Source organism: Pinus tabuliformis, chromosome X (assembly GCF_031772625.1).
Source record: "Pinus tabuliformis cultivar Carrire ecotype Pingquan chromosome X, CPIR1, whole genome shotgun sequence".
NCBI lineage: Eukaryota > Viridiplantae > Streptophyta > Pinopsida > Pinales > Pinaceae > Pinus > Pinus tabuliformis.
Window position 1 is genome coordinate 818,275,355 of NC_142308.1, and position 72,089 is coordinate 818,347,443.

Below are 72,089 nucleotides of genomic sequence, written 5' to 3' on the forward strand. Positions count from 1 at the left end.
GTTCGACTTCTAACCTCTCTAGCAACCAGCCCAATGCCTTAATTTATAGTGCAATGGAGGGAAGTTACTAGGTTCACCTTCAAAGGGATAAATCCCTCCTTCAAAGGGATAAGCTCCTCTCATCAAGGGATTAGCTCCTTTAGTTTTGGATGCATGAACCACCTAGGAGCGAACCATCCACGTCAAGATTCCTTCTAGAATAATCTAGAATTAACCCAAAGTGATTTTTCAAGAATAAACTTACGCCTTTTTGACTTTCACAGGGGTCCGCACACACTCCTTTAGAGACAGAGCGGGCAGGTCCGATGGTAACATGTACACGGGGTGCGGGACCGCAGGCAATAGTGAGAGAAAGTGTGGAACCAGAGCTTTATTGATTTTTAAGGTCTTTCTCTCATTTTCAAAGCTTGACATGAAGAGCTGAGGTTTGAGACTTGATTAGGAGGATAGTATAAATGATGATAGACCCATACTGACTGCAAATAGTCATGGTGACAATATTTTGTGTAACAGAATATAAACAAGGTTTTGAGAATTCCATTATGGAAATCCATAGGCAGTATAACCTTAAGAGAAAAAAGAATTCAGAAACTCTCAACAGTAAAAACTCTGAGAATCCTGCTAAAAAATCCTCTGAAACTGATGCTAGGAAGACTACAAACAATTCTCCTAAGAAAATTGTTGATAATTCTAGAAAAAAGAAAGTAGAAACTCCTGTCAAAAAGATAGTTGATAGTGTTTCCAAAACTACTCAAACTGATATCCCAACCACAAGTCAGCAAAAAGAACCTATATCAAAAGAAATTACTGATCAATCTGATTTTCCCAACCTGATTAAGATTCAAACATCGTTCAACATTGAGAATTAATTATCAAAATTAAAAATTCCTATTCCCCTAATAGAGTCAATGAAAAAAAACATGTACAGACCTCAAGTGATGAAAGCTCTAAAGATAGGGGAAAACACAGACTCTATTAATTTAAATGATGACTAGCCTGAACTCTTATTTGGGCCAGAAGTTGAGGGAAAACCACAGGAAGGGGGTTTTCCTCCATGCTAGATTCAAGTGCTTCCCACAATATAATTCCTAAAGCTATTATAGAAAAGCTAGGACTTGACATTACCAGGCCTTATAAAGATTTATATTCCTTTGATTCCAGCAATGTGAGATGCCTAGGTCTCATCAAAGACTTGTGTGTTACTTTAGATCAAATCCTGGCCAAATTTTGGTAATGGACATAGAGGTTGCAGATATACCCCCTAAGTATGGCATGTTGTTGTCACACTCATGGGGAGAAAAGCTATAAGGGACTCTACAAATGGATATGACCTTTGTCACCATACCAGTGTTTGGTCAGCAAAGAAGATTATATAGGGAAAACTTGATGAAATTCATGGCGAGTAGTCAAGAGAATCCTTGCAACTATCATCTTTACTCTGTTCACTTAGATTTAGACTCTTTCATTCTTTATAATGATGGAGACATCAACACTCAGGTGATCAAAGCAAAAAATGAAATTTCTAAAACAGATCCAAAAAAAACACAAGCACTAGAACAAACGACTCTTCTTGAACCCCTTTGGAACATGATCTTTGATGGTTGTTGTAGTAAAGATGGTTCTGGAGTAGGAGTATGGGTTGCAAATACAGGAAATAATCATGCTGAAGGTCATTCATACAAGCTCAATTTTCAATGTACAATTAACATAGCCAAATATGAAGCTCTTATATTAGGATTGCAATTGTTGAAAAAATTGGGTGCCAAGAGGATATCCATTCAAGTGGATGCCGAGTTAATCATTAAACAAATCAAAGGAGAGTATTCAGCCAAACACCCTAGATTGAGAGCATACAGAAATGTTGTGCTTGATTTTCTAGAGAGTTTTGTGGAATATGACCTTTCTGCAATTCCTAGAAATCAAAATATCCTGGCTAATAGTCTGGATTTTTCAGCCAGCTCCTGTAAAATGCCTTACCCTAATTGATAATATACAGTGGAAGTGAAACATCAATTAGTTGTACAATATAATATGAAGTATTGGCAAGTGTTTGACAATGATAAAAAAATTGAAAGTTTTCTGCAGTCTAAGGATGAATACTAAGATGATAGTATAGACTTAGAGTCTAAATTAGAAAATCAAATAGTTGTACATTCTAATGTAGAAAGGTAGTTAGAAAACTCAGATGTAAATATACATATAAATAAAGTTGTAAATAAATTAGAATTGCTTGAGATAGATCCAAAGAAAGAAGACTTTGAAACACTTTAGTTTAAGGATAATGCTTTACCTAGAGGTTTAGTTCTATTGGAAGAATTATTTGATTTCAATGATGTGGCTAAAAATCGTAAGATTGAGCCCAAAAGGGAAGCAGTGGAAGGATGTAACATAGGCAGTGAAAAAGATCCTAAAATCATAAAACTATCCAAATCACTCCCAACGACTGAGAAACAAAAATATATTGCATTATTCAAAGAATTCATTGATGCTTTTCCCTAGAGCTATGAAGATATAAAAACTTATGTTACATAGATCATACAACATAAATTCCAATTAAAGAGGATAAAAAACCATTTAAACAAAACTTCGAAGAATAAATCCAGTCCTGATGCCTCTAATTGAGAAAGAAATTAAGAGAATGTATGAATCTAAAATCATGATCCCTCTTAGGTATTCTAAATGGGTTTCCAATATAGTGCCAACTAGGAAGAAAATAGGTGAAATCAGATTATGCATAGATTTTAGAAACCTTAATAAATTTTCATTAAAGGACAACTACCCTTTACCAAAAATGGATCATATTCTATAGAAGGTAGTTGGATCTTCTAGGATTTCTTTATTAGATAGTTTCTTAGGCTATAATCAAGTTTTAGTTCACCCTGATGATCAAGATAAAACAACCTTTACTACTCCATGGGGTACCTTCATGTATGTGAAGATGCCTTTTGGGTTAATGAATGTTGGAGCCACATTTCAAAGAGAAATGGATATTGCCTTTACTGATGAAATTGGTAGGTTTATTGTGATCTATCTAGATGACATTATTGTTTATTCTAAAACTGATCAAGAACATTTGTTACATCTGAGAAGAGTATTTGAGAAATGCAAAAGGTTTGGAATTTCACTAAATCCTAAGAAAACACTTTTTGGCCTTGAAGAGGGAAAACTTCTTGGTCATATTATCTCTAAGGAAGGTATTAAAATCTATCCCAAAAGAATTGAAGCTATTTGAAAATCAATCATCCTAGAAACATTAAGGAACTTCAATCATTTATTGGCACAATAAACTTCCTAAGGAGATTCATCCCCAACCTTTCAGAACTTCTTAGAAACATAAATAATATGCTGAAAAGAGGCTCAGAAATAAGATGGAACATTGAGGTTAGGAAATCATTTGACGAAGTTAAACAAGCATTGACAAAAGCACCAGTCATAATCAATCTAGATTTCACTAAATATTTTATAATCTTTTCATTTGCATCTGAACACATTGTTTCAGCTGTTCTTTCACAGAAAAACGATGATGGATTTGAACAACCCACTGCTTTCTTTAGTAAATCTTTAAGGGATGATGCATTAAAATATAACATAATGGAAAAACAAGCCTTTGCATTAATTAAGGCAATCAAATATTTCAGAGTGTATATCCTCCATTCTCACATTATTACTTATGTACCAAATGTTGTGGTCAAGGATATTTTAACCCAAAATGGACCAAATGGTAAAAGAGGCAAATGGATTGCCATCATTCTTGAGTATGTATCAAGCCCACCAAGCTTATCAAAGGACAAGGGTTAGCCAAATTGATGGCCAAGTCTAACTTTAATGCATTGGATATCAACTTTGTAGCTACATTAGATGATCAAGAGGAACATGCGACCCCACAATTAGATGAGGCTCTTATGACCTGACCCTGGTATGCAGACCTCATTTTTGTTTTATTCAATTTAAATGATCCTCCTGGTTTAACTAAGACAAAGGAGAGATTTCTAGAGTTAAAGAAGTAAAATTTTGCATCATAGATAATATTTTACATTGGAAATATGCTGGTGGTATTTTACTATAGTGTCTATTGAATGATGATGCAGAAAGGACAATATAGGAATTCCATGAAGGTGACTATGGTCGAAATCCATACTGGAAAACCACTACTAACAAGATCCTTAGAGCTGGTTTTTACTGGCCCACCCTTTTCCCTCATGTTCATAAGAAGGTAACCTCTTGCCAAAAATGCCAAATATTTAAGGGGAAAAGAAAATGATTACCTCTGCCTTTAAAACCAAAATCTATTGAAAGTCCTTTCCAACAATGGTGGTTGGATTTCATTGGAGAAATCCATCCACCATCCTCTTCCCAACACAAATGGATCCTCACAGCTACCAATTAATTCACTAAATGGATTGAGGCCACCCCTTCTAGATTGACTACTAGTGTTGTTATTATCAATTATTTGGGAAGAATTATATTGTCTAGATTTGGTTGTCCCAACAAGCTCATTAAAGATAATGTTGTAGCTTTTAGATCCAAGGAAATGATAAAATTTTGCAACAAGTACCATATTACTTTTGGACATTCAACTGTTTATTACCCATAGGGTAATGGGTTTGTTGAATCCTCAAATAATATTCCGGTAAACATTATTAAAAAGTTGTTAGAAGAGAACAAAAAGCCATCACATAATAAGTTAATAAATGCACTTTGGGCTGATAGAATCACAACAAAGAAATCAATTGGCATGTCGCCATACCAATTCATTTATGGAATGGGTGTTGTTTTTCCATCTTCTTTGGGAGTTCCAATTATGAAGATAATTCAAGAATTGTCGGTTGAGCCTAATGACATCCAAAGGAGGATTGATCAGACTATCCAATTGCAACAATCCAAAGAATAAGTCTACAATAAAGCTCAGGTCATCCAAGAGAATATCAAAAAAAAAATTGATAGAAGAACTAAAGCAGATGATTTCACTTTGGGTGACAGAGTTTTAAAATGAGTTTCCAGAAGAGAGGACAAAGGAAAGCATGGAAAATTTGAAAATCTATGGATTGGACCCTATATCATTGATGCTTTTAGAGGACACAATGCATTTTTCTTCAAACATCTATATGGAACATAAATGCTTGGTGGACCTATGACTGGTAGAATTCTGAAGAATTATTTCTCTTAACAATAAAGGTTTTCTTACATCAAATTATTGTAAATATCATTGTTTTTATTATTTTGATTGGGTGACTTATTGACAGAAATTGAAGCTCGCAGAGAAGGCCATAAGCTTCAATTAATATGTTTCCATAATTACTCCAATAAAAAAATAAATCAGGTGTAGATATCGTTGAAATGGAACACTCAAGGCTACTGATCAAATGTTCTTGGCACCTCACAGGGAGAGTGCCATCCCGAGCTAGATCCACTGTTAGGGTCCTACAATTTATAGGATCTCAAGGTGATTGAGTATTTTATGTCAAAAATCTCATATTGTACATAATTGTCAATCTGCAAATGATTTCCAAATAAAAGAGAAAAAGAATAAAAAATGAAAAGAGGGTATAAATAGAAAAAAAAAAGAGGAAAAACAAAAAAACATTGAAAAAAAGAATGAAAGATAGAACCCCATCAAAATAAATAAAAGCAAAAAAGAAAATAATACTGAAAGTGTTGCAAATCTAAATGCCACTACTCATAGATAGTTTTCTTCATGATTAATGAATAAAGGTTGTGTGCAGCTTGTTTAAAAATGCCACAATGACTAGTTATTTGTTTAATCATACAATATAATCATGGTTAAACATGTTGTGAATTTTTGTAAATTAGATTAGAGAATAAGGTTTTCCAAACAGTTTAATCTTGGTAAATCAGTAGTTAGGTAGAAAATGACATTGATTCAACTGTTTAATCTGAATCAATAGGAGAAATAAGGGATAGGATTTAGTAGTTTTTCATTTTTCATAAAAGAAAATAATATGGGTTTTCTAGTCTAAGTGCACCCCTTTAGAAGAATAAAAATGTTAGTTTAGTTAAAGGGTATGCATAAATAGTTGGTTTATAAATGAACTTATGTGCCCTTTACCCTAAGTTTTAGTGATTATGTAAAAGAAAGGCACGATGGGGATAAAGTACTTTTTACATGTTTTATATTTCAAACTTTATCCTAAGTTCAAAAGAAAGAAATCAAGGTGCATATGGACAAAGTTGGTTTTTTCGTATATGGTTAAAAGAGGTTTCACTCAAAACATCGGGATCCTCCACCCTTCATGATCCACAACCGTCATTTGCTTTTGGCCCCCCCTCTCCATCCTACCTTTATTGTTGGGGTGGGTGGGGTGGGGGGGGGGGTGTGGGAGGGGGTCTGAAAAGGAAGTTTTTCCCGTCAGGCTCCATCCATACATGGCACCTTCTCCTTATTCTGCCCCCCCTGCCATACCACTTACCACCTTCTACCCCCTCCGAAAACCACCTTCCCCTCATTCGCTCAACCATGTACCTACCCTAAAACATCCGCCACTCATGTCGTGCCACATTTCATATCCGTTGCCCAATTTAATGATTTCCTGATAGAATTACCATTGGGCATTCAATTTTCCTTCCTGGTAACCGTTCAACCTTTAACGGTCCCACGCCAACCTCCAACGGAAATTTCCATTCTTGCTTAAAAAGCCTCAAACAGTGTTCATTTTTCCTTTCACTACTTATTCTCCATAATTTCCAGGTTTTATTTGTGAAGCGACCAGTTGTAAAACATTTGCTAAACCAGATCGAAATTGTCAACGCTTTGCCTCCTTTCCCCTGACAGCGCATAACCTCAAACTGTTCCTGGTAAGCTTTCCCTTCATCATTGTTATCATTCCTTAATCTAAATATTCCTCCAAAGAGCAAGAATTAGGAGAGTCCAGTTAATCCACTAATCCCTCCACCCATAGACTTAGACCATATTCCTTTAGCTGATAGGGATTATATGATCAGTGGGACACAATGTGACTGTGAACTTTTGGAGCTCTACCGTTGATTGGAGGACACGAATGCTGACAAAATGGATGAAATTGGACTCTGGGAGTCTAATCTTCCTCATTATATTTTTCCTATGACCTTCCATGTCCCTAAATTCACCAGAAAATGCCAAGTCCGTTATGTTCCCAGCCAAAGAGCTATTATGACCCCATCTTGTAAAATCCTATTTTCAATTACTGCCCAATCTATTAACCAAATGATGTTAGCCCCCAGTGGAAAACAGTGCCCCATTCTCCTTAGAAGCGCTCACCCAACTCTATCAGAAGCTTGATTTTGATACAAGAGCCAATATTTTTGAGATCTTTTTACCAGAAGATGCTCAATTTCCAAATAAGAACCCTCCATACCCTTCCTCAATCTTCCTTGATCGAGATAAATAGATTATAACCATAATTTCATATATTTTGGGTTATTATTATGATCAGTGGGTAGATGAACCCATTCTAGGCCTCCTCTCCATCTTTTCCACATATAGCATACCATCTATTTTGTTCAATTTCAGTCAATTCCTGGCTGATAACATTCATGAGCAGTTTATTAAATTTCCAACAAAACAAGTGTTTAATTACACTTCAATTTTAATCTATATGTTTCTATATTATCAAGAAGACATGTTCAATTTTGCTATGAAGAAGCTGGATGAAGAGGGAAATCAACAACCTATGATATTTTTGACTTCTTTAGTAATGAAAGAGCATCAAGAATTCTCATAAAAACATTTCATTGAAGAGTTTTTTCATCCAACTATGAACATCCTAAACAACTCAGCACAACCTAGAATTGGTGAAGACATCAAAAGGGTTTTTCATTTGACAAATCAGGCCAAGACTTGATATTGGTATTTATACCAAAATTATATAGAAATAATAGTTTATGGATGCAAATTAGCACCATATAAGCTCCCAAAATACCTCCCCATTAGGATTTTTGCCCTGGAATATATCAAACAAATGTTAAATTTAGATGATATTCATTTTTTGGTAGCAAAGAAGAAGTCCCAGTCTTTCATGAAGACATAGGTGGGCCCTTTCATATGCAATACTAGGTCAGCAGGAGAAGAGGCAGACAAAATTCTTAAAGAGATGAAATTTATTTTGAGTTTTACATGGTCTTATGACCCTTGGGGTATTATTTCCAAGTTGAGAGTAGAAAACAAAACTACTCCATATATCCATACCTCAAGGCCCGAGATAGAAAAGTATGCAAATCAATTAGAGTGGGAAGAGAATACATTACAAGAAGCTGAAGAAAAACTGTTTTCTACTTCAAATTTACACACTCCTACTCCTCAGGAGAAAACAAGTAAAAGACAAAGAGAGGAGGGATCATCATTAACAACAGGTAGTGAGGCCAAATATTTCAAAATCAGTTATAGGAAGAGAGCAAAGGTCACTCCTAGGAAAATGCAAAAAAGGAAATAGAAGACCAAGCTGCCATCATAATTGGAGATTCACCACCTTCAAGCAGCAAGTTTGTTGCATCTCCTACTGGACATTCTGTTGGGCGCGAGATCCCCCAAGGAAAGTTTTGCGGCTTAAAGCCCAGATTTTGACCATATTCGATGTAAAGACTCTGTGTTTTGTGGGTGCAGAGCATGAAGATTGTAAATGAGTCAAAGGGTTGTCCGCCCTCATTTTTCTAATATAATGTTGACCTTAGAGATCTACCCATGGTTCGCAGACCAGGGAATTATATAAATAAAGCGAGGCTCTAAGTTGTAAACAAGTTAAGTAGAAGTTAACCGATGATCTAATGATGAAGAATTGGGTCGTAGTTGAAACGTCGATTGTTTCTTTGGGTTGTAGAGTAGGAGAAGGCTCTACAAATGAGTGCATAGAAGCCTAATAGTCTGCAACTAAGTGTGTAGGGCAAATTGAGTCTGTAACCGATTAAAGCATTAACAAAGAGAAGTTTTACATCATTTATGTGTATCTTTTTCTAGTTTTTTGCATTGAATGTGTCAGATATAAATTACATTTCTATTTTTTATATGATGTATGAACTTATATGAATGTGTTGACAAAGTGAATATAAGATAAAGTATCTGTTTACGTGAAGATAACTAACTATTATAAGAAGATAAGTAAGATCCATGGTGTAACTTGGGGAAATAGTGCAGATAGTTGCTTTAGTAGTCTGAAAGCACCTAAAACCCTGGTTAGGGTTATGCAAAGGTGATTATAATAGATCGTGAAGGCCTCGAACCTCAGGAAAGTGTACGAAGTGACCTGCATGAAGGTATTCACAGTTGGACTAAACCAAACCCTCAGACATCTCAAGGGTGCAAAAAATTGGTTCCAGCATCCCCCCATACTGCTTTGGGTGAGACCTCAGTCCATGCTCCGTGGGCTATTGCCGAAAGGGCGAGTAGTATAGGGATTTGTTTGGCTAAATAACTCTAAACCTGGGTGAGGCCCCCTCAAGCCAGCAAATGTTTCCGTTGCCGGGACTGAAATCTACATAGAGATGTCTAATGTCGTATCATTGGAATCCAACTAAGAAGGAAATTGAAGGTTGGTTGTACAAGAGAATTCACAAGTTTGCAGTGCAAGAGAACATGAATCCACGACTAACAAAAGAAGAGTGGTTAGACTACTACCTATACATAGATATCCACAAAATTTTCTTTGCATCTTTCCATACTGTGCTATACGAGTGGATCGTGAAGCTAGTAGATAGCCAAGGAAGGTGGAAACTCGACAATCCTATTGTGTGGACCCCAGAGTTGGTGAGCAGATTGGAAGCATCAGAGGATAAGATTGCGCACGCTGTTGATCACTGGCTTAATCAGATTATAGGAGGATTCATTATTGAGTTCGCGGTATATAATTCAGTCAGCTATAGTGAGGCAGAGCAACGCTTTCTCAAAGGACCGCGAGGTAAGTACATAAAGTCCCTGAATACTTGGACTAAAATGTTATTGTGTGAAAATAGCGTTATATAATTACCTTGATGTCCGAAGCTACACAAAGTGGAAAAGCCTACAAAAATGAAGGAAGTAAGGGACCAGAGAATAGCCCTTTGATTTCACCTTCGCGAAGGGACGAGGAAGAGCTCACGAAGGTCTCATCGTGAAGTGCGATCAATTTGATAAGGAAGAGGATTCCATACATACCACCCCCACCCACACCACCACCATCTTCACTACCTTCACCTCCATCTTCACCCGTACGACCTCCACCACCACCACAAGTCAATATGGTAAGCGCGATAAAGTTTCCTCTGTTCAAGGGAGTAGGAAATGAAGATTCAAACTAGTTTTGGTTCATGATAAGAGCCATATGGGAAGCATAATGAGTTACAAATGATAATATAAAGAAAGTGACGCTAGTCAGCACTCTGTAGGATCGCTCACTGACTTGGTATATTAAGCATTCTAATGACAATCCGAATGCGGGGATCACGGACATCCATATTGCTCTAAACAAAGAGTTTAGCAAGCCGAAGTCAGAGGTGCAGTCGATCATTGGATTCAAAGAGATTACAATGCTACCAGGCAAGACTCCTTGGGAGCTGGATCAGAGGCTGAAGTGCATGATTCGCGAAGCTAATATGACTTTTGTAGATGGACAATGCTGCGAATGGTTTGTAGAATTACTAACGCCACATTTGAGGAATGTGGTGTAACAACAGAGGTTAACGACTCAGGTAGAGGCCTTGGATATCACAATGAGGCTATATGAGACCCTGATATAGGATTCTAACTTGGGAGTTCAGCAGATCCACGTGTAGTTGAAAAACTTATGCCTTGAGATGCAGAGTCTGGAACAGGACAAGACAGTCCGACGAGAAGTGCGCGAAGAGGTATGGTACGTTAAATGTAACGGTCAGGGTCATGACAAGGACCACTACCCGATGTTCGTGAACTACCTCGCGGGAGGAGGACTGGTGCCATTAAGACTGGAGGCATAAGCAGGACCTAGCGTGGCACCTACTTTGTGTTGCACGATTTGTCAAATAGGAGGAAAGCATGCTATAGATAACTCCCATTTTTTACAGAAGTACACACAGAATTCGCAACAATTGTTGTGTAAATTTTGTAGATTAGTTGGACACAATGAGTGCACTTGTAGAAGCTATGAGCTGATGATGGATAAAACTCCCACCTATAGATTTTAGGTTGAATCGTGGCCCCTTGACCAAAACACAGGAGTCGCACGAACTAGATTTCAGGGCTACGGGTGAGGCCGAGGTGGAGGAGGACCTGGAAGAGGTCGTGGATAGCTAATATGCTACAATTGTAGATGGCCAAGGCATTATTCCCATGATTGTGTGAATCAACTGCATCCATCATGTCTTTATTGTACCTTGTTTGATCATGAGACAGAGGATTTTCCTATGTTGATAGCTAGGATACATAACAAGGGAGCTCTACCACCTCCCCTAACTTAGAACCTACAGATGATGAGGTCTGAGCCGTGGGAGGAAGATCCAAATGTGAACATTTTGCTCCAAAGTGGAATCACGACGGGAGATGATAAAGAAAAACAACCTGAAGATAGTAATTGGGTTCGCAAGGCTCCAATGAAAGAAGCAGAGTTTGATTTGGAGTGTGCTAAGGAAACCTTCACAGAAGCTAAGAAGAGCTTCACTGATGCCTCCACTTCAGGAAGCAAGGATAGATTGGAGCTGGAAATGGACCCATCTATGCTTACAACATTCCTAGAAACATGCATGAAGCTACTGCACAATAGTAAGGCTGTAAAAGGATTGTAGGAACTCATTAACATATGTGCTGGGACCGTGCTAGGAGAATCGTGTGTAGTCCGAAAGATTGGAAAGCATGTGACGAGGACGGGGAGAGAAATGTGGTTGATCGTGCAGATTGGAGAATATGAGATGGACCATGTAATTATGGACTTAGGATTGGATGCGAACGTTCTGCCGAAGCAGACATAGGAGCACATGGGAAGGCCTATGCTACAATGGTCTCCTATCTAGCTATGAATGGAGAACCAACAAAAGATAATACCTATGGGGAGATTGCTGGGAATCACCATGGATATTGAAGGGGCGAGCGTGCTAGCAGACTTTGAAGTAATAGAGATATTTGATGACAACAATCCCTACCCCATGCTCTTAGGAATCGATTGGGCCATTGACATGAACGGGGTGATTAATTTGAAGAAGCGCAATATGAGTTTTGAGAAGAAGTCTCTACGCGTAGTTATACCTTTGGACCTTGCTAAGGGATTGCACTATATAGATCCAATGCACAACTATGAAAGTGAGATGATTTGGATTGCATCTACAAAATAACCATGCGAGAGCAAGATTGGGTAAACCCCACCTTGGATGGACGGATCTCATGGGAGCACGAAATCTCTTGTACGTCGGATTCAGATGAGGAGATAGAGCGATGGCAGAACTGGTTACACAAGGTAACCAATTTGAACTGCAATATGATGATAATATTGCTACATTGTGTATCAACAAAAGTGAGGGATCTTCCTACTTATGATGGATTAGGTGAGGTAGATGATTTCACGGACAAATTTGAAAGGGAGGTGCCAAAGAAGCAATGTTTCCAGGCTTTGAAGTGGGTACTATGCGCTATGCTCGTGAGGTGGTGGGGAACACACTAAGGAAGCTTTAAGGACTGGCACAGATGCAGGAGAATGATGCGCACACATTTTGGGAAGCCTAAAATGTGACTAATAGACAAGTAGGATGGACGGGAGGATCCTCGCGCACACTTGGCCAAGTGGACAAAGGTCTATGGAGAAGAGCCACAATCTGAGTGGGTGCACCTATTCTGTCATACCCTAGATGTTATACCCATGAACTAGTATATAGAGACGGAGCTTTGCCATGGGACGGGTGAATGGGATATCCTACATGAAGGGTTCCTGTTAACCTTCACTTTTGAGGATTGCTGGTGGGACACCGTTGATGATGCAGTACAAGAGGTAAAAGAAACTATCTTTAGGATACCATAGGAGGCAATAGAATTGATTCAACTTGAATGGGATACTCAGATGAGTTGCACACTGGAATGTTATAATGTAAATGCGGAAGAAGATGATGAGAATTGTGGAACATTAACATTACAGAAGCAAAAGGCCATCGCAAGGTTCAAGGACCACATATTGAGAACCCTAACATAACCACGCTGGTAAAGACAAAGCAGGTGAACATTGGTACAAAAGCCAAACCTAAGTATGCAATGCTCGGCGACTACTGGGATGAAGTGATGGTGGATAAGGTCGCTGAGTTACTCCGCGAGTACCGGGACTTATTTCTGAGCAAGTTCACGGATTTAAAAGGAATCATTAGAGATTTAGGAATGATGAGGATCACATTAAAGCCTGCCGCGAAGCCAGTCAAGCAGAGGCCCTACTGCTTAAATCCGAAATACAAGGAGAATGTCTGCGTAGAACTAGGCAAAATGCTCACAGTAGGAATTATTAAGTTGGTGGAAGAATCCGATTGGGTAAGACCTATGGTGGTGCAGGAAAATAAGCGGAAGGGCGAGATAAGAATATGTATGGATCTAAGGAAACTGAATGACGGTGTGTGCATGATCCATTCCCAACTTTGTTTACAGATTAAGTATTGGAAAGTGTCAGTGGGTAGGAAGCATATTCTTTCATTGTTGGGTTCTCAGGGTACCACCAGATAAAAATCGCACCAGAAGATAGGAGCAAGACAGCCTTCACGATTGAGTGGGGTTGCTTTCAATACATTGTTATGCCATTTGGGTTGAAGAATGCACAGGCCATCTTTTCACGCGTGATTGTTGCAGCATTCAAGGAATATATCCACAAGTTCTTGGAAGTTTATTTTGATGATTGGATTGTATTTGGGCTAGTTAAGCACCATGTAGCGAGCTTATGCTTGATGTTGGATACCTGCCGAAGATACCAAATCGCGCTGAACCTCAAGAAGTGTATGTTCCTCATTCCTTTTTGGAACCTGTTCGAACATGTGGTTTGTAGACAGGGACTGATGGTAGATCCCGCGAAGATTGTGGTGATTCTAAATTTTGAAGTGTCGCAAAGTGTGAAATAGTTGCGTGCTACCCTAGGACATACGGGGTACCATAGGAAGTTCATCCAAAGCTATGCCTAGATCATCGTGCCGATGTAGAATTTGTTGAAAAACGTTGTCACATTCTGCTGGAATGATGATTGTAAGAAAATCCTAGATGTACTAAAAGAAAATATGGTCACTGCATTGATCCTGTTCTTCCCGAAATGGGGCGAGGAGTTTCATGTCCATGTTGACACATCATGTATAACATTGGGAGCGGTACTAACACAATATGGTGGAGAGGGCTTGGATCACCCTCTCACGTTCACGAGTTGTAGATTATATAAAGTAGAAAATAACTATTCCACCACTGAATGTGAGGGATTGGCTATGGTGTACGCGCTCCAAAAATATCGGCACTATTTGCTAGGGGGACACTTCAATATGTATACAGATAATTCCACGTTGAAATACTTGGTCAATAAGCCTGTGTTGGGGGGGCACATATGCAGGTGGATTTTATTGTTCCAAGAAGATGATTTTGAAGTTGTTGTGAAGCCTAGATGACTAAATGCGAGATCAGATCACTTGTCGCACATTGAGATAGGAGAGGAACTTACTAGCTAGAGGAAGGATTACCTGATGCACAACTCTTTGATGTGCACATAGCGGATGGACACTTCGAAGATATAATCCACTTTCTCACAACTAGAACTGCGTTGAAAGAGTACTCTGTCCAGTGGAAGAAGGAACTAGTGGTGTGCGTGGTATATTTTTCTGTCACTGTGGGGCACCTATATAATATGGGAAATGATGAGATACTGTGAAGGTATGTACCTGAATTTGAATGAAGTGATATCCTAACAGATGCGTATGGGGGTGCTGCAGGAAGAGACTATGCAGGAAGAGCGATTGCGCAGAAGATTCTCTGCGTAGTGTTGTGGTGGCCAAACCTTCATGAGGATTCAAAAACACATTGCAAGGCCTGTGATTAATGTCAAAGAGCAGGTAAACCATCGCGAAGGGACGAGATGCCTTTGAATCCGAAAATGATGCTGTAGCCTTTTGAAAAGTGGGTGATCGACTTCTTAGGACCTATCAAACCTGAAGGAAAAATGGGCATGAGATATATTATCACTGTGACAGAGTACCTGAATCGTTGGGCAAAAGTGCAGCTGGTAAAGATTTCACAGCTGCCATGGCCTTGAAATTTCTATTTGAACATGTATTGACATGATTTGGATTTCCAAAGATCTTGATGAGTGACCGTGGTACACATTTCCTGAACGAAACAATCAGTGCACTGATAGAAGAGTTTCAGGTGTATCATCAGAAAAGTACACCGTATCACCCACAAGCCAATGGGATAGTAGAAGCATTTAACAAAATATTGGAGACTACATTGACCAAAGTATGCAACATGTAGCAAAGTGATTGGGACCTGCACGTACTTGCAGTATTATGGTCTTATAGGATGACGTGCAAGAAACTGACGAGACAGACACCTTTCCGGTTGGTCTATGGAGTGGAAGCCATAATTCCAATGGAGTATATCATGCCTAGTCTACGCATAGCAGCACTCATACGTATGACAGATAGCAAAGCCCTATAGGAGAGGCTCACGCAGTTGGAGGAACTCGAAGAAGAACGATTTTTGGCTGGATTGCATCAGCACCTACAAAAGCAGTGCGAAAACGCCTGACAAGATCGACATATTAAATTGCACACCTTCAAGGTCAACGATTTGGTGTTACTGTATGATAGTAAGTTTGACAAATTCTCAAGAAAATTCAGAATGCATTGGCTGGGACCGTGTGTTATTAAGGAGGTCACAGAGGGAGGTGCGGTATAGTTGGTAAAGTTAAATGGAGAACCTTTCCCAAGAAAAGTGAATGGCAGTCAGTTGAAGCCATACACGGGTGGCCCGACTATCTGACTAACTAACCAAAGCACAATCTTACCACACCAAATAGCTGAAAGGAGGTGCGGGACTATAAAAAGGTTCAGCGTAGCAGTTATGATACAACAATCTCTGAACAGCGTGTATAGGAGATACAACAGGTAGCTGCTTAGTGCGATGCCCAGCTTGCAGTAGTTCAAACAAAGTTGGGAGGTCTCCGCGCGAAGATCTCCGCACTGAAAGAGTGACTCAAGGGTGAGTCGTGATGTTTGTTTTGGGGGCCTGTTGGGCGCAGGATCCCCCAAGGCAAGTTTTGGGGCTTAAAGCCCAGATTTTGACCATATCTGATGTAAAGACTGTGTATTTCTTGGGCGTGGAGTGCAAAGATTGTAAATGATTCAAAGGTTTGTCTGCCCTCATTTTTGTAATACAATGTCAGCCTTAGAGATCTACCCATGGTTCGCGAACCGTGGGATTGTATAAATAGAGCGAGGCTCTAAGTTGTAAACAAGTTAAGTAGAAGTTAACCGAAGATATAATGATGAAGAATTGAGTCCTAGTTGAAGTGTCGAGTTGTGTCTTTGGGTCGTAGAGTAGGAGAAGGTTCTGCAGCTAAGTGCACAGAGGCATAGTAGTCCGCAGCCAAGTGCACAGACCCCTACAGCTGAGTGCACAGGGCAGGTTGAGTTTGTAACTAATTGAAGCATTAACAAAGAGAAGTTTTACATCATTTCTGTGTATCTTTTTCATGTTTTGTGCATTGAATGTGTTGGATATAAATTACATTTCTATTGTTTATATGATGCGTGAACTTATATGAATGTGTTGATAAAGCGAATATAAGATAAAGTATCTATTTACACGAAGATAACTAACTATTATAAGAAGATAAGTAAGATCTGTGGTGTAACTTGGGGAAATAGCGTAGATCGTTGCTTTAGTAGCACGAACGCACCTTAGCCCTTGGTTAGGGCTCAGTGAAGGCAATTATAATAGATCACAAAGGCCTCGAAGGTCAAGAAATTGCGTGAAGTGACCTGCGCTAAGGTATTCATAGTTGGACTAAACCGACCCCTTAGACATCTCAATGGTGTGGAAACTTGGTTCCAGCATCCCCCCATACTTCTTCAGGTGAGACCTTAGTTCGCACTCCGCGGGCTGTTGCCGAAAGGGCGAGTAGTGCAGGGATTTGTTTGGATAAATAACTTTGAACCTAGGTTAGGCCCCCTCAAGCCAACACCTTCAGTTTCAAATGGTCGAAATGAAACAAAGATATCTTCTCAAGATGTCCAAGGAGAAAAGGAAAAGGGTGTTTTTTACAAGTACTAAGAGATCAAACTTGTTACACAATAATTTGTCACTGTCTTCCTCCCAGTCTTCCTACTATGCCATGAGTCCAAAATCATTCATGCTCATGCTCTCCGATGTTGCCAAATGACCCACTTTGCCAAAGTTTTTGCCTCATCATGTCTGTTGGCCAAATAAATGCGCTGAAGGGCACTCCAAAATAGTCCACAAGCGCTGCCATCGCAGAAGTACACGTGATTCCCGCGATGGTCAAATTTCATGTGCCAGCGCAACTGTTGCTTGTATTTTCCCGCGATGACATGACTAGCTCCGTTATGCAATAGCAATGTCAGCGCGGTATACCAGCTATGTGCCCGCGATGATCCAGTTTGGGTGACTTTGTTCCAACAGTCGGCCTTCCAGATGACTCCAAACCTGGTTGTTGGCCTTGTTTATGTCGCCCTCCTTTCTCTGGCGTGGCTGTTCTGTCATTTGTGCTACCCTCCTTGGAGATAAGCTCATCCTCCCACCATTCATGGAGACTCCTTCTCCTATTTAAGCCCTCACCATTGCTATGAGCTGCTATTTTTGGAATTCTTAGTCTTTGGAGTGTTGCTGATAGTATTGTGAGCTTGTTAGATAGCTAGTGTGACAAGTGTGGTATTGTTTGAGAGCTTGAGGAAGGTTGTGAAGTTCTTTTATCTTATGTGAAACTTGTGAGTGAGAGAGACTTGTATTGGGAGATCCATGTTCAAGGGTGAATGCTTGAGGAACATGCTGGCTAGACCCTCCTGAGAAGGCTTGTGACGTCAAGACCTGGGTTGTAAGATTACTCTATTTTATATTTATTCAATCAATGATGTTTTCCTATGTCTTGTATGCAATGTACTAGATAGCTCATGATTTCTTGACTTTATGAGTAAATAGTTCTTTGTTGTATCCGGTTACGTGCTTTGTTGTATTTCCTTTGCTTTGTTTCAGGTTGATTACTCATTAGGAGAAGGAAGCGGAAGATGGAGCAGCACAACGGAACTCCATCGACCATCGGTTGAGGTAGGCCTCCAACTTGAACTATTTAAGGAGAATTGTTGTTGATTTGTCCTTGTTTGTGACTAGACCCACTCTAGGGCTAGAGGGATTTCCTCTGTCCGTAGAGGGAACACTTTCCTGTATCACAAATTGGTGACTCCGCTGGGGAGCTGGCCTTTGTTCTTTCTTTTTTTCACTCTTGCCTTGAGTTTTTGTTTTGGTCTCTTTTCAAGTTTTTGGGGATTAGTTGTATGTTTTTTGAGTTTCATGTCCTGGTCTGGGAGATTCTTTATTTGTTTAAAGATTGAATGTTTTGGTTTGGGAGTTTTTGGCTCGGCTCTGGCTGTTTTTTGAACATCATCGTGCTTTTTAATTTAACAGTCCTGCTGTCATCGTGTCACCCTTTTTGTAATTTCCTGTTCATCACTTTATTACACCTAACAGTAACAACAGTTCTGTAAATCGGACCATCGCGGAAAAGGCGTGTACTTCTGCGCTGACATCGCTTTGTTGTTGTGTGTCATTCTTTATTAGCACTTTGTTGTTGTGTATTGCCTACGCTCATTGCTGTAGAATTGAATTTTTTCAATTCTGCCTCCTGAATCCATTAGTCTTGCTAGACCCTGTTGTTCTCACTTGGTTGATAACTTGTCTTTCTCTGTCTAGAGGTTGAGGTACTCTCTTGTGAGCTTTGTTGAGCAAATCTTGTCTTTTGCTTTATGACCTAGTTTTATTATTTCAAGTCCTTTGGATCAGTTTTGCTTGGTTTCTTGTTTGCAAAGATTTGTTTGCTGCTTGCTATTGGTTTGATTGAGCCTTCCCCTTTGCTTACTTTTCGTTGATTATTTAGTGATCATTGTTGAACCAATCTTGGCATTGTTTCGATTTCTCTTCACTACCCAGACATAGATTACAATTGTTTGGATCAACTGTTTTTCCACATTTGTTTGCTGCTTATTGGTTTCTTTAGATTAAAGGCATCAAAAAAAAATTTAAAAAAAAAATGTATTTCATTTAGCATGTGAAAGTGAAAGTGAATTTGCATATTAAAAAGAAAATGATTAGATCTGTCATTAGTAGTATCCGTGCATTTTAAGAATTGATGTCTGCTTGCATTGAGTGACTGTTTGTTGCCTTGGTTTTCCTGGTTTGGGAATGATCTCTCTACCCTCCCATAGGTAGGTGTTCATCGAAGAAAAAGGATAATTCATTCATTTTAGCTGCATCCTAGGCTTTGATATATACATATGGTAAGGCCTGAAAAATGAAACATAATCCAAGATCAACTTTAAAATGAACTGAATAAATCTAACAATGCATTGCAACATAACACACACATTTAGAGGTCTAGGCTAGAGACGTGATCCGACGTCGTTAAACCTAGTCACTTTTGTTTCCATTCAAGGTTGGGTGATTCCTCCTTCTGTGACTCAATAGTGGTCTAGTACAGATTTGTGCTCACACATGCCATCGAGTATATGGGGAGACCCCACTAGGTTATCATCCTTTATCCATAGGAAGCCATGTCTACTGCCTTACAAGCCATAACGCACAGAACACAGCATTCGGGAAGATTGACTGACGTACGGAAAGTCCTTGGTTTTCATATGACTGCCAAGGTGTATATGCCGTTTTACGGATTTGTTTGCTAAACCCTTTTGCCTAGTTCTCCAGAGTAGTCATTTTCGTTCCTTTTCGGACTCCCTAAAAGAAAAGGTCCATCTGAGCACTTGTCACTTTAGGCTCATTAACATTCGAAGGCAACTAGAGTCATCTTTTGTCCTTTTCTCGACTCTTTAAAAATGAAAACGTCATTTTTTGTTCCCGTGTCTTAAAATTTATTTGGTCACGATTCAGATTTACCCGGTTAGATCTTGTTTGCGTTAGCTTGAGTAGGGTCCTTTCTCGTTAGTTTGCCTAGGATCTTTTGAAGTTGTCATCCTGGCGGAATCACTGATCCTGTCTCTCGTTCCAAGTGACCAAGGGTCTCCTTCCTCTATTGCTCCTGAGGTACCGGTTGTGAGTGATACTCTCCTTGTTATTCCGAGTATCCAACTGATTAACTCTCGTGCTCCAGTTGACGAGGCTTACGAAATTCACTGGAACCCCGTTTGGGAGCCTTCGGAAGAAGATATCCCTCCTACTCGTCTTGGTGTTTCAGTCCCAATATCTTCTTCAGATATGGAGGACACATCCCCTGTCACAAGTGAAGAATCCATTGCGATGAGCGGTGAAATTCCCACCTGAGCAGAAACTCCACCTTTTCATAGCACCCCTCTTGGTGTTACATTGCCTTTCCACTATAAGGTGTTAAGGGATGTTATGTCTTCTAGGATTCCCTCTATGAGTTCTATATGGTCACACACCATTACTCCGACCTCGGAGTCCTTTATTCCTCATATTCACAATGTGTCTGTCACTTCTGTCCTGACTATTCCAACTGTTTGTGTGGCTTCTTCAACCCCCGTTGTCAGTGTCGTTACTGTATCCTCAGTTGTGACCGCTGCTGCTGGGCCTTCTTCAAGGTTAGCTTACAGTGGCCCATCGACATCCGTACCCGGAGTTGTTAATCCTGTGTTAAATGCCCAACCTTCTTCTGGTTCCATTCCAGTAGGGGGGGCATACGATCAGTATTTACAAGTTGTCCATCATCCAAGCTCGCAAGGTCTATTCCATTACTACGATCCCGTAGGACATCACCTCTATCTTACCGGATCCTTGCCATCTCAGCCTATTGTTGAAGTCTCGGTTCCATTATCAGTTGCTTGGGGCACCACCACTTATCATGGTGGCCAAGTATCGCTTGCACATCTTCAAGGACCACCTAATCAAGGCCAACCGTGTTACATGCAAACCTCTCAAGGGCAGCAGTATTATGGATAGTCTTATCCAGGGCAACCTGGGGGCCCACAAGGACAACCCTTTCAGGGATAACCTTCAGCCTCTGGTGGTCCATCTTTTACCTATTTTGCGCAACCTTCTGGTAATCCGAGACAACCTTACATGCAACAAGGTCAACCTGGTGTCCAGCAAGGTTATCATTCTGGGCAAGTCAGTCAACCTTACGTTCAGCAAGGCCAACCCATTGTCCATTATGGTCAAGCATCTGGGCAACTCGGTCAGCCTCATATCCAATCAGGTCAAACAACTGTCCAGTCCGCTAAGCCATCCGGTCTATCAGGACAACCCTTAGTTGTGCAAGGACAACCTAACACCCAGCAAGCTCGGCCTTCTAGGTAGATGGGCTAATCTCAATCTCAACTGGGTCAACCTTCTGGCCAGATGGCTCAGCCTCAGTTCTCTCAAGGACATCCTTCTGAGCCTGCTACACTGGGCACTCAAATGATTGTTGCTTCTCAAGTTCAACTCGGTTTTTAGCCCCAGGCTGGGCCCCAGACCCAATCCGGTCTTCAAATGCAGGTTGGATTTCAATCCCAACCGGCCTATCAAACACAGCCTCCCTCTCAGGCTCAGTTTGGAACTCAGCCGCCGTATGGTTTCTAGTAATCCCAAGGGCAAACTCAATTTGCCCCATATCAAAATTATCAACAGCTATAGGTGAGTCCTTATCGGAATTACCAACAACCTTATGTTGCTCCTGCAGGCCAAGTTGGTAACCAATGGAGTGCTGGGGGGAAAATCTAGGGTCAGCCATCCTATAACCCCTATGGACAAAATCCCTACGGACAAAAACATCCGAGGCCAAATCCGTCTGGAAAAAATCAATCGGGGCAACTGCCAGCTGGCTGGAACTCTGGTACTCCTTCTTATCCGTAGCCCAGATGTCCTTTAACCCTCAATTACCCTTTTTAGCGATGTTGGAATTACCGGATGTGTCCAAAATGACCAATGATCCTATTCTTCATAATCTGTATTGGCCACCGGTTCCAACTAAGATTCCCGATGATTGTCCCAAATTAGATGGTAAAGCTAGAGAAGATCCCCAAGCTCACGTCATGACTTATCATCTATGGCGTTCATCGAATTTGTGGCTTGATGATTCGATTCAACTTCGCCTTTTCCAAAGGACTCTCACCGAATCTGCTGCTAAATGGTATATTTAGTTGTCTCGCGGATCTTTTCAGGATTTTAACTCATTTTCAGTTGCCGATTCGATATGAAATAGGAACACACCTCCTGACATCCTTAAAACAGAAAACAACTACGCTTATCTCTGATCATATCCATGAATGGAGACGGCGTCGTCGTTTGATTAAGTTTTGGATTCCTAATCAGCTTCTCACCGACTGGTTCATGACTTCATTCGTCGGTCCGATAGCACGGGACATTGCTATGGGGGCATGTGTAACTGAAGAGCAAGCCATTGCACGTGCTCAATACCTTGACTTGGTTTACTCCCAGTCTGGTACGTTATATGATTATTTTCCTGATGCCCCGAGACCAGGAACTTCCAAAGCCCTGCCAACACCATTTGTTGATGGTATCATTGGTTCCGTTAATCTGCCCTCAAAGAAAACTTCCACGAACCCTGGGAAGCAAAAGTCGAATGCTCCAAACGAAAATACTTCTCAGGCTGTATCTAATTCTGGTAATACTTCCAAGGTTAACGTCGTCCAGTCCACCACGGCGGACAAAGCCTCGAAAGGAAAGAAGAAGGGAAAAGGAAAGAATAAAGCGGATCAACCTAAGCAGGATTCCCCTAAACCTCCACCCGAGGAAGGTGCCAAACGCAAGCCCAAGTACCCTTGTCTTATTTGTGATGAGGATCACTATACCAAAGACTGCCCGAGGTGGTCTAAAGTTAGTCGTTTGTTGAAAGGTGCTTCCGGGACTCCTGCTGTGCTCAAAGAACCTTTTCCCTCACAGCAAACACAAATGGTGGCTGATCCATCTCAACCCTCTTCTTCCTTTGGTTCTCAAGTATTTATGGCTGGGAAAATTCCTGTCCACATTAGTACTCGGGCAAAAGAATATTCTTCGCCTACTGGGAAAGAGTCTGAGGTCCCCTCTTGTGCTCCTTTGTCCAGTTCTGGTCCGCTCCATATCGAGAGACCTAGCACTGAGATGCCCATCGGACCCCCTTCGAAAGGTGTATTCCAGAAATCTTCTTACAACCCTAATGCTCGTGCTGCTCAGCACTACAACATTGTTGAGGGCTTAGCCTAGGCTCCGTCAGCTATGTCCACCTTAGAAGTACTCTAGAGCTGCCCCTCTCAGAGGAAGTCCTTGCTATCATCCATCGGTGGCATAGACCCGACCGACTCGGATTTGATTACTTTTGACCTCGAAAGCCATACACCGAGACTGCCTCACCAAATCACCTTCCTCATACATGTCATTATCAATTCCAAAATGATTCATCGTACAGTCATTGATGAAGGCGCTTCAAATTGCATCATGTCTGTCGCCTGTTGGAAGGCTATTGGTTCTCTGACGCTGAGCCAGTCTCCTACAACCTTGGAAGCCTTTGATGGGAGAGAGTCTCGCCCTTATGGTATACTCCAACGTTTGCCCATTTCTTTGGAAGGGAAGACGGTCGAAGTGGAAGTTGAAGTTGTTGATGCTAATCTTACCTACAACCTCCTTCTGGGACGTAGCTGGACATACGCCATGTGAGTCATGGCTTCATCTCTATTTCATGTCATTCGTTTCCCTCATCAGGGCAAGATTGTCACCGTAGACCAGCTGTCCTTCTTCGCCTCCTCTTTCGAAGGCAACGTGCCTTTTGTGGAGCATACCTCCAAACCATATGAGAGTGTGGGAGCTGGACTTTTTAAAGATCCTGCCCTGATGGGTGTTTTTTCACTCCCACCTCCTAACGTCACTCCTATCAATATGATTTCCGTTCGCTCTAATCCGTGGGTGCTTCCCCCCGCTGATCAAGTAGAATCTTGGGGCGATGAGATGCCATTGAGTCCTACCGAGCTCAACTACGTCGAAATCGTTGCTGCATCGGCTCCCCTTTCTGAACCTGCTCCTTCGAGCAGGGCTCCTAACTCGTATGCTCATTCCCCTTGGCTTGGAGATGACGCTTCTTCGGATCCTTTAAAGGAAATATTTCCTTCTGATGAAGCCATTATCGAGACTATGTCTCTCGAGGAACCTCCTTGGTCCGATCATCACCATTGTTCTTCGTTTCTCCCTGCCCACCAGGAAATGCTTACTTGTCTCGAGCAGTTTGCTCCTTGTTTTGAATCCTTTGCTTCTGGTTCCCCCTTGCACCCTGTTGACACGCTCGGTCCTTTTGTTGAACAGGGCATTGATTATATAGCCTGTAACCCTCGCTCGGCCTGGGGGCATGGGCATATCATCGGTGCCATTGATTATTTTACACAATGGGCCGAGACGACGCCTACATTATCTAGGACGATCATACAGCGGCGAAAAGGGAGAAGCCCCGAAACGGGCTGTACTTGAAAAAGTACTATGCGTGAATCCCATGCACTTCGGTTTGTACATACATGTGTTAGCAGGTGTGTTGTGTGTGTGTGTTTTCATGTTTTTGGCTTGGTGTGAAGGCATGATATTCGCTTATTGTGTCTTTTTCTTCTTGTGCAGATGTCTAGTGCACCTTATGTTGGTTTCGTTGATGGTGCCTGCCGCAGTACCCGCAACTTATCCTCTGCGGCGTGGGTGATCTACGATCCTCATGGTGAGTTGATAGATCTTCAAGGTGTGTGTTTAGATTGTACCACAAACAATGTTGCTGAATATAGTGCTGTGATTGACTTATTGGTCGAGGCGATTAATCTCGGTATTCGTACATTGGTTGTGAACCTAGACTCTCAACTTGTCGTCCACCAGCTCAATGAACGATATTCCATCAGAGACCATCACATTTTAAGGTTGTATTTACGTGTTAAATTGTTAGAGACGAATTTTGATTTCATTACATATCAGCATATTCCACGATGATTAAACATGTTAACTGATGCATTGGCTAATCATGTATTAGACAGACATTTGTGTAACATATAATAAAAATATCATACAAGAAAGCATGTAAAGCACAATAATAGACCATAGGAATATGTATATATATATATATATATTTATATATATATATATATATATATAGATATATATATATAGATAGATATATCGTGTGGTGCATCAAGGTGCTCAAAAAATAAGTGTACATGTGTAAATAGAGTTTGTGTTCTCCGTACATCTGAGACACATGTCTCTCAAAAATTACCAGTAGGAAACACAAACCTAGGTGTCTACTGCGGTGGGTTGTGCTCCCTATAGTGCACTGCCACTCGTGCCACCCGCCTCAACAGGCGGTGCACCCTAGGTTCCACTCCTACTATGTGGATCTAGGATGCTCTGAGGACCTCCTCGATCCCCATGTAATCTAGAATCCCTTCTAGCAGGCCCTCAAGGTTCTGGATCACTGTCTCCATCGTATCATCCTCTAGAGGAGCCAAGGCTAGTGCTCGAACGCCCTACGTGTCCCTCCGTGCCTCTGGAGCCAGTCCAAGGGGTCTCACTGGTCCTACATCTACATACCACAATGTTCGTCATTAGGACATGTACATGAAAAAATCAAAAGCATCATAAAAATAAAAATCAAAAAATGTGATCAAGTGTCTTACCACCGTCATCCCACTGCTCTCCAGCGGGCAGCTGCATGTCAAGATCTCCGCGGAAATCAATGTCGGCATACGGCCAATCCTCCATGAAGATCGTCTGTCACTCCAGCCACTCTCGGAAAAATGTCCCCCATGCCACTGGTTGTCTGCCACCTCCTCGTGGCATGACGTTAGCCCATCGCGTGGCCCTCACCTCACGTGGCCTGGGTATGTCCAAATCCATGTCTTGCAACTGCAGTGCCGGTACCCGCTCCAGCATGAACGAGACTAAGATGGATCCATAACCAAACTGCTTCGTCTCTCCTCGATGATGGTTGGTGAGTTGCCTCTTCATGCTTGCCGCTACTACCTCTACCCAGTTAAACATGGTGGGATTTAGACACTCGAGGGCCAGTCGGAGATGCGTCTTCGAAGCCTCATGTTGGGCTTGGGAGCCCACTGCCCGTGTCACCATGAAAAGCATAGCACGAAGGATTATGTCCTCCACTGTTGGGATTGCCACCTTCCCACTCCTTGACTTGCGTGCCTGTGGGCACACTCGACCCATCAGCATAGCTAAGGTATCACCCCCGGGTCGCTACCCCTCCAGAATGGGCCTCTCACTTCGACAAGACAGCCTGGTCAAAAAATAGATGTCTGTAGAATCGAACTCGATATCCTGGCCTCAGATGATAAATTTCCCATCTGTGGGATTCCAGACCCTGATCAGTAGCTGTAGCAAGTCAGGTTGTGCGGATAGGCGTGGAGTTAGGAAAAACTTGAGTAATCTACATGCCCGTAATGAGTTTTGGCACCCCGCATCGGTGAAAGCTTCTATATCATTGTTATCATGTGTGCGTTCTTGCCAGACGAATGCCATTATAACCTTGCATGACGAAAAATTCCATTAGCACCTTGGTTGCATAGATTTAAACGTAAATTTTATTAAAAATGGTCTTGCAACATCATCGCGTCTGTTTCTAAAACAGACGTGATGATCATGGGCACCACTGTTATTTTTCCCCGGTCATCGCGGAAGTACATCACTTTTCCACGATGATTGGGGCGCAGTCTGTGTAAATTTTTATCGGTCATCGCGGACCTGATAGCTAAACCCGCGCTGACCGAGAGAGGAATGAGAATTGAAAAATCCACCCAAATTCACACATCCCACCCTCAAATGCAGCTAAAAAGACATTAAATCAGAGCGCAGGGCAACGTGTGTCTACCTGGAACTGCTTTCGGGACGAATGATGCATGGACGGGGCCGAATTTTGCTCGCCAACCTCACTGCTCCAAAACGTTCCACAGTGACTGAATGGTAACAATGGTAAAAAATTATGGATTAACCTCCCTATTTATGGTAATTTTGTGAAATTAAATATTACATTTCATAAATGTGGGTTTTTTCTCATGGTTTTTGCTATATGCATGGTCAAAATATGGTTTTTACTATGTTTTTATATGCATTGTTCATATTATCTCGAACGGATTTACGTGTGATGTGTTCTTTGTGCAGGATCTCAGATAGTGGATTTACGATAGTTTTATATATGATTGATCTTGAAAAGTCATCTTTAAGCTCTTTTCCGACTTGAAACATGAAAAGATGTCCGAGTTTCCCTCTTTACTCGTTAAAAGAAACGAGAGGCGGTCACCTTTAAGCTCTTTTTTCGACCGTTTAAACATAAAAATATCACCGGGTTTTTGTCGTTTCAGGCTCGTTATTGGTTACGAAACGATGTGATTCTGACCACTTTTTTACTTTTTCGAGTTGAAGTTACTACTTACGAAAAGTACTCCTCGATCATAATAGTCGGGCGGTTCTTTTGAGTGTCGTTTTATACTTTTTCGAGCTTGAGAGACACAACTCTACAAAAAAGGACCCCCCTGGAGTTTTCTTTTCCGTGTCTTTTTCAAACTCTCTAAACATGAAAAAGACTTCGAGTTTCAACTATGTTGGACTTGTTAAGCCCTGACGACATTAGACTCGTCACCATGACGAGACTCGAGCTTCTCCTTCCTAGGGTTCGTTAAACTATTACTAGGTTGGACTCAACAACAAGTTTATCATTGATTGTCTATGGCAGCTAGTCACTCTTGAACATCGACACTTTTGCTTCTTGTCGGGTTGGGACATCCATACATCGTCATTTGGCCTTCCGCGGGTTTGGGTTATCATTCTAGCCTCATTCCAATCGATTCATGTCGTCTCCTCCAAGCCTCTGATCCATCGATACCTGAATGTTGCCACACACCCCCTCTAGAGTCATGTCACCGATATGTTCAAGAGTATAATCCTTCTGTAGTTTACACCCTCTCTATTCCTCTGGTACTCTGTTTTGCCATCTACCACTTGTTCCTTATCTCGTGTCGTTGATGGGGGAAACATTATGGCCCTCCTGCGACGGGTCGTCTCCTGTCGACATTAGCTCATTATCCAGGAGATTGATCTAGAGATCCCCTTTGGTACCTTAGAGCTTGCATGCCTCAATGGCAAGTTCTTCGCACCTGACGGCCGATTTTCATCATTGGTCGTCGATCGGGTGATTCCACGAGTGTTCGACTTCAGCTCCTTTTTCACACTTTGTGGATTGTGCTGGACAATACCTTGAGAGCCATTGGCATTATTGGTGGTTTCTCTCGCGCTTGTTAATGGTTTTCATCATTGACTGGTAATCAAGCGATTTTCTATCATGCTCAACCTCAGCACATCTATTCGCATGTTAGGATTTGTAATATGATCGGATGGGTTCAAGACCCCAAACTTATCTTACGCATGTTCGGGCTGCGTGGATTGGTTTTATGATTGCATGACTCATTGATGGATGGCTGCGACCATACCTGAGTCTTCATGGATGGCTGCGCCCATACCTTGATTATCATCATGGTCTCATTAGCTAGGTGGCTGCGTCCATACCACAGACCTATTTCATATGTCTTTTGGATGGCTGTGCCCATGCCTAGGCTACATGTAATTCATTATTAGAGATATCAGTTGTACTTGCGTGCACGTTATTCCAGATGGTGTTCCAGTTCAGTCAGTTTCGTAAAGCATTTCACCCCACCCACTCTCTCGGGCTTCATGCTTTATGGGGCATCTATTACACAATAATTTGTCACTGTCTTCCTCCGAGTCTTCCTACTGTGCCATGAGTCCAAAATCATTCATGCTCATGCTCTCTGATGTTGCCAAATGACCCACTTTGCCAAAGTTTCTGCCTCATCGCGTTTGTTGGCAAAATAAACGCACTGAAGGGTGCTCCAAAACAGTCCATAAGTGCTGCCATTGCGGAAGTACATGTGATTCCCGCGATGGTAGAATTTCATGTGCCAGCATAACTGTTGCTTGTATTTTCCCGCGATGACATGACTAGCTCCATTATACAATAGCGATGTCAGCGTGACATACCAATTATGTGCCCGTGATGATCCAGTTTGGGTGAGTTTGTTCCAACAATCGGCCTTCCAGATGACTCCAAACTTGGTTGTTGGCCTTTTTTATGTCACCCTCCTTTCTCTGGCATGGTTGTTTCGTCATTTGTGCTACCCTCCTTAGAGATAAGCTCATCCTCCCACCATTCATGGAGGCTACTTCTCCTATTTAAGCTCTCACCATTGCTATGAGCTGCTAGTTTTGGAATTCTTAGTCTTTGGAGTGTTGCTGATAGTATTGTGAGCTTGTTAGACAGCTGGTGTGACAAGTGTGGGATTGTTTGAGAGCTTGAGGAAGGTTGTGAAGTGCTTTTATCTTGTGTGAAACTTGTGAGTGAGAGAGACTTGTATTGGGAGATCCATCTTCAAGGGTGAATGCTTGAGGAACATGCTAGCTGGACCCTCCTGAGAAGGCTTGTGATGTCAAGACCTGGGTTGTAAGTTTCTCTATTTTATATTTAATGCAATCAATGATGTTTTCCTATGTCTTGTATGCAATGTACTAGATAGCTCATGATTTCTTGACTTTATGAGTAAATAGTTCTTTGTTGTATACGGTTACGTGCTTTGTTGTATTTCCTTTGCTTTGTTTCAGGTTGATTACTCATTAGGAGAAGGAAGCGGAAGCTGGAGTAGTGCAATGGAACTCCATCAACCACCGGTTGAGGCAGGCCTACAACTTGAACTATTTAAGGAGTATTGTTGTTGATTTGTCCTTGTTTGTGACTAGACCCACTCTAGGGCTAGAGGGGTTACCTCTGTCCGCGGAGGGAACACTTTCCTATATCACAAAACTTAAGAATGAAATTCTTAAGAATAGTACCTACAATCAATTTTGGAACTAGACTTCCAGTTCACAAAGAAAATTGCTATCATTTTTTATAGAAAGAAGGAAACGATGCAGATGGCCTTCCTTGAGGCTCAAATTCCACATCCTAAAACATCATCAGATTACAAGAGTATTACATTTGAATTCGGCACCAAAGATATCCATCCCATTGATCAAATGGAGATGCATAAATAGACTGGTGAGATGATTTCTTCTACATGTACTAATACTGCAATTTCATTGTCTAAGATGCAGGTTTCATATGCCAACATTCAGCTCGAGTTGAATATGGAAAAGGTATCCTCCCTAGCAAAGGACAATAGGATCAAATCCTTGGAATATTTGTTAGTCAAGATAGGATATGATCCTAAAGACATAAATGCTATAGAGGAGATCATCAAGAAGAAAAATATTGACATTGCAGCATTAAGAAAGAAGCTAAAACTGCAAGCCATAGAGGATCCCTTGACTAAAGACATTGAAGAAAATGAGACACAGAAAGCTGACATGATGAAGCTAATCATAGAGAAGAATATTCAGATCAGACAGATGGAGGCAGAATGGAGAAAATGATCAAAGGAAAAGAACAGAGTCAAAGGATGGCCTTAGTCCCCCTCGATGCCATACCCATCACTCAGCTCCCAACTATAGGAACAACAACTGCATCAAATTATTCCACTCAAACTACAAGTGCTAAACAAGTGACAAAAACACTGGAAAATATGGAAATCTAGTCAGAAGAAATTAACAAATTGAATGGGAAACTCAAAGCTTTGTAAGAGCAGAAAACTAGAATTGAAGCTTCTCCCATAGTTGAAGTGTAGAAGTCACAAAGGTATTATGGACTCTATGAATGAGATTTAGCGATGTATCCAAATCATTTTTTAATAGAAAGAACTGATACAAAGAGCCACTTAAACAATTGTTCAAGTAAGGGAAAAGGTGGGAGACATGCCTTCAGAAGCCCCCAACATCATCAAATTCCCAAATTCAAAGAGTAAATATGAACTTGAAGGGTTAGGAATTAGTGACAGGACTACTACCATCTTGGAAGTAAAAAAGTTTTTGACTAAAAGAAATCTCATTGATTAATTGGAGGAAAGGTGTGAGACACTACAAATGGGAGTGAACAGGTTTTGCAACAGGATTGAATCATTAATACAGAAAGGACTACCCATCATCTATGTCATTAATGATAAACTCATTATTCAAGAAGATTTTGTTCTGAAGATGAAGGAAGTGGCCAGAAGCAACATCAAATTCAGTGGGATAAAAGGCAGTGTTACACAGTAATTTGTCACTGTCTTCACTCCAGTCCTTCTACTATGTCATGTGTCCAAGTGAAACATGCTCAAACGCTCTCTTGTGCTTGCAAATGACCCACTTTTCCTAAGTTATCTTCCTCATCATGACTATGGACTAAATATATGCACTGAAGGGCACTCATAAACAGTCCAACTGCACTACTAGTGCGGAAGTACATCCGATTCCTGCGATGGTCCGATTTCATATCCCAACACGAGGTTACTTATAATCTTTAGCGATGATCTAACTAGATACGTTACTCACTAGTGATGTCAGTGCTATAGCTCAGTTATGCCCCTACAATGATCCAAATTGGGTGAATTTGTTCCAACAGTCAGCCTTCTAGATGACTCCAGACCTAGTTGTTGGCATAGTTTGTATTGCCCTCCTTTCTCTGGCATGGCAGTTCCATCAATTCTGTTACCTTCCTTTGGGATAAGCTCTCTCTTCCACCTTTCATGGAGACTCCTCCTATTTAAACTCTCACCATTGCTAGTTTCTGATAGTTGGCTAGTTGGGCAGTGCTGTTAGTGCTTGTGAGTTTGCTAGATAGCTGGTGTGAGTGTGACAAGTGTGGGATTGTTGATAGCTTGTGGAAGGTTGTGAAGTGCCCTTAATCTTGTGTAAAACTTATGAGTGAGAGAGATATTGTATGTTGGGAGATCCATCTTCAAATATTTAATGCCTGAAGAACATGCTGGCTGGATCCCTCTGAGAAGGCTTGTGACGACAAGACTTTGGTTGTAAGTTTACTCTTATTTCATTATTAATACAATCAATGATGTTTTCCTATGTCTTGTAAGTAATTTACTTGATAGCTCATGACTTCTTGACTTTGTGAGTAAAGAGATCATTGTTGTTTTCTGGTTACGTGCTTTGTTGTATTTCCTTTGCATTGTTTCAGGTTGATCACTCGTTAGGAGAAGGAAGTGAAAGCTGGAGCAGGGCAACAGAACTCCATCGACCACCGGTTGAGGTAGGCCTCCAACTATGACTATTTAAGGAAAGCTATTGTTAATCTGTCTTTGTTTGTGACTAGACCCACTCTAGGGCTAGAGGGGTTGCCTCTGTCCGCAGAGGGAACACTTTCCTGCATCACAAATTGGTGACCCACTGGGGAGTTTGGCCTATGTTTTTCTCTTGTTTGCTCTTGTTTTGATCTTGATTTGATCTCTCTTGAAGTTTGGGGATTAATTATCAGTATTTTGAGTTTCCTGGCTTGATCTAGGAAATACCTCTATTTGATTGAAGGTTTGATTGGTTTTGGTTTGGGAGTTTTTGTTTGCCTGTCATTGTTTTGAACATCATCGCAGATAAAAATTTAACAGTCGTGCTGTCATCGTACTCACCCTTTTCTAAGATCCTGTGCATCACTTAATAAAGTCTCACAGTCGCAATGACTCTGAAAATTGGTTCATCGTGGAAAAGACGTGTACAGTCGTGACGTCATCACCATTTTATAGTTTTGTACCCGCGACGATCTTGAGTTGCTAGTTTAATTCCCATGATGACTCTTGAAATCAGATCATTGCGGAAAATAGGTGTACTTCCGCAACCATCTCTAGTTGTCAGTGTAACACTTGCGATGACATCTCTAGTTGTCTGTGCATCACTAGCGATGGTCTCTATTTAGCGATGACATCTCTAGTTGTCTGTGCATCACTAGTGATGGTCTCTATTTAGTGACGACATCTCTAGTTGTCAGTGTAACACTTGCGATGACTCCTGTAAAGTTGTTTTTACAACTTTACCACCTGAATTCATCAATCTTGTTTATCTCGTGTTGTTTCTTGTGTCTCATTGGCTTGTTTTAATTGCTTTTGGTTAGGGTATTTTCTCTTTGATTTCATTGAGTGAGTCTTGTGTTTTTAGACCATGTGACCTAGCCCTTTAGAAGTTTTATCGAGGAACTGTTTGCTTGGGTTACTTGTCTGTTCAAGGTTCATCCACAACCCTCTTGTGATTTGCTTGAGGCTCTTTCACTGCTTGTTTTCTTGTTGGTTGATTTTTAGTGTCGATTATTGAACCAATTTTTTATGTTGATTCGATTTCTTCGCTACCAAGCATAGATCACAATTGTTTGGATCGATCAGTTCACACTTGCTTGTTTGTCTCTTTAAATTCAAAAAAAAGATAAAAAAAAAATCAAAATTTTGCATTCATCTAGCATACGAAAGTGAAAGTACATTTGCATTACAAATTTTCATGTTTGAGAAATTGGAAAGCAAATTTTAAATCTTTCATTAGTAGTATCGATGCATCGTGAGATTAGTGTATTGATGCATTGTGTTTCTTAGTGTTTGCATTCGTTTGTCTTGGTTTGGGAATGAACTCTCTACCTTTCTGTAAGTAGGTGTTCATCGAAATGAAATATGCTTTGCTCATTTTAGCTGCATCCTGGATTTTTTGTATACATACGGTAAGGCCTGAAAACTGAAACATAATTCAAGATTAACTCTAAAATGAACTGAATAAACCTAACAAAGCATTGGAACATAACGCACACTATTTAGAGGTCTAGGCTAGAGACATTCTTTGGCGTCGTTAAACCTAGTCACTATTGTTTTTCACTTAAGGTTGGGTGATTCCTCCTTCTGTGACTCGATAGCGGTCTAGTACGGAATTGTGCTCCCATGTACCATCGAGTATATGTTGGGAGAGCCCACTAGGTTATCATCATTTATCCTTAGGAAGCCATGTCTGCCACCTTGCAAACCGTAACGCACTGAACACAACATTCGGGAAGATTGGCTGCTCTACAGAAATTCCTTAGTTTTCAGATGACTACCAAGGTGTATCTGCAGTTTTACGGGTTGTTTGGTAAACCTTTTGCCTAGTTTCTCCAGAGTAGTCACTTTTGTTCCTTTTCGGACTCCCTAAAAGAAAAGGTCCATCTGAGCACTTGTCCTTTTAGGCTCATTAAACCTCGAAAGAGATAGAGTCACCTTTTCATCCTTTTCTCGACTCTTTAAAGATGAAAAGATCAAGTTTTGTTCCTGTGTCATAAAATTTACTACCCACGAAATATTCCTGGTAACAGTTAGAATTCTTCTTTACAGTTCGATTGTTTTTCAGGCTCGTTCCCGATGGAAACATTCCCCGAGTCTATCGGCCAAGGTCTTTCTCCATATGGGAATCCTAGTCCATTTCCAGCTTTTGGAAATGCCGGTGCTCTGTATATGGCAACACTATCCTTGCCTGGGTTAGCCATCGGTTTAACCATTTGTTGTTTTCAACCTCAGTGGTCCCAAGTGTCATGACTCTTGTTCCACTGTCTCCTTCGTCTGAACCACGACATGTTGATTCCAAGGTTGAGCCTATGCCTTCTTCCCTTGTTTCTTCCTCCTCCTCTCCTCCTTCACCTTGTGAAAGTTTCAAATCTAGTAACCAGGAGAGTAAGAAGAAGAAGAAGATGATGATGAAGAAGAAGAAGTCTGATAAACGTGAGGCCACCTGTGCAGCTATTGCTCCGAGTACATCTCAGTTCAGACCACCTTCTACTCCTCTATGGAAGGTTAAGTTTCCTTGTAAATTGTGCAAGGGTGACCATCTTCTTCGTGATTGTCCTGGTATTCCTAGGATCTTAGACGTATGGTCTCGTGATCTGGATCATCCCTGATTGTCCTCTGAAGCTCATGATGATGCTACCCTATCAACTGGCAGTGGTAAGAAGAAAGGGAATATTTGATTCCCCTGTAGGCTATGTGAAGGAAGTCATCCCCTTCACCTTTGTTCACTCATGGATAAAGCTTCCGCCATTTTGGAAAGTATTACAGCTTCTTCCCCCCAACTTCCAATTGGTTATCAGAGGCTCTCTTCAGACCCTCTCCCTGTCGAAAAGAGATTGACTTAGATTCTTCTCTTGTCCGTCCTCCTTCCGAGCCTGGCTGTGCTCAGCCTATTCTAGACCAACCATTGGTCAGAGAGAGTGTCAAATTGGGTTCACCACCTGTTGATCACTCTGTTTCAGAAGAGCGTCATGCTCATGTTCTTCTCATCTCGTCAGATTCTCCTGAGTCCAAGAATGAAACTCCTATCCCAGTTGATTCAGAGAGTCCTTCTTCGGTTCCTGTAGAGCAGGGGGGTAATAATATGATTCCCCCACCAAGTAGTTTGGTCGTTTCCTTCGACTGGAGTCATTTGACTGCATTCTGCCTTCCATCCTATGTGCCTTTCCAGATTACAGTACATGCCTATGATAAGGGAGTACCTGGCACTATCTTGGATGAGGGTGCGTATGTCAGTCTTATGCCTTCCACTAGTTGGCAAGCTTTGGGCTCCCCATAGCTTGTTCTGGTCACGCAGAATCTCTTGGCATTTGATGGAGGAACCAGCCAACCTTTAGGGATCCTCTTGAAGCTTCCTGTTACTTTGGGGGGAAAAACCGTCTATATAGACATCATGGTTGTCCAAGGTGCTTTAGATTTCAGTCTTCTCCTTGGCTATGACTATGTTTATTCCATGGGGGCCCTCGTCTCTTCACTTTTCTGTGTGGTTTGTTTCCCACATGATGGAAGAATGGTGACCGTAGATTAATTATTGCTCTTTAGTCCCCCAGTGCCTCCTATGTAGCCGTTGTCCCCTATCGTTTCTTACTCGCAAGCAGTGCCTTCCTTGCCACAGGTCAATTATGTGGCTACCCATTCTGTCTCCGCCTCTACTGATGATCATGCAGATGGTCTCGTACATCATGTACTGGGGGCTTTGGACCCTGATCTGTCATTAGTGCCTCATGACATGTATTCCTCCTAGAGTGCGTTTCTTCCATCCCGTGAAGACCTCTTGGGAGCCTTGTTCTCGTATGGACCATGAGCAGGTGTCCCGAGGAAAGTTCTCGATCTTGTGTCAACCTCATTAAAAAATGAAACAAGCTGTCATGAGGATAGTTCAATCTTGTGTCAACCTCGTTAAAAAATGAAACAAGGGCTATGAGGATAGTTCTTTTACTGTGTCAACCTCATTAAAAAATGAAACAACTCCACTTTCTAAATCGAGTCTTTGAGTAAGATCTTGTAAAATCCAAATCGAGTCTTTCCAGGATCTCGCAAGTGAACCTTCATTCCATCCACCTCGTTGAATGCAATGAAACTTGGGGGGCATGTACCTTGATTTGCTTCATTATGCTAGGGGCATGCGAATTTATAACAAGCATAGCTTTTCGTTTCAATCTTGTGTAAACATGAAACTGAATCCAAGCAGAGTTCTCCATGTTTCAAGCTTGTGTAAAAATGAACCCATACCTAATTTACACCTCGTGATTGCCATTGTTATCCGCTAAATTCTACTAGATGAGCCTTGGTTGTTTCATTCCATTGCCACCATCTCTTTGGCTGATCATATGCTTTCACTTGGTTGTTTTTTCCTTTCCTGAGGAACCACAACGATGAGTGGTTTTATTAGCCAGCCTCTTGACCATTACATGTTTTGAGCAGTTCCACCATTGACAGAACCATTTGCTACCCTTGATACCACTTGTTCCTCTAGGACGAGTCACCTTTGAGCTCTTTTCTGACTCGTAAAATATGAAAATATTGCCGAGTTATCCCTTTTTGACTCATTAAATGTAATAAGAGGCAGTATGCTTTAATCTCTTTTCTGACCATGTAAACACGAAAAGATTGCTAGGCCTTTGTCATTTTAGGTTTGTTATTGGTTACGAAACGACGTGATTTCGATCACTTTTATACTTTTTTGGGACGAGGTCACTAATCATGAGAAGTAATCCTTGATTGTAATGGTCAAGTTGTTCTTTCGAGTATCGTTTTATACTTTTTCAGGCTGAAGAGACACAAATCTATGAAAAAGGACCCCTTTGGAGTTTTATTTTCCGTGTCTTTTTCAAACTCTCTAAACATGAAAAAGACTCCAAGTTTTACCTATGTTGTACTCATTAAACCCTGAGGACATTAGACTCGTCACCATGATGAGACTCGAGCTTCTCCTCCCTAGGGCTCGTTAAACTATTACTAGGTTGGATTCGACCAACGGTCGAACTTCTTTTACAAGCATATGCTATTCCCTCCAAGCTTGTTTTCAAAAATAATAGGGGTACTTGCCAACAATGGTGGGGAAAATTTGGAAATCATCATTGGCAGCTAGTCACTCTTGAACATCGACACTTTTGCTTCTTGTCGGGTTGGGACATCCATACATCATCATTTGGCCTTCTGCGGGTTTGGGTTGCCATTTAGCCTCATTCCATCCGATTCACGCCGTCTCCATCGAGCCTATGATCCATTAGTACCTAAATGTTGCCACCCTCCAGAGTCGTGTCACCGACATGTTCAAGAGTATAATCCTTCTACAATTTACATCCTTGCCTTCTCCTTTGATACTCTATTTCGCCATCTGCCGCTTGTTCCTTATCTCGTGTCATTGATGGGGGGAACATTATGGCCCTCCTGCGACGGGTTGTCTCCTGTAAACATCAACTCATTATCCAGGAGATTGATCTAGAGATCCCCTTTGGTACCTTAGAGCTTGCATGCCTCAATGGCAAGTTCTTCGCACCTGATGGTCGACTTTCATCATTGGTCGTAGATTGGGTGAGTCCATGAGTGTTCGACATCAGCTCCTTTTTCACACTTCGTGGATTGTGTTAGCTAGTACCTTGAGAACTTTTCACATTATTGGTGGTTTCTCTCACACTTGTTAATGGTTTTCACCGTTGACTGGTAATCAAGCGACTTTCTATCATGCTCGACCTCAGCACATCTATTTGCATGCTAGAATTTATACTATGATTAGTTGGGTTCAAGACCCCAAACTCATATTACATATGTTCGGGCTGCGTGGATTGGTTCATGATTACATGTCTCATTGATGGATGGATGTGACCATACCTGAGACTTCATGGATGGTTGCGACCATGCCTTTATCATTATCATGGTCTGATTAGCTGGATGGTTGTGTCCATAACACAGACCTAGTTCGTATGTATTTTGGATGGCTGCGCCCATGCCTAGACTACATGTATTTCATCATCAGAGATATCAGTTGTACTTGCATGAAGGTTCTTCCAAATGGTTTTCCAGCTCAGTCAGTTTCGTAAAGTGTTTCACCCCTCCCACTCTCTCGGGCTTCATACTTTAGGGCGCATCTGTTACACAGTAATTTGTCACTATCTTCACTCCAGTCCTTCTACTGTGTCATGTGTCCAAGTCAAACATGCTCAAATGCTCTCTTGTGCTACTAAATGACCCACTTTTCCCAAGTTATCTGCCTCATCGCGACTATGGACTAAATATATGTGCTGAACGGTGCTCATAAATAGTCCATCTGTGCTGCCAGCGCGAAAGTACATCTAATTCCCACGATGGTCCGATTTCATGTCCTAGCACAAGGTTACTTATAATATTTAGCGATGATCTAACTAGCTACGTTACTCAATAGCGATGTCAGCATTATAGATCAGTTATGCCCCTGCGACTATCCAAATTGGGCAAATTTGTTCCAATAGTCGGCCTTCCAAATGACTCCAGACCTGGTTGTTGGCATAGTTTGTATCGCCCTCCTTTCTCTGGCATGGTAGTTCCATCAATTCTGTTACCTTCCTTTGGGATAAGCTCACTCTTCCACCTTTCATGGAGACTCCTTCTCCTATTTAAACTCTCACCATTGCTATGCATTGCTAGTTTCTGATAGTTGGCTAGTTGAGCAGTGCTGTTATTGCTTATGAGTTTGCTAGATAGCTAGTGTGAGTGTGACAAGTGTGGGATTGTTGATAGCTTGTGGAAGGTTGTGAAGTGCCCTTAATCTTGTGTAAAACTTATGAGTGAGAGAGATCTTGTATGTTGGGAGATCCATCTTCAAAGAGTGAATGCTTGAGGAACATGCTGGCTGGATCCCTCTGAGAAGGCTTGTGACATCAAGACTTTGGTTGTAAGCTTACTCTTATTTCATTATTAATACAATCAATGATGTTTTCCTATGTCTTATATGCAATTTACTTGATAGCTCATGACTTCTTGACTTTGTGAGTAAACAGATCATTGTTGTTTTCTGGTTATGTGCTTTGTTGTATTTCCTTTGCATTATTTTAGGTTGATCACTCGTTAGGGGAAGGAAGCGGAAGCTGGAGCAAGGCAACAGAACTCCATCAACCACCGGTTGAGGTAGGCCTCCAACTATGATTGTTTAAGGAAAGCTAGTGTTGATCTGTCCTTGTTTGTGACTAAACCCACTCTAGGGCTAGAGGGGTTGCCTCTGTCCGCAGAGGGAACACTTTCCTGCATCACAGTCAGCATGAAAACAAGAGAATTCTTAGACTATGGAAAATGACTTCTATATCTAGAATGAGGTAAAACATGTCTTCATAGTAAAACCAATATTTCCCAAATATACTGAGGCTTATGAGATTTACCGTAGGGTAATTAAGTTAACCATTCCAGATGAAAAAAGGTGGGAGGAACTATGTGATTTAAGGGATTAAAAGTAATTTAGATGCAGCCAACACAACAACCAACACATCAACCCAACATAGTTTTAGGCTAATTCAGCAACCGAATCCACCAAACTAGAGTCACCTCTTCATGCAGCTGTCTACCTCACCTATATTTCTACTAAGGATCAATTTTATTGTTAAGAATTATGCTAATAATACATTGTCGATAGAGACAATGATTTTGTAATTATTTTGTAAATATGTTTATAAATACTTCACAGTTTTAAGTATTAAGAGTTGATTGTCGCATATAATTTTCCTTTGCAAATTGTAATTTTCTAGTCGCTGGAAGCATCAATAACACAAGGAAATTCTTCACAGGATTCATGTGGTGTACGAGTTGGTGATTTTTTCTTCAATTTATGTGTTTTATCATTGTTTCCTTTCTCTATTATCTCTGAAAATATTAATTACTTAACAGAAACTGTGATGAATAGGATATGTTACACAGAGCACATTATTCTCGCTATTAGTAAATTACATGTTTTTTGCTGAAGTCAAATTAAGGAATTCTTCAATGCTCATTAATTTCTACTGAATCTTACATTTTTGTTGTCTCATAATACATTTAAATTTCTAAAAGATACAACTAGGGAAACCTAGCTTTCCCTGTGAAATTCCTTCAACGTTTGATGCAAATCTAGTTAATATTTAGACTCCATAGCCCAATCAAATTATAACAATTTAATCAACCAAACAATCCAATAAAAAACAATCAGTACAATCATAACTAGCCTAAAATTCACATAAAACAAAGCTAAAATTTTACAGAGACATGCCTCTTTGAAGCTGGCAGAGCTTGTCCTATGTGTTTACTCCCTCAACCTCAAAAATACAAAACAACAAGAAGGTATTTGTCTCCTTTTGGCGCTTTGACACCCTAAAGGGAGTGCTCTGTGCATCACCATCGCCTCCTTCCTGCTCTTCAGTATGCTAGGAAGCTGACTCCCCGAATTCTACTATGGCCTATTTTGCAGTGTGCTCTTTTTTGGCAGTTGCCTTAGCAGCAGCTACTTTAGCAATAGTTTCTTTCTTCTTCTGATCGACCAATTCCCATGTTGCTGCTTGTGCTACTTCTTTCTGTTTCTGTGCATCTCTCGTCTATACGGAGGAGCTTTCTCCACCCTTGTTAGTACTTGTGCCAAGATCTATGGGTTGTAGCCATTCCCGGGGCCATGTCCCCACAATCTCCTATACATCAACCTCCGTAACTAGGTATGGAAAATTTTTCCATATCTTCTTAGGATCTCGCCTTGCGCAGATGTATAAATTATGAAAATCAGCCTTAAATTCTGCATAGACCTGCAACTGCTCAAACAAGGTTGGAGACAACCTTGGCCTTTGACTGATCACCGTGTAGAGGTCCATCTCGACTAGTATCCAAAAGAATTTTATTTTTTTGATCCTCTCTGTGTCCTTCATCGCCCCTAGTGAAGTGGACTTTGTTGCCTCTGGTAAATCCTCATCCTGCATAGGGAATTGACTATCCTCTAGAATTCACCATGCAACAAGTACAATCAATAGTAGGAGCTAGGCATAATGAAATGCCTTGTCATCATCCTGCACTTCACGACAATTTTCTAAGAACCCCTTGCAAAGGTACTACACCCAGTTGTACTCCAACCCCTTTGTGCACTGTGCAGTGAATGAAATTACTAGCGTAGGAACCTCGTCCGTGGAACATTTTCACATGACCTTCTTGGAAAAAATCTAAGTGGAAAACTGCACCTCTTGGTCTGTAATAGAGTGGATAGAGTATCCGCGCGACTTCTTGACTAGTCCAAAATCATTTTTCATTTTATCTATAAGATCGTTCTCCTTGCATTTTCCTCCAAACTCCTTGGCTAGATCTGCCCCTTTATAGGTCAATTTTATAATTATATGGATCAACATGTCTGTTATAAGGATGGGTTTTTGTAACCACAAACACCCATCGTGCACTAGTGCAAGAAATTGGTGCATACATATAATATTGATAACTGACCTGCTAAAGTCTGGCACACACAACATATGTGGAAATCCAGCCTACTCGACCCCTTTTACCCAATTCATTGGTCCCAAATTTGTGACCCTACTTTCTTCATAGTAAATCTTGGTCATGTACTTATTGGTGGCCAAATGCGGAAATTTCTCGTGATCAGTTAGATCCCAATCCTCCATTTTTAATACAGGGATACGTGCTAAGAGCGTGCCTTCAAATACCACTTCTTCCGGCAATAGCGATGTAGAGATCATGAATATCATGTTATTGAGATCCTTTGGAACCTTTGCTTTCCCTTTTCGTGGAGGGATAAATGCTGGGAGCCTAGTGATAGGCTCACCCTCCTTAGCATCCAAATATTCAACTGTGTCGTGAAGCTCCTCTTCACAATATCCAGGGGTTCGTAGGGTTGGTTTTCCTTATCCATATTCCTTTTCTTCTGAACCTCTAAGACATTCCTTCTCGGTGATTGCCTCACTGGAGCAGCTTGGGGTTTTCCTTAGTAGTAGATAGGTTTTGCCTAGGTGACCTCAGCGCTATAGGTACAAATGGCATAGCTTCCATCGATGCAATTTTAGGGGCGTCAGATACAGCAAGTTTAGAGGCAGTGGCTTCAGAACTGGCGCCTTTTGTGGGATTGGTTCTAGTCATACTCTCTAAGAAGGATTTTTGGTTCCACTGAGGAAACTTAGCTAAACTTGGTCGTGAAAGAAGTTCCTCCCAATCTTCTCATTTCCTAAGTTTTATACAACAGAGTGTACCAATAATTTTCGGAAGGAAAAGTGTTCAAATGTAGCCTAGCATGTGAGATTTATAGCTAATTTTGAATTCAAATCCAATCATTCCCTCCAAAATGCTATCATAATTACATATTTAGCGATAGATTGCCAAATATTTGTGCCATAAATGTCACCTACCTGCTCCTCCTAACAGGATTTTTGCCATCCAATCAGCTACAGTGTGTTCAATGACTATTTTTGGACCTGGTTATGCGACACCATCTTCCACGGTGCAGCCCTCCTGGCGCACCTCCTCCTTGCGTGCTACTTTCTTTCTTTGCGCATACCCCTTACTTCACTTCGCCCTTCCTTGGGCAATGTAGTTTATAGTCTTGTACCTCCTTGCAGCTTCCTGGAGTACTAATACTATCCTGCCATCATATAGTCATCGCATAGGGGCAAGATCTCCTTGATACAACTTCAGTCGACTTCCATTGACTCTTCCCAGGAATGTTTCCCAATTTAGCTTCGCGAGCTGAACTACACCACCATCCCTAATTTCCTTCACTACATAGGGACCCAACCAGTGTATTTGAAACTTTCTGGGAAACTTTGTGAAATTTCTATCGTATAGCAGTGTGAGATCATCCGCCTTAAAGGTGCACACCTTAATATTCCTATCATGCCAGGCCTTCTCAGATTCCTTCTGCACCCGTTGGTTAAATCCTGCTAGAAATCGGTCTTCTTCAAGTTATAGTAACTGCATGAGGTTCTCTTCCATAATCTCATGATCAAGCATTTCAGTCAATGCTACAATCCACAAACTTGGCACAATAGACTCCATTGGCATGAATGCTTCTATCCCATATACTAGCTTAAATGAGGTTTGTCTTGTTAGCTTCTTACATGTCATCCTATATGCCTATAGGACAACTGGTATGTGCACATCCCAATTGTTCTTCTGTGCGTTGCAGACCTTAGTCAACGCGTTCTCCAAGATCTTACTAAATGCTTCATCTATTCCATTTTCCTGAGGGTGATAGGGCATACTATTATGATGATACACCTGAAATTCTTCAAGCATCACAACAATAGTTTCATGGGGGAAGTGCGTACCTCTATCGCTCATCAGTATCTTCATACATCCAAACCTTGTCAGCACATACTCGAATAGAAATTTTTTGGCTATAACAATGGTAGAGTCCTTCACCAATTGTGCTTCTTCCCATCGTGTCAAGCATTCAGTCACAGTAATAATATACCGTGCACCAGTCTTTTTCCCTAGTGGCTATATGAGAACCATAAATTCAATCGCCCATTTGTCAAACACTTGTAATGAAATCTTAGGATTCAAGGGAAATTCATCCCTTCACAATGGCTTTCCTGTCCTTTGACAAGCGTCACATGCCTTACAGTGTACCTTAGAATCCTTATGCATTATTGGCCACCATAACCATGCACGCAGATTATTCTGCGTGGTCATCTACCTACATAGTTTCCTCCTACCACTCCTCCATGTGCTTCGGTGAGGATACTAGATCACTAAAAATCTAAAACATATCTGTGTAGTCTTTCATCAGCACCCATCTTATACAAGTTTCTGGCTATCACAGAAGAGTCAGCAGCACAAACCGCCAATTCCTTCTTCTGCTGAGTAGAATACCCTTTTGGAGTTGTTCCAATAGTCAGAAACTGAATTTTTCGACAAAATGATCATCTGCTACAAGTATAACAAATAGTTGCACATCTGGTAATCCTTTGTCGAAATCAGTTAGCTCTTCACTTGTCTCAATCCTAGATAGATTATCTGGTCCTGCATTCAACCATCCAGGCTTCACAATCACTTCAAAATCATATTCCTGAAACAGTAGTAACCACCTACAGATCCCCCCCCCCCCAACATAGGCTTATTGACTAGCTATTTGAGAGTGGAGTGATCTATATAGATTTTGAAATGCACACCCAACAAATAATGTTAAAATTTCTGTAGCGCGTAGACCATCGCCATCCCTTCACATTATGTGGTTGAATAGTTTTTCTCAGACTTAGACAATTTCCTGATTGCAAAGGCTATCATATGATCAATCTCGCCTCTCCTTCCTGGGTCAGTACCATACCCAGCACAATACAAGATGCATCCACATGCAGATGAAACAATTTATTATAGTCGGGGAACAAAAAAATCGGTGCAATCACCATCTTTTCCTTTAATGCATCCAGACTGCGCTAAAACTCTTCATCCCAACAGAAGGTCACATCCTTATTTAATAACTTATCCATCCACGTGGTTATCTGAGCATAAGCCTTGATAAATTTTCTATAATAACCAGTGTGCCCTAACATTGCACACAATTGCTTTACATTCCTCAGAGCTGCTAAATTGACAATCACTGTTATCTTCGCGGGGTCTACCATTAACCCCTGTTTTGAGACCACATGACCCAACAAGATTCCATATGGCACACAAAATATGCATTTCTTCAAATTCAATGCAATTTGATATCTACGACAAGTATCCAACATCAGGTGCAGACTTCCAACATGGCGCTTTACCAATTCGAACACAGTCCAGTCTTCAAAATATACTTCAAGAAATTTATGGATAAACTCTTTAAACACGGAAATTACGACCCTTGAAAAGATCGTTGGTGCATTCTTTAGCCCCAATGGCATCACTGTGTACTGGAAACATCCCCACTTTATCGCGAAGGTTGTCTTGCTACGATCCTTTGGTGTGATATTAATCTGATGGTAACATGAGAACCCATTAGTGAATGAATAAGCTTACAGTCCTCCAACATTTTCTAAAACTTCATCTGTAAATTTTGTTGGAAACGGATCATGCACACATGCATCATTTAGCTTCCTTAGATCTAGACATATTCTAATTTCACCTTTCTGCTTCTTTTCCTAAACCACCAGAGGGCTTACCCAATCAGATTCTTCAACTAGTTCAATGATTCTGTCCTCCAGCATCTTGTCAAGCTCTTTGCACTCCTTTTCTTTATACTTAGGATTCATTCAGTAGGGTCTCTATTTCACAGGCTTCGCATCAGTCTTTAAAGTGATCTTCATGACACCTAGATCCCCTACTATTCCTTTAAGGTCTGGGAACTTAGTAGGAAACAAGTCTTGGTACTCGCGCAATAACTCCATAACCTTATCAACTGTATCTTCATCCCAATAATTTCCTATCTTCTCAAACTTAGGCTATGCCTCAGACCCAATATTTACTTGCCTAGTCTTCAAAGGTTTTGATATATCAGGGTTCTCTACTTTAGGTCCTTCAACCTCACGTTGTCCCTTAGTTTTTGGAATGTTGATTTTTCATGGATCATCTTCTTCTTCTTTTGTAGTTTGTAGCATTCCAGTGCATGTTGAAAATTGTGTACTCCAGTCTGGTTTTACCCATTCCATCTATTCTTTAGGCATTCAAAAGATAGCGGCCTTAATCTCTTGTAGTGATTCATCAATACGTTCAAATCTATCCTCAAAACTGAAAGTTAATAAGAAACTTTCCCTCAAGATATCCCATTCAACTTTCCCATGGCATAGCTCTATTTCCAAATACCAGTTCATTGGGATTGTATCGAGGGTATGAAAAAATATATGTACCCATTCTGGTTGTGGCTCTTATCCTCAATATTTAGTCCATCACACTAAGTTCTCAAATAGATCATCCTTTCTACTATATATCTTCGTCATCTAGGTATTAGCGTATCCAAACTTCAACTTCATCATTCACTTGTATTCCTTCCAATCATCGAAGCTTTCCTTATGTGTACCCCATCAACGGGCAGGTGTAGCACATAGTGCCAATTCAAGTGCCTAAAAACGATGTTCCTCGAGCACTTCTCTTTCAAACTCATCCAAAAAAGGATTAAAATAATTTAGACCATCATAATGTGGAAGTTTCCTTACCTCCGTAGATACGTACCTCAATGAATTTGTCAACATATTGCAACGTAGCGTAGATACCTCATGCAACCTATTTTGCTAGTGTTCAAGCTCTTCATCTGAGTCTAAGGTACAAGAGTTGTCTCTATCCCACGGGATCTACCCATAGAAAATTTTAGGGGCGAATGTTCACCCTTTTGTGAAATTAAGGGGTTTTAAATTTTTAGTGGGCAAATATTTTGTGTCATAGTACATTTTTACAAATCACCTCAAATAGCCCACCTTATTTTAAGGGAGAGGGTAAAAAAGGTAAATTTAGCCCTTGAAATTAGGAGTTACAACCTTCCATTCTCCCATTTTCAAGAATAGGTTTTATTTAAGTGAATCCTATGGGCCAAAGGCCCAAATACCATATTTATAAAAGAGGTATGGTAAATTAATAAAAATATAAATAAATGAGAGGTATGGTAAATAAATAAAACATTTTTTATATTTACTCCATAAGTCACCTTATATACATGCAAGGGTGTAAACAAATAAAAATATACGTAAAGTGGAGGTATGGTAAATAAATAAAACCTCTTTTTATATTTAGTCCATAACCCTCGTTCTATTTATGAAGGCTCAAGAAAGAGGTTTTATTTAAGTGAATCCTACGGGCCAAATACCATATTTGTAAAAGAGGTATGGTAAATTAATAAAATTATAAATAAATGAGAGGTATGGTAAACAAATAAAACATTTTTTTATATTTACTCTATAAGTCATCTTATGTTTACGAACACTAAAAAAAATGCGTTATATTTAGGTGAAACCTATGGGCAAAATACTATGGGACAAATACCATGGACTAGATTGTTATTAATACCATGCAAAAAACATTATTAACCCTAATATTGGTATTAATAAAAATAAAAATGGCACATGGTATTGACCCATGGTATTCACCAAAATGGCACATGGTATTGACCCATGGTATTCACCTGGAATGTAGCCTATTTAAATGGGGGAATTAAACCAACATAGATCCATCTTTACTCTGGATCTACTAACCCCAGAGAGGTATCAAATATCGTGATATGAAAACTAGCATAGAGTGAAAAAATATTTGATCCGATCAAGAGTAAAAATGGATGTTGTAATTTAATGTATGTTAAACATTTTAGCTTGGTTAAAATAAAAAATAAAATAAAAATCAACTATTAATTTTATTAATTTTTATAAATTACTAATAGTAATTTTTAAGCTCCAGGTTTATGATAACCCATGGTATTCATGTGAGCATAGACTATTTAAAGGGGAAATTCTATCATCTTAGATCCATCTTAATTCTGGGTCTACCAAGTGCTCAGAGGGATAAATAGATTTCATCCCCCTAAGAGTGGTAGATGTGGAGTTAAGATGGATATAGGTTGGTTTTTATGGTAATGAAGATATTAAATAGGCTTAGGAAATTATATCGTAAAAAAATCTTAAGGTGAATGGTTAAAGCATAGACATTGGACAAGTATATTTGTATACTTCCGTTTTAAACTGAAACAAATCCAGGGCTAAAAGGAATGGATTGATTGCACTAGTCATCCTTCTATAACTTTCCAACATATGCTGGAGTAAACAGATTGTAATTTGGGTAGTTTTTTTAATTGCAAACAAGAATATACTTGTGTAATGGCAAGGTGGTTACGAGGTCCCTAGAAGTGATGAATTTGAATTTTTCTTGGTTTTATATATAGTATTAGGTTTCTTCTCATGCTTTCTGTGAATGGCACGGGTGAATTTTATCCTACACCCACTAGGTTATAGATATGTAATTTCGGTAATTTTGATTTCAAAAGATATTTTAAAGAAATGCAATGATTTCATTTGTGTATTCAATAAACACAAGATTTTATAATTGAGTAAAATATTCTCAATGCCTGGTGAGAGAATCACTAAAAAATTATATATGCATATCATATTATTGATAAAATCGCCTTCCATTTTTCCTATATACCATGCAGATTTGCCCATTTATTATACATGTAAATTTGGGGGGGGGGTTCTTAAAATTTTCCCTGGATCTACCCATCTGCAGTGGGATTGATCCAATTTTCATCGCACATAGTAATCTTGTATATTTGATCCAAATCATCATCCTCCTCATAGTCGTGGACTGGTTCAGTGTAATGCACTCCTTCAGTAGGGTCCATGTAGGAATTTACAGGGTAAGTTCCTCAGAAAGAATACCAAAAGGACACCGCTCACAACCAGATCTCAAATCAATACACCAGTATTTTTGACGTGGTTAAAACCCTCAAAGTGCAAGGAGGGAAACAGTCCAAGGCCTGTCCCAACGTGGGTACTACAGGCAATTTATTAATCAAAGAATGAAAATTTACATAAGCTTCTCTCATGCACGGATTACCCGAACAATGACCCTCCATGGGCTTTAAATAGAACTCATGGACCAATCGGGTGTCAAGCCACGGATCAAGTGTCGGTAATACCGAGGTGAGAGTGAACCGTCGGATCACTACATATCGTGACCGTCGGATTGTAAGTTACAAAATGTACAACGGTAAAGAAACACACTTTACCTAACTCTAACCTAACTCTATACTAGACCAAGTTGAACTTAACTATATCCTATGTGTCGGAATATCCTAACATCCCCCCTTAAGAACAACTTGGGATAGGATTGAAGGATTTACAAATATGACACAATAGGAGAAGGAAGGAGGCACTAGAGCCTATCCCCCCTTAGTGACAACTTCCTGAACTCCAAGCATATATCGAAGTTTAGTGAACTTCGCCTCTGTGAGAGCCTTTGTGAAGATGTCTGCAACCTGATCATCTGTTGGACAATATTGCACTTCAAGAACATGGTCATGAATGAGCTTTCTGATGAAGTGCATGTGTAGTTCAATGTGTTTGCTGCGCTGATGCTGGACTGGATCTTTGCATAGCTGAATGGCACTTTGATTATCACACCAAAGTGTGGTTGGATGTTGCTGCTCAAAGCCAAACTCTGATAGGATCTGATGAAGCCACAAGGCTTCCTTACTAGCTTCCACGGCACCACGATACTCTGCTTCTGCTGACGAAAGAGAAATGGCAGCCTGTTTCTTACAAGCCCATGTAATAGGTCCTGAACCAAGAGTGAAGACATAACCGGCAGTAGACTTCCGATCATCAGGGTCACCAGCCCAATCAGAATCAGTGAAACCAACTAACAGAGGAGCTGCTTTGGCACTGTAATGAATCCCAAACTGTACTGTACCTCGAACATAACGAAGTATTCTTTTAGCTGCTTTCCAATGACTTTCATGGGGTTTTGCATAAAACGAGCAACAAGGCCAACAGCAAAGGAAAGATCAGGACGAGTATGGGTTAAATACAAGAGTTTTCCGACAAGTTGACGGTATAAGGTAGCATCAACTTTAGGAGAAGTACAAGAGACTGAAAGTTTGACTCCAGACTGAAAGGGAGAAGGGGCTGGCTTACAGTCTTCCATGTGAAAATGACGAAGAATATCACAAGCATACTTGGACTGGGAAAGGAAAATACCCTCCTGGGATTGCAAGACTTGAAGACCGAGAAAATAGTGTAAGTGTCCTAAGTCTGTCATTTCAAATTTCTTTTTAAGGCTGGACTTCACATGGTTTATAAGGTTGGGATCACTACCAGTAAGAATAAGATCATCAACATAAAGAACAAGGATGATAAGAGAGTTGCCCACTTTCTTGGTGTAGACAGTATTGTCAGAATGACACCTAGAAAAGCCAGATTCTAAAAGAAAGCTATCCATTTTGGCATACCAAGCCCGAGGAGCTTGCTTGAGGCCATAAAGGGATTTCTTAAGTCGACAAACAAGGCTGGAGGCTGTTTGTATGAAGCCAATGGGTTGTTCCATATAGATTTCTTCCTGCAAGTCCCCATGCAAGAAGGCAGATTTAACATCCATCTGATGGACTTCCCATTTTAAAGAGGCAGCAAGGGAAAGAACAAGGCGGATAGAGTTCATTTTGGCAACAGGGGAGAAGGTTTCAGTGTAGTCAATGCCTTCAACCTGTGAAAAGGCCTTAGCAACGAGACGAGATTTATGTTTATCAACTTTCCCATCTGGTCCATACTTGGTTCTGTAAACCCATTTACATCTAACAAGTTTGCGTCCCTTTGGTAGAGGAACAAGATCCCATGTATCATTTGTCATCAATGAATGATATTCTTCATTCATAGCTACTTACCAATGTGGATGGCCTGAAGCTTCTGCAAAAGTGTCAGGATCATGATTTACTGGAGCTTGAGCCAGTAAAGAAGAGGCTCTTTCAAACTGAGAACGTGTACGTTGCTGATCTGTAGGATCTCCGGCAAGATCACCTGCTGCATCCCGAGTAGCACGGACCCATCGTGGAAGTTGAGGATCCTGAGAAGGTGGGGGAGGATTATCATCCTCGCTTTCATCATCTGAAGAAGAAATGTTTTCAAAAGTAGAAGAGATAGGAAGAGGTGGCACATCTGCCGGACTAGGCTCGCAGGCCGATTTATTTTCATCAAACTTTACATCTCTTCTAATGATAACATTTTTGGACTTAAATGGAATAAGTCTATAACCTTTTACATCTTCAGAATATCCAACAAAAGTACATTTCTCACTCTTAGGTTCTAAAGCTTTATGCTTTTCATCTGGAATATGGGCCCATGCTTCACTTCCAAACACACGAAAGTGACTTACATCTGGTTTAATGGAACTCCAAGCTTCTTCTGGAGTGATATTCTCTAGAACCTTAGTAGGAGTGCGATTGATTATATAATTTGCACAATTAATTGCTTCGGCCCAAAAACTAAGACTGAGTCCTTTAGATTGCAGCATACAATTAGCCATTTCCTTTAAGGTGCGATTTTTCCTTTCAGCTACACCATTTTGTTGTGGAGTGTATGGAACAGTATGTTGCATTTGAATTCCATTTTCGGTGCAAAAGTTGATGAATGTGTTTTTAACATATTCTCCACCATTATCAGTTCTTAGCTTAAGAATTTGATGTCCAGATTGTTTTTCAACAAAGGCTTTGAAGGCCAAAAAAGTGTTAAATACTTCGCTCTTGAGTTTTAAGAAGTATACCCAAGTGCGTCTGGAGAAATCATCAATGAAAGTTAAGAAGTACTTGCAGCCAGAGAATGAAGCAACAGGAAGAGGACCACATAAATCACTGTGCACAAGCTGTAAAGGGGCTGAGGCGTGCCAAGAGGCACGTTTGTCAAAACTATCCCGATGATGTTTTCCGAGTACACATCCGGAACAAACACCATCTCTGCAAGATACCATAGGAAGACCTGTCACCATATTTTCTTTACATAGATGCTGAAGGGAGCGATAGTTTAAGTGACCAAATCGCTCATGCCAAAGTTTGCTCACTTCATCATTATGAGCAACAAATACTGAGGGAAGATTTGATGACCCAAAGTTGTGAAACTTATACAACCTTTTGGAATCATCAGCAAGACCAGTAGCTGGAATCTGTTTAGGATCTTTTAGATCCTTGATTACAACATCATGAGGTGAAAATTCAACAATTTTACCTTCACCTGAATGAGTTATCTGATAGACAGATAGAAGGTTGCAGGATAAGGTTGGAACACATAATACATCATTAAACTGACCATTGTCTAGATGAACAGTTCCAGTCCCTACAACATTAAGAGATCTATCATCACCAATATATATATTTTTGGTGTTACAATCATTTAAAGAAGAAAACATGGCTTGGTTTTTGGCCATGTGACAAGAGGCTCCAGAATCAATGAGCCACTCATGAGAATGAGAAGAAGAAGAAGATACATTTAATGCATAACCAGACTGAGATGATTGATAATGACATGCAGAAAGTGCCATTCCGGAAGTTGAAGTTGAAGTAGGCTCCACATGGATGTTATGTTTCTTCATTGCAGCTTCCAAGGCTTCCATCTTCTTAAAGCATTTAGATTCTAAGTGGCCATCTCGATTACAAAAGTTACAATGTCTATCAGTCTTCTTCCATTTGTTTCTATTGGTCTTATCATTTTGCTGAAATGATCTTTCATTTTGAGGCTGAGATGGTTTAGGACCATTCTTTTGAGGATATGACTTCTTAGGATTCTTTGAATTTGGTTGCTGCTGGGCGGCTAACGCTTTCATGGAAGAGTTTCCAAGATTAAGAAGACCAAGGTGTAAGAGTTTTTCTTGTTCTCTTATTAAGGAATCACAAAAGGAGTCAAAGGAAGGGGCCTTGTAGTCTTGTCCTTGACAAATGAAAGCTTCTCTTGTAGAATGGAAAGTGGAAACAAATACAGAGTAGGCTGGTCCCAACTTAGTAAGGATGGAATAAATAAGGTTACCATCGTCTTTCTTAACTTTAACACCTTCCAGGAGATATCTAAGGTTCTTGAATTTGGACAAGAAATCTTCGATGCAAGAAAAATTATTAGGATCCAAAGTAAGCAGCTCATTTTCAAGTTGATGGGCTCTAATTTCATTTTTAATCCCAAAAACTTTAGCAAGTTTTTCTAATGCTTCATGAGGAGTCTCAAGTTCTGCAATGTGGAATCTAAGATCAGGAGAAATAGACATCCCTATCAAACCACGTGCTTGATCTTGTCTATTTTCCCATTTTTCCGCCTTGTCTTCATCTTTTGGTTTCTTCTCTTGGTCTGTGGCTATTCTGAAGAGACCTTTACTTCTAAGTAAATCTTCGATGTAGGCTACCCATTGGAAGTAGTTAGTGCTGTCAAGAATGACTTGGCATGGGCTTTCCATTTTTAAAAAAAATTGAAGCTGAAGATGCTGAAAGTAGGTGTTCCAATGGATAGATCTCGAAAAAATAGGCGGTTTTAAAAAAAACGGCTCTGAAAAAGGCTTCCGGATGAAGAAGTTATGGCCTTTTGAAAAATAATTGTTGAAGTTGCCGGCAAAGTGCGCGAATGTGTGGGAATGAAAAAAATCCACCCCCACAAAATGGAGACTTGAACCCAAGACCTCTACTCTCTTAAAATAGCTTTGAACCAATTGATCTATACAAAAAATTTGAGAGAGAGAGAGAGAGAGAGAGAGAGAGAGAGAGAGAGGGGGGGGGGCCTTGGTTTGCGTGCTTGCCTTGAGAAACCTCTTTTTCCCTACAAAACACAAAACACAAAACCCAACACGAATATGCAAAGAAAAACGAACCTTGCGGCTCGAAGTGAGCTTTAGCCAAAAAACTAGAAATTTTATAAAAAAAATCTCAAAGTTAGCTTTAGCCGAAAAACTAAATATTTTTCTCAATGTTTCTGATTTTCCGAGATCACACTAAGGTGCAGGGAAAAGAGCATACGCATGAGAAAAATCCTTCCTTTCTGTTTCTGATTTGCCCAGATCGCACAGAGTCGCAGGGAAAAGAGCATACGCAGAAATGAAAGGTATAGATCCGGTTAAAAAAAAGCTAAATAAACCGAAACCGAAATAAGCAGAGAGAAAATAACAGGAAACTGCAAAAAAAAACTGTATACCTCCCGATCTGAAAAATGACGCAGCTAGGGCTACCGGAAACCTTTTCACGTGAAACGAAAGGGGTTCCTCACTGGAACAGATGCTCCAAACGCAACAGAGCAGTCCTCTCGGCCCGAAAGCAGTTAGAAACAGTAGATCTAGGAAACGACAGCCGCATGCAGTTCTACCGGCTTCAGATTTGGATCACCAACGGATGCGGCCCTCAAATAGCTCTGATACCATGTAGGAATTTACAGGGTAAGTTCCTCAGAAAGAATACCAAAAGGACACCGCTCACAACCAGATCTCAAATCAATACACCAGTATTTTTGACGTGGTTAAAACCCTCAAAGTGCAAGGAGGGAAACAGTCCACGGCCTGTCCCGACGTGGGTACTACAGGCAATTTATTAATCAAAGAATGAAAATTTACATAAGCTTCTCTCATGCACGGATTACCCGAACAATGACCCTCCATGGGCTTTAAATAGAACTCATGGACCAATCGGGTGTCAAGCCACGGATCAAGTGTCGGTAATACCGAGGTGAGAGTGAACCGTCGGATCACTACATATCGTGACCGTCGGATTGTAAGTTACAAAATGTACAACGGTAAAGAAACACACTTTACCTAACTCTAACCTAACTCTATACTAGACCAAGTTGAACTTAACTATATCCTATGTGTCGGAATATCCTAACAGTCCAGTGGCACAATAACCCTAAGCGCCTTCTTATCAAAAGCCATCTTTCGCTTCTTCATATTAATCACCACATCCATGTCAAAGGCCCAATCAATTCCTAGTAGCATAGGGTAAGGATTGTTGTCATCCACTATTTCAATTACCTCAAAGTCATCCAAAGCGCTTTCTCCTTCAATGTTTACTGTTACCCCATACAGGCGTCCCATAGGAATGATCTTTTGTTGATTGGCCATGCATAGATGTATAGGAGACCATTGCAGCGCAGGTCTCCCCATCCTTTCTCATGTACGCTTAGGAAATACATTCACATCAGAACCCAACTCCAAGATGACTGGGTTCATTTCATACTCCCCGATTTGTGAGGTTAGCCTCATCTCGTGCCTAGTTTGCTTCTTGTGTTTTCCTAGTTTCCTCACAGCACGTCATTTGGTAGGAATATTAATTTTTCCCGTGCAATTGTCAATTAACTCCTGAAGCCCTTCTACCACCTTCTAATCCCTCAATAGCTTCATACAAGTTTTGAGAAAAGTGGCCAACAACGAAGGATCCACATCTTGCACTTCATTGTTTCCGGCTAATTTCTCTGGACTCCCTGACGTAGAAGCCTCAACAAAGTTTTTCTTACCTTCCATAAAATTTTCCTTGTATTAGTTAAGGTCAAACCTGACTTCCTTTTCAGTAGCCTTGCGCACCCATCCTTCAGTTTCTCACTTCTTTCCCTTATCTTCTCCTATGGCCATACCGTTTGGTGTTACGATATTAATACTATGGTCTTCTTCGCGAGGCTCCACCCTCATCATCTGGATATTTTGTGTAGGTTGTTGGGTCTACGTCTTCTATTCTTGCATCTTTTTTATAAGTATGAGGAAATATTCTATCACATGATCAAACTGTCTACAATATTGACAATATGGATGTGTTGGGTTCGGACAATCATGCACAAAATGTCCAGCTTCGCCACAATTATAACAAATAACTTGTCCATGACCTCTGCCAGCCCCTCCTCCTCTTCCTCTTTCGCGGCCTTGCAATCCTCCATGCATTGCACCCTCGCCCTGATCCTGACACTGATTTTATGCTTGCATTTGATAGGTAGGGGTCCTATCCATCATTAATTGATAACTTCGATAATGGCACTCATCATGACCTACAAATTTGCAAAAATTGCAAACCAAATGTTGGGGGGTCTGTATGAAATTCTATAATAGATGATAATTGTCTGTCACATGTTGTCCTATTACTTGAAAAATAGCACACCACAGCGTTGTTCTTATGCTTGGCCCAACGATATTTTCTGGATTTAGGGGGACATGCCCTCCCCCAATAATATAATTCTGATAAACCACACAGTGGTCCTTATCATGATCGTGAACCTTGCATTTCAAGCACCAAACTTCTGCATGAACCTGAGGCTGGGCTTCCTTTCCCTTCTTCAGGCTCTGCAACTCTAGGTGTAGACTTTCCAATTGTGAGTGAATATGTTGTACTCCAATGTTCGTATCTTGTACTAGAAAGGCTTCCAACCTCATCACAATCTCCACAACTTATGCTTGCGTAGCTATCTTCTATTGTGGTAAGGGTAATCTCAGGCGAGGGAACAACGAAGTAATGTACCAATCTTTGTGTTGTTCGTCCATGATGTTCATATTGGCCTACTAGATCAGGCATTTTAGCCTTTGATATAAATCCCACGAGGATTCATTTACCATTTGTTGTATTTCCTTAAACTCTGTAACAAAATGCGTATGAGACATAGGCTTCTTAAACACACTGTTCAACGCTTGTTGAGTCTCTGCCAATGTCACGCCAAGTTTGTCTTGATAGTACTTGATATACTAAGTTAGTACCCTATCCTACAACAGCTGTGCTTTCTTTGGATTGTCATCAGTGATTTGCTACACTGTCCACACAACATTTGCAACAAACCAGAATTTCTCGGGGTATTCGCTCCCTACCCCTTTAAATATTGACATCTTCATTGCGTTTTCGATGTGGAATGGTGGAGGTGGAGGTGAAGGTGGAGTTACATATGAGGTATCAGCAAGATACCCTGACTTACCAACTGCAGTGCACTTCACAGTGTATTCAGAATAGTTACTTCATCATCACTTGAAGAAGATCTAAATAGTGAACTATATTCAGAGCCCGATTCTTCGTTCCTTTTGAAGGGTTTTCCACTTTGTGTAGTCCCAAACATCAAGGTAATGACATCACCCATTTTTCACACAAAATCAACTTAAGCCAAGTTTTCAGAGATTTTAAATACTTACCTCAAGATCCCTTGATGAGCTTGCACTTTGCTTCACTATAACTGATGGACATATCAATCACAAGATCAATGACAAATCCTCTTATGATACGATCAATCTAGTGATCAACAACCCATGTGATGTTATTTTCTAAAGCTTCCAATCGCCTCACTAGCTCTGGTGTCCACAGAATAGGACTCTCAAGTCTCCACTTACCCTGACTGTCTGCTAATCTAGACAGCCACTCGTGTAATGCACAAGGGAAGAAACATAAAAAGTTTTCAGTTTCGTCTAAGTATAGGTATCTATTCAACCACTATTCCTTAGATAACTGCAAATTTCTATTCTCATGATATGTAAACGTGTGTTCCTTTCGATCGAGAAACTTCTCAATTTATTTCTTAGTAGGAAACCACTTACTGACATCACACATTCCTCAGATTGATCCCTGTCCCAGCAACGAACCATTTTTTGGCTTGAGGGGGCTTGACTCGTGTTCAACTCTAACTGCGCCAACCAAAATAACACTAGCTTCTAGCCATTTTGGAAACAACTTGCATAACACAAGCTGTATTCTCACCTAAAGAAGTGTTGGGGGATGCTAGAACCAGGTATCTGCATCCAGAGGCCCCTGTGATGGTTTCGTAAGGTTCTTATAGCTTAGATCTACCTTCTCGCAGATCTATTCTTTCCAACTTTCAACTACTACAACTCTATCAAAATGACCTTTAGATCTTCGCAAAGGTACTTAATTGTATTTATCATGCAGAAAGATTACAGATCTACCAATTCTGCACAATAAATGTGTATTCTGAAGCCATTATGGCCTAGATCTTCCGTCACGCAGAACTACCCATTTCAGATAGCTAACTACAACAAATGTATCTAATGACTTCCTGATCTTCACGAAGGTGGTTAATTATACTTATTATGCATAAATATTATAGATCTACCCATTTTGTGTAGTAAATAAGAATTAATTCACATAAAACAGATCCCAGAGCGGAGATACATAAACTTAAACCGAAGTAAATAGCAAGGCACATATGTACAAATTCAGCTCAAAACAATCTTTATTATGAATAAGCATTCAATTACAGACTTCTCCTCCCTGTGCATTCAGTTGTAGGGGCCTGTGCTCTCAGCTTGTGGACTTACCAAGGTGTCCATGCACTTAGCTGTAGGAGCCTTCCCCTTTCGCCTAAGTAAAAAAAACAAACTTTCCTTGCCTTGGAACCTTACCCTTACTATGAAGCTTCACTTCAAGTTATCTTCTAAGACTCACTATGACTGAACTATTTACAACATTTTCTTTACAATACCATGGTCCGCGGACCATGGGTGGGTCTCAAAATGTTAAATTGGAAACTAGGGAAAAAATCCATGTGGGTCAACTTATTTATGGTAGCTGATATTTTTATTGGATCCCTCTCGTCGAGAGGTGTAGGATTGATCTAAAGATCATCCATTTCTGATAAGTATTTATGGAGTTATGAATTTATTTTGAATATGGATTTATCATCTAGCCAACCAACAACTTGTGTAGGCTCAGAAGCCCAAAGGAAATGCCTATTCATCACCTACGTTTTAGTTAAATTGAAGAGGACTTGAGGTCATTTTGGACACACACATTCTTCATGTGTTCTCCTCTCCAAGTCTTGGGTTTTGGGAGAAGGAGAGACACTAATGAAAGATGCCCTAAGATGATGTCGTAATTTACACGCTAGAAATGGAGACACTTAGCCACAAATCAAGGAAGACATTTATACGATGTCCAGACAAGGAGGTTCTATACACAGTCAAACCCTAAAGTTATTAATCTATACGCAGTTATGAAGCCAGCATAATGAAGCAGTCAAGGCAGCACATAAATAAAAGGAACACAGTCATATAATATGGTAAGAGGAACATAGTCATATAATATGGAGAGAGTGATACACAGCAAAGAAAACCTACGTGGATAGTCCTATCAATATACGTTGTTCATAGTAGATGATATACGTGGACATTTCATGCTATAACATGCTGTCATATAATACGCTATATGGGAATGACGATATAACTTACCGCGCAGTCCATACAATGCACAGTAATGGTTACATATATACGCTAGACATGTACATACAATGGGTAGTAATATATGTTGTAGTACATAGGTTGTATATATACACTGGACTATACATACAATGACTAGTAATGTAAACGTTGGACAATATATGTTGCAGTACATAGGTTATATATACAAGTTGGACATGTATATACGCTGGGCAGTCATGGTTATATAAACACTAGTTAGGTAGTCATTAATGGACCATTGTCATCAAGCCGTAGTGATGAAGAAGTAAATGCAGTCATGGTATTGGAGGAATACCAATACGTTGTGCATAATGGGATTTCATGGAAGTATATCCTAGCTGCTTTGCTAGGCTGCAAGCCATAGCAAGCAGCTAAGGCTGATATGTATATGAACTCCATAATAAAGAAACAAAATGGTATCATGGGCAGTATGATGTATGGGCAGTAGTATGAGCAACATGATGCATGATGTATATCATCATGAGCATCATGGTAAATGTAATCATGTGCATGGGCAATGATGCATGGAGCATGGGTAGCATGATGTATGGGCAGCGTGATGTATGAGATCATGAGTAGCATGATAATGCATGATGCAGCATGATGGTGCTACACAGTTAGGTGCAACAAATGGACGAGATGCAGCATGATGATAGGTGAAGGAGTCACCTTTGAGAATCAGTTGAAGGAGAATTTCTTCAACTGATCTCATCCGTATATGAAATGATCTATGCTAGATATAGATAAGTCAAAGTGTTGACTTGTGTTGTAAATGTACTCTCTCTCTCTCTCTCTTTCTCTACTGAACTTTGAAGAACATAAAAGAAGAATTGATCAAGGGTTTCCCCACACAATGTGGGGTTTGTCCCTGGCTAGCGCCACATGTTGTGTCCTCGTCTTGGCTTGTCTTCTATGATTTATATTTATGTTCTATCTGCAGTTTATCTTAATGATGATGTGATTGCTAACTGTGAAACTTTAAATAAATTGCCCTAGCATAGAACACACCTAAAATTAACATGGTATCAGAGATCAGGTGAAGACAATGCCCAAGCAAGAGTGAAAGAGAAATCACCGAAGACTATTGGGACAAGACATAAGGATCAATGGGTTCCTCATAATTCACCTAGAGTGAAGTCAAAGTAGAGAATGTTATCAGAATGACACAACAGAAGTTTCTAATGGCCTACCTAAAGATCACTTCACTGGGAAGTTCAGATCTAAGGGTGGAAGGAAAGGTAGATGTCTTGATGATAAGTTTGGCCCTTATGCAAAGGAGTGTCCAAATGACATAGATGCAAAGACATAACCGACTCTTCAAGGAATCAAGCAACCCTAGGAATGGAAGTTGAAGGTTCTAAGGTGGCATTCATCGATGGAAAGGTACGTGTTTGAAAATAGAATTTTCAAAAATGCTTTTAAGTTCAGGGTTGTATTAAGTTAGAGGAAGTCCACTGGGGACCATGTGATGAGCCCCAAAAATGGATAATTATTTGGGCTCATTCAACCTCCTAATTCGACTTAATCCATCATTCTCATTAGTTTATTGCATGTTTTTTATTATATTTATGCTAATAGAGTGAATTGGGTTAGTCATTATGCCAACAAGTCTAATGTGTGCTTTGTGTAGCCTTTTTGGTCAATTTGGAGACAAAGTCAATGGTTGAACTGAGCACTTGGCAGCCAAATTCGTGGAGAGTATTTTTAGGAAGGTGTTCCCTTAATTTATTGGCCCTTACCTCAAATTATCCACCATCGGCTCGGAGTTCAAGGGCCACCAAATCAATTAGCACAAGGGCAGCCAAGCAAGTCAAGTAGGACTGCTGTTAACTACAAGTTTTGGGCAGCCGAGCCCCTAAGCTTTAGGAGGACTGTTGGGGTCCTCAATTTTTATAAATAAGAAGGCTTAGGGCCTCATTTGGGTTAGCTGGTAGTTATCCAATGGTTAGTCATTTTGTAGGGAGAAGTTAGCTAGTTTGTATTTCGATTTTGAGGCAATAGATTAGCTTTGCTTTCAGCGCATTTTCAAGTTCTTCTTGTGGACAGTTTTGATGTAACTCTTCTTTTCTTGCTCAATAAAGATGAATCCAGCTTTGCACCAGCTCTAAATCTCTCTTAGGAGGCTGTAGCTCTTGGGTTGGGCCCATCTCAAGTGCCCAGTACCTCCTTTGTTTATATTTATGTGTTTTTGTTGCATTCTTATAATAAAATCTGCTATTTAGATTTAAATATTGTGTTGTTATTTAGGTTGCTTTCGATGATTAAAAAGGTTCTTCATGTTCAGATTTACTTGATAGGTTAATCACATGGAATATATTCAGAAAAAGGCTACCAAGTACTTTGGATCTCACCTCCCCTTCAGTGGAATCATGAGCTGGGACCAATGTAACCTTGCTGCCCACAAAAACACATTCTTTGCTTCACCATGCAATTATTAGTGTTCGAATGTCATTTGCAGAACTTGATATCAATTTTGGATGCATGTTTAGGTTTATGATTGCTTAGTTGAATAGTTGTTTCACATGGTTTCCTTGCAAATAAACTTCTGTTCATTTCCTTTTGTTGTTAGGTCAGATTAGAGTGAAGTAACTAGGTCATCGGTTTTATAAGTGTTTGTTTGTTTAGTTTGAAAAACCACTTGCAGAGTACCTATTATCCGCTTACTTTGCCATGATTCTCATATTCTTGTGCAACATCGTTTCATCGCTCCTTGAACAGATCTCACCATCTACGCCACTCCTCAACTCCATCCTCCAAGCCTTGAACTCCCCTACACCCCTATTTCACCTCCATACTCATTCCTCCACCTTTTTTCCTCCATCCATGCTTCAAAACCCCATTTCTGAACATCCTGTAGAAAAATTACAGAACATCCTGTAGAAAAATTACAGAACATCCTGTAGAAATCCTAAACATCATGTAGAACCCCTGCAGACTTCCTGTAGAAGCTCACGAATGAGGTTTCTTGATAGCCAAACTCTGTGAAACTCTCTGGAAGGGTGTTAGGGACTCCTTAGACCCTCTCTGAACCTTCCCGACCTCTTCCAAGCATTTCTCCTCCTTGATCCACCTCTGCACAGTCAAAAATAGTTAAAAGCACATGCATGATAATTCCAACAACTTATTCAAAAATACGAAAAGATGTTTTCTTTAGGTAGAGGTAGTCTAGACACATGTATCTTACCTTCATAGAAGTAATGGTATCTCTTTCAGTAGTTTTCATTCTCATCTTTGCATCAGTAGGACTAGCTGGTAGAATTAGGGTTTGCTAGGGTTTGTGTTTCTTTTTGGCTTTTAGTTTCTTTCCGCAAGTAGATTAGCTTCCTTTGAGTTAGCTTTAATCCATCAGTTAAAAAGCTTCTTCTAAGAGCTCATAGAAGTTGGCTTAAGCCCCTAGCGGACTTGTGCCAGCCGACCAAGTGACAGCTGCGGCAAGAGCTAGTACTTGTGCATACAACACGGCCGCTTCCAAGTTTGTTACGAACTACCGGTTGATAAAATTAAAGAAGGGAGTTCCAGGAGTTGTAGCATTATTGCGACAATACTGGAGCTCACCATATTTTTGGCGCCGTTGTCGGGGAAGCGTCAGAGTATTAGTGATTGCTGCTTTTCTTCTATTTTCCACTACAATCTTCTGCTAAGTAGTTTATTTCATTTCCATTATGCAATTTCGTTTATGCAAAAGTAGATTAGCATTTCCCACTTTCATAGATTAGAATTTCAATTCCGCAATTTCATTTCTGCAAGCGTAGATTAGCATTTCAATTCCGCAAGCGTAGACAAGCATTTCATTCCTGCAATTTCATTTGAGCAAAATAGATTAGTCCTTTCCTGCTTTCATTTCAATTCCACATTTTCATTTTAGCAAGATAGTTAGTTGTAGTTCAATCTATTTCAGTTTTGCAGGTAGAAGTAGAAAAAAGCGAAAATCAACCAAAAGGATTTCATTTCATGCCTTGTAGGAGTAGAGATAATTTAGAAAAATATTTGCACAACACCCCCCACTGCTTCACACAGCCAACCTTCTCTCTTCTTCGATGGTTGTGATTAAGAAGAAGCCCTAGGTGGACATCAAGGCATCTTTAAAGAACCTCTAGGAGAGAAGAAGAAGAAAACATTCCTCTGGAGCGAATGGCTACAAGCAGAAATGTTGGGAGCAGTACCTTATCCAAAAATGAATTTGCAAATCAGATCGAAGATTTCAAGAGTGATATGAGGCCGTTTCTTGCCATGCAACTAGATACCTTGCGGATCCAAAAGAAGCAAGAAGAAGCCAAGAGGGCTTTGGCCATTTTTTGTCCTAGGTGCACTAGAAAGCATCCTAGGAACGAATGTCCATTGTACTCCATAGAAGTGTGATTTGTATGTGAAGAATACCATCCTACAGATCAGTGCCCTTCCTTACCCAGAATTAAAGATGCATATCAGAGAGCCAAAGGAGCCACTGAATCACTCTATTATATGAACCAAAGGAGGCCACATGAACCTAGATCTTATCAGCAGGAACTGGAAGGGACATCCGAGACCTATTATGACCCCTATCAAGCCACTTTCATGCCTTCTTGGGGTCCCCCTGCTCATCCTTCATAGATCCATATTATGCCCAACCAGCTGCTCATTCATTTCACTCTTATGCTCAGCCACAGCCTCAGTGGAATGCACCTCATCAAGGGTGTAGGCCCCAGTACAACACTCCTCCCACTTCTTTTCCTCCACCACCTACTCACCCGCAACCATAACCTCCTCCTCCACCAAGGCAACCCCAAATGCCTGCCCAACCACAACCCCATCCACATCCATCTCAAATACCCACCTCCACTCAACTACCCGTACCACCATTTCCAAAACCATACCATGGAGCAGCTCAACCCAATTGCAAAGTTGAGGCACAACATGTCCAAACAACTACTCTTGAGCTCAATGATCTTCACCATAGCTTAGGAAGAGTATTGCAAAAAAATGACTATATTGAAAGCATTGAAGGACCACATCAGGAAAAAGAAGATTCAGAAGAGGAAATCAAAGAACCATGGGCTTTACTTGATGAAGAGAAGACATCAGAAGTAGAGATAAAGAAAGATCCTTCATGGTTACCATCAAATCTTCCATGTATTCAAGAGAAAGATCAGCAAAAAGAGGAAGATGAGGAAGTCATGTTAGAAGGTGACATGAAACATGACCCAGATTAGCAAAAGGACCAAGGATATCAAAGCTATATTGAGGTATGGTTTCAGAAGGTCACTAAGTTGCAGCGGTACTCTCTTCCTCAGCTATGTTTGATCCCTTCAAAGTTAGATCATTTGGTCTCTAAAATCCGGATAGTTGTCCAAGCATGCATTTCAAGCCTCCACATCATTTTTTCTCTAATCTCGATGTGCACATGGCTCCATTGGAAGTATTCTTACACTTGAAAATGATTTTGTTTCTCAAGTAGGGTAGGGTAGAAAAGAAAAAGAAAAAAAAAGAAAAAAGAGAAAAAAATGAAAATAAGAAGAGAATAAAAATCTAAGGTGAAAACCTCCTTGGAGGCGCCTTAGATTGGCTCACTAACTGAAAACCTTCATGAGGCAGTCAATGGGTTGGAAAAAAAACGAGAAAAGAGAATAAGATCTCTGGGTGAAAACCTCCCTTGGAGGCGCCCAGGGCAGGCAATTAGGGTGAAAACCTCCATGAGGCGCCCTAGTTGTTTTTCAAAAAAAAAAGAGAAAAAGAAAAAGAAAAATAAATCTAATTTCCATTGAATAATTTTAGGTTGCAGCAATGACATTGCAGGTCAGGAGGATCACTCAAAACAAAGACAAAGGAGTTTTTGTGCCTTCTACAGGAAGTTTTGAATTTCTACAGGAAACATCCTGTAGAACCTTTGGACGAACCAAATTCAATTTTAAAAGGGAATCTGATGGTGGGAATCTGTTGGTTAGGCCTACAAGCACCTTTGTGTCCATCCTTCGCCTTGCGCAATCATTTTTCCACCTCATTGTGCTTCTCATTGTGCTTCTACAGGAATTTCCTGTAAAAATTGTAGGAAGCTAGAAATGGATTTCAAAAAGGTGGTTTGGCGAACATGGTAGCTTCCTCAAGGGTTCAAAAGTCCTCCTGCAATCTTCAAACTCCTCCTCCATCATCTCCATACCTGCATCACAACCCAAGTTCATTTTTTATACCATGCAACAAAATTGCAAAATGCCTTGAAGCAAAAATACCTAGAACATAATTTGTTTTTTCCTTAACTTGAAAACCATGCATACATTTGAAAAACCGTTTCATAGAGAATCATACAGGGGTGATGGCAACATGCTTGAGCAGTTTCAGCCAATTCTGGTGCACGGTTTCCAAGAAATCAACCTCCATATCCTTCAGCCATTTTTTCATTTTCTCCATATCCATGCATCCGTTTCAAAACCTGTTTCATGGGGAGATACACATGGGTGATAGTAGCCTACCCAAGTAGTTTCAACCGATTTCGATGCACGGTTTCTGAGAAATTGATCTCTGAAATCTTCAGCCATTTTCCATTTTTCTCGAAATTTGTGCATCCATTGATCACGATTTTGCTATGGGAGGTGCATCATGATGATAGGAACATGCTCAGCAAGTTTCAGATCAATCCGGTTCACCGTTTGGAAGCAATGGCGAAAACAAGTTCTGGTCCGGTGAAAATTCAGCAGCAGCAGCTTGAAGGTGCAGATTTGAACGTGGAAACAAATGCCTGCAGCTTAGATCTGGTCAGAGGACACCTGCACAAGGAAAAACAACCAAAAATCATCAGCCAAGCCCTCATGCAACCAAAGGATCCAGGCATGCAGCAGCAGAATATGAGCATGCAGCAACAAAAAGCACTTCACAATAGCCATTTGACTTCAGGTATGTGACTAAAACCTATTCCTCTATTGCATGAATCTAATTAAAGAAATGCATGAACAAATGGAATGGTGAAATTGAGCCATGAATATAGCAATGTTAAGCCGATTGCCTTCTCTAGCACTCAGCTGGAAGTCACGCAGTACACGTGGACAACTGACTTACGTGAAAATTAAAGCAATCAGGATTGTTGGCCGGTTAAACTTTAGTTCAATTCACGGCAGTGATTACAGGGGGAAAACACATAGTTCATAAACATCACTTCCAGTTGCATGTGGCCACGTACACTTGGCCACTTCACTCTCTCCCACAAATCACGCAACAACTAAAGTAGGCTCAGTTGAATCTCACGAATTGTTGTTCATCTGCACTTGCCACATCGTCAACTGATGTTTGCACAAAATGATTAACTAGTCATCCTCCACCAGTTTCTCTACCTATCTTCGAGATTCTGCTGCGTATCAGACTCGATCAGAAGTGCAGGGGCACTCTACAGGCATTTCTACAGGAAGTCGTCTACAAGAAACGTAGAAAACAGCTCTGCAAAAGGAAAACCCGAGATTTTTGTCAAAATTCAAGCTTGAAATGAGGTAGGCTTGGGGAAATCTATCTGCATATGACTTATTTGAATGATTAAAAACACAACAGTGGATTGAAAAAAGAGTCAAGTTTAAAGTTCTGCATGCATATTTTCCTTGAGTTCTACACAGTTCTCTGTTTCCTTCTCTGCACTCAAAGTTTGTCTCCTTCTTTCTCAAATTCCACTGTAAAGAAAATATATGCAACCATAGAAACCAACTTGTGTGAAAAAGGAAACAAATTTGCAAGATTGTCCACTCTCTGAAGCGAAACCTTGTGTTATAAATATTCTCTGTTTTGTCAAAGGTATTGATTTTTCTCAAAAATCGAGAAGCAAATTCAAGTTGGAAATAGTTCGAAGAAAAAATGGAAAATTGATGTTGTGAAAAAGAAGAACATGAGAAATTCCTGACTCCAGAAAGACAAACTTCAACCATTTCTCTATTTCTGGTTTTGAAAGTTTGTTTCCTCCCTCCTCACCTAAAAATTTCTAGCAGTCACCACACATCATGATAGGGAGATTTTTAGAAATATGGCAAGGGAAGATGAGGAGGAAATAGAAAAAGATGAAAAGACCAAAATGAAGAAAGAAGAACTTGAAACAAAGGAGGGAATCAAAACAGAAGATGAGAAGGAAGATTCAGAACAAAAAAGAAAAAGACTAAAGCAGAGAGGGCAGAGACTAAACAAGACAAGAAGAAAGCCAAAATAGAGCATGAGGAAGCAAGCTAACAGAGGCAGAAAAGACCAAAGAAGAGAAAAAAGGAGGAAGAGACACACCATGAGATATCAATGACAGTAGACCGAAACGATTTCTACAGGAAGCCAAAAAACGGCCACTACAAGAATTTCTACAGGAAGTTTGGGGAAAGGGTAGCAGAAGGAGAAATTGGCCGAGATTTTAGCTAGGGAGGCAGCACTTGTGCTGGCCACCCTAAGCACATACATCCCCTCCATGAACACTCATTTTTTTCAGGGTTCAGACACAATTTAATCATGGTTCAACCTTCTACAGGAAGCTACAGGACTTTCTACAGGAAGTTCTGTCTTTTTACCAGAAACATCCTGTAGAAGCCTTTGGGCAGGCCAGAATCAATTATGGAGAGGGATTTGAAGCTTGAAGTCTATTGAGGAGGCATGCCACCACTCTTTTCTTCCATCCTCCACTGGTTTCATCTCCTTTCACCACCATTGTCACCATCAGATTGAATATACTTGCACAATCATACCAAAGCTGAGAATTCTCTAGAAAAAGGAGCAAGTAGTGGGAAGAAGCAAAGAGAAAAGAATGGTTTCATGACAGAGAAGAGGACATCACTTCAAAAGCTTGGCATGACAAGGAGGAGATAGGTTGGTTGCTCAGAGGATGAGAAACACTTTCAGTAGGGGGGTGATGATGAGCCCCAAAAATGGATAATTATTTGGGCTCATTCAACCTCCTAATTCGACTTAATCCACCATTATCATTAGTTTATTGCATGTTTTTGATTATATTTATGCTAATAGAGTGAATTGGGTTAGTCATTATGCCAACAAGTCTAATGTGTGCTTTATGTAGCCTTTTTGGTCAATTTGGAGACAAAGTCAATAGTTGAAATGAGCACTTGGCAGCCAAATTGGTGGAGAGTATTTTTAGGAAGTTGTTCCCTTCATTTATGGGCCCTTACCTCAAATTCTCCACCATCAGCTTAGAGTTCAAGGGCCACCAAATCAATTAGCACGAGGGCAGCCAAGAAAGTCAAGTAGGACTGCTGTTAACTACAAGTTTTGGGCAGCCGAGCCCCTAAAGTTTAGGAGGACTGTTGGGGTCCTCAATTTGTATAAATAAGAAGGCTTAGGGCCTCATTTGGGTTAGCTGATAGTTAGCCAATGGTTAGTCATTTTGTAGGGAGAAGTTAGCTAGTTTGTATTTCGATTTTGAGGCAATAGATTAGCTTTGCTTTCAGCTCATTTTCAAGTTCTTCTTGTGGACAGTTTTGATGTAACTCTTCTTTTCTTGCGCAATAAAGATGAATCCAGCTTTGCACCAGCTCTAAATCTCTCTTAGGAGGCTGTAGCTCTTGGGTTGTGCCCATCTCAAGTGCCCAGTACCTCCTTTTTTTATATTTATGTGTTTTTGCTGCATTCTTAGAATAAAATCTGCTATTTAGATTTAAATATTGTGTTGTTATTTAGGTTGCTTTCGATGATTAAAAAGGTTCTTCATGTTCAGATTTACTTGATAGGTTAATCACATGGAATATATTAAGAAAAAGGCTACCAAGTACTTTGGATCTCACCTCCCCTTCAGTGAAATCATGAGCTGGGACCAATGTAACCTTGCTGCCCACAAGAACACATTCTTTGCTTCACCATGCAATTATTAGTGTTCGAATGTCATTTGCAGAACTTGATATCAATTTTGGATGCATGTTTAGGTTTATGATTGCTTAGTTGCATAGTTGTTTCACATGGTTTCCTTGCAAATAAACTTCTGTTCATTTCCTTTTGTTGTTAGGTCAGATTAGAGTGAAGTAACTAGGTCATAGGTTTTATAAGTGTTTGTTTGTTTAGTTTGAAAAACCACTTGCAGAGTACCTGTTATCCTTCCTTACCTGCCCATACTCCATCCAACCTACCTGCTTCACCCTTCACTTAGAACCCTTACCTTACATTTTCCTCATCCGCTTACTTTGCCATGATTCTCATATTCTTGTGCAACATCGTTTCATCCCTCCTTGAACAGATCTCACCATCTACGCCACTCCTCAACTCCATCCTCCAAGTCTTGAACTCCCCTACACCCCTATTTCACCTCCATACTCATTCCTCCACCTTTTTTCCTCCATCCATGCTTCAAAACCCCATTTTTGAACATCCTGTAGAAAAATTACAGAACATCCTGTAGAAATCCTAAACATCCTATAGAACCCCTGCAGACTTCCTGTAGAAGCTCACGAATGAGGTTTCGTGATAGCCAAACTCTGTGAAACTCTCTGGAAGGGTGTTAGGGACTCCTTAGACCCTCTCTGAACCTTCCCGACCTCTTCCAAGCATTTCTCCTCCTTGATCCACCTCTGCACAGTAAAAAAATAGTTAAAAGCACATGCATGATAATTCCAACAACTTATTCAAAAATACAAAAAGATGTTTTCTTCAGGTAGAGGTAGTCTAGACACATGTATCTTACCTTCATAGAAGTAATGGTATCTCTTTCAGTAGTTTGCATTCTCATCTTTGCATCAGTAGGACTAGCTGGTAGAATTAGGGTTTGCTAGGGTTTGCGTTTCTTTTTGGCTTTCAGTTTCTTTCCGCAAGTAGATTAGCTTCCTTTGAGTTAGCTTTCATCCATCAGTTAAAAAGATTCTTCTAAGAGCTCATAGAAGTTAGCTTAAGCCCCTAGCGGACTTGTGCGAGCCGACCAAGTGACAGCTGCGGCAAGAGCTAGTACTTGTGCATACAGCACCGTCGCTTCCAAGTTTGTTACGAACTACCGGGTTGATAAAATTAAAGAAGGGAGTTCCAGGAGTTGTAGCATTATTGCGACAATACTGGAGCTCACCACCATGTCCATTGACACATAGCACTGGAGGTCTGTGAGTCAGATGGTGATAGGGAAGCCTGAATTCAAAAATAGTATGAAAGTACATGTCTGAGATGTACCGAAGGAAAATCTTACAAGGGGACCATTCCCCTCATGTAGTAGGTCCACAGGTTTGAAAGAACCCCTGGAGTTTGAGATTCAAGAATGGGAATCTCATGTATACAAGTGGAAGAAAGCCCTCTATGGCTTGAAGCAAAAGACCCTGGGTGTAGTATGAGAGGATTGATAGCTTTTTAATGAAGTTGAGATTCACTAAGGAGTGAAACCGATCCAAACCATTATCCGAAGGTTGTGGATGATAGACCTCTCATACTGGCACCTTATGCGGATGAAATATTTCTAATAGTTGCAGACCCTCTCATTTGCAGAAGTAAGAGTGAGTTGGATTCCAGACATATGTTTTGTAGTTAGCACAAGGAGCTCATATTTAGTTGAGCCTCACTGGATTGGTGCCAAGATTCTTCTGAGATGTCTTTAGGGCACAATCTCTCATGGATTGAGATACACTTCCAGAAATATGAAACTGCATGATTATTCGAATGCTGATTAGGCAGACAATGTGGAGGATCACTGGAGCACTTCTTAGTGCTATTTATCTTGATTTTTCTTCGATATCATGGGTGAGTAGGAAGCAGAAGTCGGTTGTTGTAAGCACTGCTGAGACTGGATACATATCTACGAGTTTGATCTTGTATGAAGCTTCTTGGTTGGGGAAGCTCTTCAGTGAGCTATATGTACACATGATGAATACCACTGTGATTCTCTGTAACAACCAGAAGTGGGATTCTATTATTAAGGAATCCTGTATTCAATGATTTCTCCAATAGATAGAAATCATATACTGCCTTATCTGGGATATAGCAAGTTGATGAGAAAGGAGGCTCCATCGCATTAAGATGATGTACAGGTCGAGACACTTTGTCAAAGCCTCGGGGTAAGATCAAGTCTATTTTTTTCCCAAACAACTTGGAGTCATCATGAAACCCTTGTAAAAGGGTCCTACATGTTGCATACATTGAGCTCTGGGAGCTTTGGGGGCTTGCGGTTCTTACTGGAGCAACATACAACCACAGGGTGACTCACCCTCCCCTGGTGGTGCGCACTGGGACAAGATGATTCACTCTCTTGTGGGACAGGATGATTCGCTCTCTTGTGAACATGATGACTTGCTCTCCTGTGAACAAGATGATTCACTCTCTTGTGGGACAAGAAGATTCACTCTCTTGTGGAACAGGATGATTTTCTTTCTTGTGTAGCAAGAGAATTTGTTCTCCTATGAGGCCTGGATGATGTGTTCTCCATCACAAATGTGGTAGGATGATTAGTTCTCCTATGAGGCCTAGATGATGTCTTCCCCATGGCGATTGTAGTGAGATGATTAGTTCTCCTATGAGGACGGGATTAATTAAGTTCTCCTGTCGAGGCATCCTACCTATGCAGTCTAGGACTCATGGGAAGTACCTCTCATCTGATCAATGAGCAGGGAAATGAAGATAGGGAGCATAGTAGTAACGATGGACGCATCGTTGTATATACCGTACTCCCTATGCTAGGATGACCTTCATTGATCTGGGATCAATGATACTGGTCTGGGACCAGTGGTAGGAGTTGTACCTACTATGATGCTGACTTCAGGTCGATTGAGACTGGTCTGGGACCAGTGGTACATGCTCTGAGATTGACTTTGTGTCAGTACAGGACTGGTCTGGGACCAATGGTACATGCTCTGAGACTGACTTTGTGTCAGTGCAGGACTGGTCTGGGACCAATGAGAGTGATGCATACTATGACGCTGACTTCGGGTCGATTGAGACTGGTCTAAGACTAGTGGTACACTCTTTGAGCCACCAATACTGGTCTGGAATCAGTAGTAGGAGTTGTACCTACTATGACGCTGACTTCAGGTCAGTTGAGACTAGTCTAGGACTAGTTGTACATACTCTGAGACTGACTTCATGTCAGTGTAGGACTGGTCTGGGACCAGTGAGAGTGGTACATACTATGATGCTAACTTCGGGGTGGTTGAGACTGGTCTGGGACCAATGGTACACTCTCTAAGCTTGCGATACTGGTTTGGGACCAGTGGTAGGAGTAGTACCCACTATGATGTTGACTTTGGGTCGATTGAGACTATTCTGGGACTAGTGGTTTGCACTCTGAGACTGACTTTGGGTTAGTGGAGAATGGTATGAGACATTCTAAATCAATTCTTCTTCTTCAT